This window comes from Zingiber officinale, chromosome 6A (genome assembly GCF_018446385.1).
Source record: "Zingiber officinale cultivar Zhangliang chromosome 6A, Zo_v1.1, whole genome shotgun sequence".
NCBI lineage: Eukaryota > Viridiplantae > Streptophyta > Magnoliopsida > Zingiberales > Zingiberaceae > Zingiber > Zingiber officinale.
In genome coordinates, this window is record NC_055997.1 from 38,977,802 (window position 1) to 39,049,890 (window position 72,089).

The 72,089-nt window shown below is 37.3% G+C and overlaps 1 protein-coding gene across 1 annotated transcript; it reads right to left on the minus strand.

Annotated features, from left to right (window-relative positions):
* Nucleotides 1–38,835: 38,835 nt before the first annotated feature.
* LOC121996304 (CBS domain-containing protein CBSCBSPB1-like) lies at nt 38,836–54,029 on the minus strand. The gene is made up of 14 exons (XM_042550223.1): nt 53,635–54,029; nt 42,901–43,069; nt 42,673–42,805; nt 42,415–42,585; nt 42,187–42,265; nt 41,941–42,054; nt 41,781–41,847; nt 41,447–41,552; nt 41,313–41,371; nt 40,175–40,281; nt 39,968–40,104; nt 39,807–39,892; nt 39,636–39,725; nt 38,836–39,300 (listed from the first exon to the last, which is right to left on the minus strand). The coding sequence occupies exons 1-14, from the start codon at nt 53,760–53,762 to the stop codon at nt 39,112–39,114; spliced, it is 1,635 nt and encodes a 544-aa protein (XP_042406157.1). The 5' UTR covers nt 53,763–54,029; the 3' UTR covers nt 38,836–39,111.
* Between the last annotated feature and the right edge of the window lie 18,060 nt (nt 54,030–72,089).

Consider the following 72,089-nt stretch of genomic DNA (forward strand, 5'->3'; position numbering starts at 1 on the left):
GCGGATGGATGTGTGATGCCTGGACTATAGAAGCCTTGGGACCTAGCATAAGAATTTATTAAGATTGTCATTTATTAAGAATGTATTAGATGAGTCATTTAGTCTTCCGCTGCTAGTTAATTGTATGTTTTGAGTTCTCCGAGAGTTTTAGGAATTACTATCAACATGTGAACAAGGATAGTTAAGTAAAGTTAGTAGTCCAGTAGCGCTTCGCCCTCACAGTCTAGTAGTGAGGAGGGTGGGGTGTTACAGTAACATGGGTGGATTTGGATTAATAATATTAAGTATCGTTTGTGATCCAAGTCTAAACCTCTAAGAACAGATAAGTTGAATTTGGAATCAATAATGTTAAGTTCTGTTTGTGATTCCAAGTTTAATTTCTAAAGAACACAATAGATTGTTAGGAAAGGTTCGACACTTGTACAAAATTTTTGTACAGTGGAACCAGTACGATATTCCGAGTAGCAACCAACAATTGGTATCAGAGCTAGGTTTTAGCCTCTGTGTGTTTGGTTTTAGTTTAATTATGCACATATCATACATATTTTAGGTAGGATAATAGTAGGATATGCAAATAGATTAACTCTGTGGTTGCAGGCTCCAACTATTATGGCCTATTGTGATTATGTGTGATTGGACCTTCGGACATGTCGAGGGCATTTTATGTGTGTGCATGATTATATGTATTAAATACAACAAGAGCTGTATTAGTTTTAGAATTTTACATTTTGTTCGATCTAGACTTTATGTACATTCCTTTGTGGAATATAGGATCGATATATGTAAAATTTTATTTTTGTCGCGGATCGTATCCTTGCGAGGCGTGGTACTATTTGAGTACCAGAGGCACAATGGAAAAAGAAGCAAGATAGATGCGACAACTAGACCCAATGGAGGTGGCTAAAGATGGCAGCAGCTAGGGTTGGCAGCACACGGAGGACAGTGATGGAAGAGGCCATAATAGTTGAAAAATTATTTTTACATATTTATTGCTTTTATTTGCTGTGATGTGTGTGTGTGCATGTTTAAAATCCTCATCTTAAATAACTAAGTGGGAGAGGGATTAGTAAATAAATTCCACGGTCTCCATTACTGGTTTGTATGTGATGCAAACAAACTTGCGCGTTGGCTTTGAGTGCCTTCCTCCACATCGGATGAGTTTGTTTGCGGATCACTAGATCAAACTTCCTAAGGATGATTATAGGAAATTATTTAGGAGTGTGTGATCTTCTCCATCTGAAGGGGCACAATCCTATTTAATGGACTAAGTATCAAGTGATGGTATACACTTAGGCACATTTAATAGTATCCTCCCCATCGGAGTCACTGCTATTATATATGTGACCAAACGAATACCAACTATTAATTTTATTTGTCATAAAGTTAAGTTGACAAGAATAAAATTAATGGGTAAAATCCTCCTCTTACAAATGTTTGAATTTGTATACGTCCACACTATCGCAGCATACAAAATTCACGGTGTTTGAGGTGTTGGTGAATTTAAATGATATTATTTTGAGGAATCAATATTATTTTAAATTCTAAAGTTTTGACCAAATATTTGATCGAAGATAGACCAACTATTAATTTTATTTGTCATAAAGATAGGTTGACAAGATAATAAAATTAATGGATAAAATCTCCTCTTACAAATGTTTGAATTTGTATACGTCCACACTAAAGTGACATAAAAAATTCACGGGGATTTCGAGGTGTTGGTCTTGACCAAATATTATTATGATTCTTAGGATTGCAAATAGTTTTCAATCCTCTTATAGGACAAACTGACTAGTCCCAAATTACATTGATTGGAAATAAAACTTGGACATTGTAGACTATAAGGACTGCCCTCTCAAAAAATGAGAACAAAATAGGTGTATCTTATTCACTAGTAGTTGAAACATGTTTAGCGGTGTTATCTACCAGTACCTGGTGTGTAGATACAGGAGCCACTGATCATGTCTACAATACATTGCAGGGGTTCCACGATGTTAGCAATTCGAGCCGCAAAAATCGCTTTTTGCGTTACGAAAACCTCGAAGCTAGCCACGGATCCGTGTGAAGATAAATAAAATATTCATGTACATGTTTGTCTACACTAGATCTACCTTAGATCTACATGGAAAAAGGTTTTACCCTTGTAGCGATGCCCTTCTCTTATCCCACTCGTCCAAATGGTTGTCGGATCTCGTAGAGTGTCAAGTGTACACTCCTCTACACGTATCCACACAGACAAAAGGTGGAGAGAACCACTTAGAGTGTGCTAGCACCCTTGAGAGGTCTCGACAATGGAGGAGAAGGAGAGAAAGATGAAGAGATGAGGAGAAGAAGAAACCTTGAATGCACATCGAATGTGGCCGACCACTTAATGGAGCATCTTATACCTCCATGTAATACCAAGAGTCATGGTTCTTGGTCTTCCTCATGAGGTGGCACATAATTATGTAGCCTTGATGATGTGGAACATTATCATTGGCCGACCCATGCCAAGTCACAATGAGGTGGCATTTAGTCAAGTCAAACTTGACCCTTCATCTTCCCTCTCAAGTCAAGTCAAACTTAACCTCTTATCTCCCATGGTTGATCAATATAACCTTTGATTCAAATCAATTTAATTTAATAAATCTCTATTCATTGGTTTAAATTGACTCAATGAATCATAGTCTAAACTAGACTCATTCGACACATGAATCAAATTGAGTCCGACTCAATTAGTCTAATTTAGATTACTCTTAATCCAATTTAGTTCATCACATGAATCTAATCCTCTTGGTCCATCATATGAACCTAATCTCCATCTAACTACCCTTTGTGTGTGACACTATAGGTTCTTGTAACGTTGGCAATGCTCCTAAACTCATTTAGAAATATAAGTAATGAGTGGTATCTAGCAACACATCATTACTACCCAAGTTACAAGAATGTTGAGATCCAACATCACCATTGTGATTACTAATTGTGACTCTCACAATATGCGACAATGTCCTTATATCCTTGACATCTAAATTGATCAATTGAGGCATAGACCGTGTCATCCTCTAATCAATTTATGTCTTGAACTCCAAGTAGACTCACTCTAATAAAATGAGCTCATTATCTCATATTGACTCATTTGGGCATGGCTATACACTTAGTGGTCTCACTCTATCAAGAATCATGATGTCACTCCCATCATATAGGAGGGATAGATCCCATCTACATCACTCACATCCCTCCGCATAATTTGTTACATACCCAGTAGTCGCCTTTATAGTCCACCCATTTACGGGTGACGTTTGACGAAATCAAAGTATGCAACTCCTTATGTAGGGAACCATGGTGACTTCAGGTCCAAGGACTGATAGTCATACTAATAGTCACATGAGAAAGTATATGACACTCATATAACGATCCATGATACTTTCTCATGGCGGGTCATTTAGTATACATTCTCCAATGCATACCCATGTGTCAACTTGATATCTCTATATCCATGACTTATGAGACCAAGTTATCGAGTTGACCTACATGCTAGTCTCATCGTATTAACATTGTCCCTGAATGTTAATACTTGACTAGGAATAATTAAGAATAGTGTTCTCTATATCATCTCATTATCGATTCAACCAATCGATTAATATAGATAAGAACCTTCTACTCAAGGATGTTATTATACTTAGTTATTTAGCACCAATACAAGTAAGTATAATAACCATAAAGAAATGCCTTTATAAATATATATAGGAATATGATACATCGAGTCCATACAACAATCATCACATGATTTGCTCTAGGGCTCTCACTAACAATCTCCCACTAGCACTAGTGCCAATCAGTGTAGGGTCTAATACCCAATGACCAAGTGTGACCATCATGCTTTCTCTGTGCCAAAGCCTTGGTCAAGGGATCAACGATGTTAGCCTCTGTGGGTAGTCTGTAAATTTTCACATCTCCTTTATCGATGATCTCTCGAATGAGATGGAAACGCTGTAGTATGTGTTTGGTCCGCTGGTGTGAGTGAGGTTCCTTAGCCTGCGCAATTGCTCCATTGTTGTCACAATAGAGCTCTATAGGATCAGCTATGCTAGGAACCACCCCAAGCTCAATAATGAACTTGCGAATCCAAACTGCCTCCTTTGGATCAGCTATAGGATCAGCAATATACTCGGCCTTTGTTGTAGAATCAGCAACTGTGTCCTGCTTCGAACTCTTCCAGCTCATAACACCACCATTCAAGTAAAACACGAACCCAGACTGTGATCTATAATCATCCTGGTCAGTTTGGAAGCTGGCATCACTGTAACCCTTTACAGCTAGCTCGCCATCACCTCTAAATATCAAGAAATATTCTTTAGTCCTTCTCAAGTACTTAAGAATATTCTTGACCACTATCCAGTGACACTCACCTGGATCTGATTGGTATCTGCTCGTCATGCTCAAAGCATACGAAACATCAGGATGAGTACATAGTATGGCGTACATGATAGATCCTATGGTTGAAGCATAAGGGATCTTATCCATACGGTCTCTCTCCTCTCTAGAAGAGGGGCATTGAGTCTTCGAAAGACTCACATCATGTGACATCGGCAGAAATCCTTTCTTGGAATTCTGCATGGCAAACCGTAGTAATACCGTGTTAATATATGTACTTTGACTTAGGCCAAGCAATCTCTTAGATCTATCTCTATAGATCTTTATGCCTAAAATACAGGCTGCTTCCCCTAAGTCCTTCATTGAGAAATAATTCCCCAGCTAAGTCTTTACAGACTATAGCAAAGGGATGTCATTTTCAATGAGTAGTATGTCATCCACATACAATACAAGGAAGACAATTGTGTTCCCAACAACCTTCTTGTAGACACAGGGCTCATCTTAATTCTTGATGAAACCAAACTATTTGATCGCATCATCGAATCGAAGATTCCAGCTCCGAGAAGCTTGCTTTAGTCCATAAATGGACTTATGCAGCTTGCATACTTTGTCAGTATGCAGTGGATCTACAAAACCCTCAGGTTGTATCATGTACACATCCTCGAGCAAGTTTCCATTCAGAAATGCGGTTTTGACATCCATCTGCCAGATCTCATAATCGTGGTATGCTGCAATAGCAAGCATGATCTGAATGGACTTAAACATCGCTATTGGAGAAAAGGTTTCATCATAGTCAATACCATGAATTTGCTTGAAACCTTTAGCTACCAAACGCCCCTTATAGGTATGCAAATGTCCATACGTGACAGTCTTTCTCTTAAAGACCCACTTACACCCAATGGGTTTGACACCTTCAGGTGGATCAACCAAAGTCCATACTTGGTTGGTGTACATGGATTCCATCTCGGATCTCATGGCCTCTAGCCATTTCTCAGAATCTGATCTCATCGCACCTTCCTGATAGGAGGTAGGCTCATTCTCAATGAGCATAACGTCATCATGGTCAAGCAAGAGAAATGAATATCTCTCAGGCTGACGACGTACCCTATCAGACCTGCGAAGAGGTAGGTCTACTTGAACTAGTTGTTGTTCCTCAACTCCTTGAGCAACAATCTCATCATCCACAACATTTTGTGGTTCCAGTTCAACTTCCATCAAGGTTTCAGTGCTATGGTCCATACCTTGAACTTCTTCAAGATTGAACGTACTCCTACTAGTTTTTCTAGAAACAAAGTCTTTTTCTAGAAATATCTCAGTCTTAGCCACAAACACTTTGTGTTGACTGGGAATGTAGAAGTAATATCCCTTCGTTTCCTTAGAATATCCTATGAAATAGCACTTATCGGATTTGGGTCCCAGTTTGTCCGAGACTTGACGTCAAACGTAAGTCTCATAACCCCAAATCCTCATAAAAGATATCTGGGCATCTCTTCCAGTCCATATCCTATATGGTGTCTTTATCACAACTTTGGATGGAATATGGTTAAGTGTGAAGATTGCTGTGTCTAGAGCATATCCCCAAAAGGATATAGGAAGATCTGTGTGACTCATTATAGATCGCACCATATCTAATGGGGTACGATTCCTCCTTTCGGATACACCATTCCACTGTGGTATTCCAGGAGGAGTGAGTTGGGATAGAATCTCACACTCATCTAGATAGTCACGAAACTCATGGATAAGGTATTCACCACCTCGATCTGATCGAAGTACCTTAATACTCTTGCCAAGCTGGTTTTGTACTTCATTCTTGATTTCTTTGAACTTTTCAAAGGATTGTGACTTATGTGTCATCAGATACACATAACTATATCTATTGAAGTTATCAGTAAATGTAATGAAGTACCTATAACCACCTCTGGCAGTGACATTGAAAGGGTCACATACATCACTATGTATAAGTCCTAACAAGTCAGTTGCTCTTGCGCTGTGTCCACTAAAGGGAGTCTTGGTCATCTCGCCCAGTAGGCATGACTCGCATGTCTCATATGATTCAAAATCAAATGAGTCTAGCAAACTATCTTTATGGAGCTAGGATAAGCGATTCTCATTTATATGACCTAAGCGACAATGCCAGAGATAGTTTCGGTTCATTTCATTTGACTTGAACCTTTTGGTACTTATGTTATAGATAGGGTTCTCTAAGTCTAGAATGTAGAGTCCATTCATCAGAGGGGCACTACAATAGAACATATCTTTCAAATAAACGGAACAACATTTGTTCTTTACTATAAAATAAAAGCCTTTCTTGTCTAAACAAGAAACTAAAATGATGTTCTTTGTGAGAGCAGGCATATAACAACATTCATCTAATTCTAGTACAAGCCCAGAGGGCAGAGATAAAAAGTAAGTTCCTACAGCAACAGCAGCAACCCGTGCTCCATTGCCTACTCATAAGTCCACCTCGCCCTTCGTCAATGCCCTATTATTTCTTAGCGCCTGCACATTAGTACAAATGTGAGAAGCACATCCGGTATCTAATATTCACGATGAAGAAATAGAAAGATTGACTTCTATAACATATATACCTGAAGTAGAAATCTCATTTCTCTTCTTCTTAAGATCTTCTAGGTATCCTTTGCAGTTCCTCTTCCAGTGCCCGGTCTGACCGCAGTGGAAGCATGTAGCATCCTTGGCAACCCCTCCTTTAGGTTTCATTACCTTGCCTTTTCCTTTGACTTGAGACTTTCCCTTACCTTTAGGCTTGCCCTTGCCTTTATGCTTTTGCACCATCAAAATGGAGTTGGGTTTTACCTTCTTAAGATTGAGCTCAGCAATTCGCAACATGCTTAACAGCTCAGGCAGTGGCTTATTAATTTTGTTCATATTGTAATTTATGACAAATTGACTGTAACTTTCTGGCAACGATTGCAAGATCAAGTCAGTGGCCAATTCTTGGCCAAGTGGGAATCCCAATCTCTGTAAGTTCTCTATGTACCCAATCATCTTGAGTACATATGGACCTACGAGAGTTCCATCTTGCATCTTGCACTGAAACAGTGCCTTAAAGATCTCGAATCTCTCGTGCCTTGCTTGTCCTTGATATAGTTGACGAAGATGTTCAACCATATCATAAGCAGTCATCAACTCGTGTTGCTTCTAAAGATCAGAGTTCATGGTTGCGAGCATGAGGCATGACACATCTAATGCATCATCTTGATGCTTCTTATAAGCATCTCAGTCGGCTCGCGTGGCAGTGGTAGGAGGTGCCTCCGGAATGGGTTGCTCCAAGACGTACAGTTTTCTTTCTTGTGTGAGAACGATTCTCATATTCCTATACCAGTCCAGGAAATTAGCTCCATTGAGCTTGTCCTTGTCAAGGACAGAACGCAGGGAGAAAATGTTCGTGTTCATCGACATGACAATCTACAACATAAATAAAGCATAAAGTAAATATCATATTCCACTTATCATTTAATTAGACTTTTAACTAAATGATGCTCCCACTGAATTATAGGGCTTTTGTAGAATCAAATCATGGATGTGGTCAAACCACACTACTAGATTCATACCAATTAGCTATAATTCTCGTGGGACAAGATCCACATCATACTACGCCTTGAGTTAGCTTTGGCTAAATCGCCAAAGACTTAGTATGATCGGTAGATAACTAATTATCAATTACATCTTTATACAACTCTTGTTTATAGGATCAAGATAAATGTGATCTTTATCCTATCTTCCCAACCGTTGGAAAATGCCTATAGTTTTACCCAATCCAATTGAGTTAACTAGTTATACTCAATCTAATTGAGTTTGTTCTCACCCAAGCTTTGATAGGCGGGACCAAGATTGTTCCTCCACACCCTACCAAGATAATATGCGTTGCACTGCTTTGGCAGATTCAACAACAACAAATGATCGAGGTAGTGATGGGTATTAAAACTTGGTAGGCATTTCGAGTTGACTTGATTAATATCTAATCTAATCATGAATGTGTATCATATACGCATTAAGACACTAATTACCCTACATTAGCATGCATCACATACACATAAGCAATGATATATATATATATACCGATTAATCAATTTGTGATGAGGTCATGGCCCTACTACGATCTTCTCAAGCCAATGAAAAGATCGGACGGTCAACCTAGGGTCAACGACTTCTTCAAGCGCCTCCTCTTGACCGCCATGTGTTGACAGCACCCTCCTCGTAACTCCTTCTTGAGTGGACCTTCCACCGCTTCATTTTGTACATTACAAATATGAAATTCCAGTTACATTCGATTCTAAAATCTATTTACAACAGGAACATAATAAGGAAGGCACGACGCGCAGGTCGCATATCGTATACAACACACACAATACAAAAAATGGCGTGCAGGCCATATTATGAATTACAACATAATTTTATCCAATCAAATTGGATTTTTGGGTCATGACCATCATAATATCATACATAATTCTAAATTATGTATTTTACATAAATTTCTATAATTTTACCACTGTTTTATCAATTTTATGAATCACAACTTCTCGGCGGTCCTGTTTAGCGATTTTCGAGCGTGATCGCGAGACAATGCCCCTTGCGGGGTTAGGAGCAGCGCCCCTTCTCGCGAAATGAATATCGTGAGTGTCACAAATTGATCTAATAGCGCCTTAAGCCACTCTCCCAAAAAAAAATAATTTTATTTGGGCGAAACCTTGTCATTTCGGAAGATTTTTCTTGGTATTTGAAGCCTACAAGTGTCCAAACACTTGTTGCTTCGCCTCTACAAGAAAAATATTCACAAAATCTGTAACAGTAGGAAAATTACAGAAACTTACAGATTTGAAACCTTTTCGTAATAAAAAATACAAACATGTACAATCTTCGCACGTGCCTCTGATACCACTGTTAGCAATTCGAGCCGCAAATACCGCTTTTTGCGTTGCGAAAACCTCGAAGCTAGCCACGGATCCATGCGAAGATAAATAAAATATTCATGTACATGTTTTTCTACACTATATCTACCTTAGATCTACATGGAAAAAGGTTTTACCCTTGTTGCGATGCGCTTCGCTTATCTCGCTCGTCCAAATGGTTGTCGGATCTCGTAGAGTGTCAAGTGTACACTCCTCTACACGTATCCACAAGGACAAAAGGTGGAGAGAACCACTTAGAGTGTGCTAGCACCCTTGAGAGGTCTCGGCAATGGAGGAGAAGGAGAGAAAGATGAAGAGAGGAGGAAGAAGAAGAAGCCTTGAATGCACATCTAATGTTACCGGCCACATAATGGAGCATCTTATACCTTTATGTAATACCAAGAGTCATGGCTCTTGGTCTTCCTCATGAGGTGGCACATAATGATGTAGCCTTGATAATGTGGAACATTATCATTGGCCGGCCCATGACAAGTCACAATGAGATGACATTTAGTCAAGTCAAACTTGACCCTTCATCTTCCCTCTCATGTCAAGTCAAACTTGACCTCTTATCTCCCATGGTTGATCAAATCTAACCTTTGATTCAAATCAATTTAATTTAATAAATCTCTATTCATTGGTTTAAATTGACTCAATGAATTATAGTCTAAACTAGACTCATTCGACACATGAATCAAATTGAGTCCAACTCAATTAGTCTAATTTGGATTACTCTTAATCCAATTTGGTTCATCACATGAACCTAATCCTCTTGGTTCATCATATGAACCTAATCTCCATCTAACTATCCTTTGTGTGTGACCCTATAGGTTCTTGTAACGTTGGCAATGCTCCTAAACTCATTTAGAAACATAAGTAATGAGCGGTATCTAGCAACACATCATTACTACCCAAGTTACAAGAATGTTGAGATCCAACATCACCATTGTTACTACTAATTGTGACTCTCACAATATGTGACAATGTCCTTCTATCCTTGACATCTAAATTGATCAATTGAGGCATAGACCGTGTCATCCTCTAATCAATTTATGTCTTGAACTCCAAGTAGTCTCGCTCTAATCAAATGAGCTCAATATCTCATATTGACTCATTTGGGCATGACTATGCACTTAGTGGTCTCACTCTATCAAGAATCATGATGTCACTCCCGTCATATAGGAAGGATATATCCCATCTACATCACTCATATCCCTCCACATAATTTGTTACATACCCAGTAGTCGCTTCTATAGTCCACCCATTTATGGGTGACGTTTGACGAAGCCAAAGTATGCAACTCCTTATGTAGGGAACCATGGTGACTTCAGGTCCAAGGACTAATAGTCACATAGAAAGTATATGACACTCATATAACGATCCATGATACTTTCTCATGGCGGGTCATTCAGTATACATTCTCCAATGCATACCCATGTGTCAACTTGATATCTCTATATCCATAACTTGTGAGACCAAGTCATCGAGTTGACCTACATGCTAGTCTCATCATATTAACATTGTCCCTAAATGTTAATACTTGACTAGGAATGATTAAGAATAGTATTCTCTATATCATCTCATTATCGATTCAACCAATCGATAGATATAGATAAGAACCTTCTCCTCAAGGACATTATTATACTTAGTTATTTGGCACCAATACAAGTAAGTATAATAACCATAAAGAAATGCCTTTATAAATATATAGGAATATGATACATCGAATCCATATAACAATCATCACATGATTTTCTCTAGGGCTCTCACTAACACAGGAAACTCGACGACTATGTGAAGGAGAGATAACCATCTACATGGGCAATGCTACCAAAGTGGCGTCTGTTGCAGTGGGAGATGTTTACTTATCATTTGATTGGAATAGAACTTTGATTTTGAGAAATTGTCTTTATGCACCAAGTTTTAGAAAGAATTTAATTTCAGTTTCTATACTATTTCTTTTGATAACAAAGTGGTTATCTAGAAGAATAGGGTAGTTATCTGTTATGGTACATTAGTTGGTAATTTATATACTCTAAATCTGATAACTCCCATAAAGCAACAAATGGAAATTAATAACACATCCTCTAATTCTAATAAGAGAAAGGAACCTTCGAAAATGAACCAAACATATCTTTGGTATCTAAGACTTGGTCATATTAATTTGAGTAGGATTCAGAGGCTAATAGCCGATGGACTTTTGGGTTCATTAGTGTTGGAAAAGTTTCCAACCTACAAATCTTGCTTGGAAGGAAAAATGACCAAAAGACCTTTCAAGGCCAAGGGGTATAGAACAAAAGATATGTTAGAATTGATTCATTCTGATTTGTGTGGACCTATGACTATCCAGATGAGAGGTGGTTTCGAATATTTTATCTCTTTTATAGACGACTATTCGAGATATGGATACATTTACTTGATGCGCTGCAAGTCTGAGTACTTTGATAAGTTCAAAGAGTACAAGGCTGATGTGGAGATATGCCACAGTAAAAGTATCAAGACACTACGGTCTGATTGTGGTGATGAGTACCTCTTAGGAGAGTTTAGGAATTACTTATCAGAGGTTGAGATTCAATCCCAATTGTCTGCACCTAGTACACCCCAACAGAATGGTGTGGTAGAATGAAAGAATAGGACTCTTATGGAAATGGTTAGATCGATGATGAGTTATTCAGAATTATCAAATTCGTTCTGGGGATATGCTTTAGAAACGACAGTATACATTTTGAACTTTGTACCTTCTAAATTAGTACCCTCTACTCCCACAGAACTGTGGAACGGGCGTAAGCCTAGTCTGAGTCATGTTCAGATTTGGGGTAGTCTAGCACATGTGCTGAAGGGAGATGCTGATAAGTTGGAATCTCGTACAGAAGTTCGCTTGTTTATAGGTTATCCTAAAGGAACAAAAGGTGGTTTATTTTATAGTCCTAAAGATCAGAAGGTCATTGTTAGCACGAATGCCCGATTTTTAAAAGAGGACTATGTAATAAACCACAAGCCCATGAGTGAAATTGTTCTAGAAGAAATGAGAGAGGGCACACATACTTTAGTACCAAGAGTGCAAGATGAAATATCACAAGAAACTACAACACGTATCACAAATGATGCACAACCACAGACAGTGCCTCGTCATAGTGGGAGGGTTGTGAGACAACCTGAAAGATTCATGTTTTTGGGAGAGTCTTTGGACTTGATCCCAGGTAAACATAAACCTGATCCACGAACATATGATGAAGCACTCCAAGATAAAGATGTGGTATCCTGGCAAAGAGTAATGAATTCAGAAATAGAATCTATGTATTCTAACAAAGTCTGGGAGCTAGTAGAACCATCAAATAGTGTAAAAACTATTGGATGTAAATGGATCTACAAAAGGAAAAGAGGGATAAACGGGAAGGTGGATGATAGATCGTTTGAAGCGATAGAGGGGGAGGGGGGGGGTGAATATCGCACTTTTTAAAACTAATCTTTTCATATTTTGAAACCAAAGTCGTGCAGCGGAAATAAGAAAAAGAGACAATGTATTTACTTCATTCGGAGCCTAGCTTGACTCCTACTCAAAGGCCCGCAGTCTTTGACTGCACCGATGGGCAAAGCACTAAAATCCTTCTTTTCGAAGTCCTCGGAAAGAAGTGAATCGTACAATGGAGCAAGATAGTAATCACCCTACTATCTTGCTTAAATGAAATTACAATGCAAGCTAAAATTAAATATACTGACAAGTAATTGAAAGACGAAGCTCGGTCGGTACTATCTGGTGAAGTAGCTTGCAGTGTTGATGGAGTTGTGTTGCACGAGCAGTTTTGCAGAGTAGCACTAGAATTGATCAGGAAAAGTTCTTGCTGGCCTTTGACTTTGAGCCTCAATTTATTGGTATGATAGATGTTCGATCGACCGATCCACCTGTTCGATCGACCGAACCAGCTCCGATCCCTTCCAGCTGGAGTCTGACGCTGGCTCGATATTCTGCATTAACTGGACTTCAATGGTTTGGTCAATCGATCCCTCTGTTCGGTCGACCGAACAGGCTCCTTCCCTATTCGTCGAGATTTGCTGTGATCTGCATTTACTGCGCCTTTAATATTGATGGTTCGGTCGATCGATCCTCGGGTTCGGTCGACCGATCAGTGTATTTTCCTTCTGCATCTGATCGTTACTGATTAAACTGATCTGTGCTGAGTCATCTTGGTTCGGTTGACCGATCCGGCCAAACCTGCAACACAGTATTAAGCAAAGTATTCCTGCAACACAAAGGTTAGCACAGTAATATATAATGCATGAGTATGACAGTTAGGACTGTCTTGATCTTAACTTGGAAACCTTCCCGGTTTCTTTAGTTGGATCAGCGACCTTAGGTTGTTCCCTTTAAGAACCCGACCTCATTGTCGCTCTTCCAGTTGCATACCTCAACTTACCTCCCAAACATGATCCTCCAGACATGTTTGGTCTTTTGTCTGCTCAGTGTTTGATCACCTGATCCACTAAGACTTTTCCTGCAATACCATATTAGCCAACAACAATAATAGTAATACAGAAAACAATGATAAACCTAAACCTAGATTTATCGAGATCCGTTGGTCCGGTCGACCGAGTTCACTCCTCCAAGACTTCTCGTTACCTAAGGTTACCACCCCCTAGGGTTTTCTCAACCTGGCTTCACTCACCAGGACTCAGCATTCGGCTACCCAGGGATCAAGTCCTCCAGACTTATCCACCTGGCTTCCACGACATATCGAGATTTCCCTTACCTAGCCTACAACTAGGACTCAGTATTCGGCTACCCAGGGATCAAGTCCTCCAGACCTATCCACCTGGCTTCCACGATATACCGAGATTTCTCTCCTTGCCTAGCCTCCAACTAGGACTTCCCTAGATCAAGCTCCATACTTAAACATACTTAAACATATTTGTCTGACATTAAAACCTTGGAGGTCGATTGCACCAACAATCTCCCCATTTTTGATGTTTGACAAATATGTTTAAGTTAGGTCAATTCATAAAAATTTAGATATCTAACTTAAACCCTTCTTCTCCCCCTTTTGTCATACAACAAAAAGAACCCTTCATAAATGGCTTAAATTGCTAAGGATCCCTAAGTTTTGCACCAACAATGATAGAATACTTTTAAATATTTTCAAGATATGCCTAAGGTATTCCCTCACCCATTTGATGTATAATAGAGTTTTCAAAAATGATTCATAGAGATTTTGAAAAAGCCTCATTCCGTAAAAAAATATGACATTAAAAAAAAATTGAGTAAATTTGCAATATTTTTTCAAAATAATTTTGAAGAATGCACTAAGTAAGAATATGTTTCAAAAAGTATTTCAAAACTTAAAGTATTTTTGCAAAACCATGATATAGAAGACTTAATGCTTACAAAATTTCTTTGAAAGATATTTTTATAGAATACTATTCAAAAATATTTGTAAAGAGTTTTTATCAAGCATCCTTGTTAAAGCTGGGTTCAAAAAATATTTTCAAGTAATTTACAAGAAAATTCTCAAAGAAATTCTCTAAGTAAAATTTTATTTTCAAGGAATATTCAAAGTATTTTGGAAATTATGATTTTTCAGAAAGTTTTCACAAAGGTTGAAGAATATGATTTTGAAAAGATAATGCTTGAGTTAGGTTTAAAAGATAGTATTTTGAGTTTTGTAAACAATTTTTCAAAAATATTTTTAAGTTAATTTCAAAACCAGATTTCTTTAAATAAGTATGTAAAGATAATTTTCAAAAAGTATTTGATTAAGAGATTTTAAGATAATTTTTAAAAATATTTGTAAAGGAGTTTTATCAAGCAATTTTTTTTAATGTTTTAAAAGCAAGATTTTAAAAAAATTTCCTTCAGTCAAGTCTCTCCCCCTTAATCAGACACTCCTTTTAGATATCCTTGCTACCCATAAGGAAGACATTTCTATGTATATCTAATGATGATGATTGACTTAAGGTTCTAAAGACTTAGGCGATGAACAATAATAATTTATATACACCCAATAAATCATCAATCAAGATTTGAAAAATATTTTCTTAAGAAAATAGATTTATAAGTTTTCAAAATAATTTAAAAATGATTTAAATTTTAATTTTCATAGCATCTCACCCATTCTAAGTTTTCAAGTATAATAATCCTATAATTGTGTGAGATCACTTTATTGATTTTGAGTTTGTTGAAATTTAAATTAAAATTTAGTTAAACTTTGATTATTGTAAGTTAAATAGATGGTAACATTTATTTTGTGAATTAATTGAATTAATGTTAAGTGGATTTGGTTAAGAATTGTTTTTAATAGTTGCATAATTTAAAAGCTAGTTTCAATTGAATTTAGTATTGTTATTAATTAGGGATTAAAAATTTGATTATAAATTTTATAATTAAATTTTGTTTAAGTTTAAAGTACTTTTGATGATTAAGGTTAAGATTTAAAGTTGAAATTCATTAAGAATTAAGTTAAGTTAATTTAATTAAGTTAGTGTTATTAATCATTGATTTAATATTAAAGTTAAATTAATTTATTGATTATAGTCATAAAAGATTTGTCTATTAGTCATTGATTAGAGTTAATTAATTTAGTTTTATTTTAAAGTTGTTTTAACATAATTTTAATTAAGTTTTAGAATACTTTTAATTAAATTTTAAAATAATTTTAATTAAGTTTTAAAATATTTTTAATTAAATTTTAAAATACTTTTAATTAAGTTGTAAAATAATTTTGATTAAGTTTTTAAAATAATTTTAATTAAGTTTTTAAAATAATTTTAATTAAGTTTTTAAAATAATTTTAATTAGGTTTAATAATTTTAATTAAGTTTGAAAATAATTTTAATTAAGTTTTAAAAATAATTTTAATTAAGTTTTTTAATTAAGTTTTAAAAATAATTTTAATTAAGTTTTTTAATTAAATTTTTAAATAAGTTTTTAAATAATTTTAATTAAGTTTTTAAAATAATTTTAATTAAGTTTTTTAAAAATAATTTTAATTAAGTTAAAATAATTTTAATTAAGTTTGAAAATAATTTGATTTGAATCAGATTTGAATTAAGTTTGAATTAGGTTTAAATTACGCTTGAATTTTATTAGGTTTGAATTAAGTTAGGTTTGAATTAGGTTTGAATTAAGTTTGAATTTAGTTAGAATTAAATTAGGTTTGAATTAAGTTAGAATTAAGTTAGGTTTGAATTACGTTTGAATTAGGTTTGAATTAAGTTAGAATTAAATTGAATTTGAATTAATTTAGTTTGAATTAGATTTTATTGAAAAAGGTTATTGAACCCATGTTAGATTCAAACTTAGCTTTGGGTTAATCAAGCAGGCGTCCTAAGGATAAGTTTCAGTTCAGTGGCGAGGCATATGGCCTACTTGAATATCATTAGACCACTTGTTGAAGACTTTCCAAACTGTTCCTGCCCAAAAAAACTTAATACTAAACTTTGGTCTAACTAGCCCATGTTTAACTGGGGTAGCTTCGGTCAGATCCACTAAGTCTAGTGCACCAGGTAGAATTCCATATTCAGCCTATACATGCCTTCGACAAAGTTTCCTTGACGTACTATCATCCCAATCCATTCCGGTGTTATGTTGTTAGGGTTTGGTAAACCTTTTTAACTAACCGTTCTAAACTAGTAGCATAAAGAAAAGATGCATGACATGTTAAATAATAGATAAGTATGTATGAACATAGCAAGTCATACATGATTTTAGTTGTATATTTATTGTGTTATTATTGTTTTATTGATTTATTGCTGTTTTTTTATTGATTTGTTGTTGTTGTTATTATTATTATTATTATTTAGTTTCATAATTAAAAGGTACATGATTATAATTAGGTTTGTGGAGATTTTGTTTTAGATTTGGTTTTGATTTATAAGTTGATAAAATTAATAATCTTTTCTAATATATTAATTTTGTTTTTCAAAATATTATTTTGTTTTTCTAATTTTCTAAACTTTGATTTATAGTTCAGTTTCTTATTTAAATTTTTTGTTATATAATTTTGATTAACTAGATCTGGATCTTGATTAAGTTTTTGGTTGATTTGGTCAATTTTAGTTATATTTGAATTAATTAAGTTTTTATTAGTAGATTATTTTTGTTAAGTAATTTTAATGTTGGATTTTCATGCATTTTTAATTTCATATTACAATTCAAACAAGAAGGATCTAAAGCATGCAAATTTTCATATAATTTAAATTTATTTACCATACTAGCTCCCCCTGAATCCTTGGGTCTTCTCTCCAGGCATTGAGATTTGTAGTGTCCCATCTTTTTGCACTTGAAACATTCGATGTGGTCCTTCCTTTTCTGTACTCTAGGCTTCGGCTCCTCCTTTGCCTCCGGTTGTGCAGATCGACTCATCGAGCATTTATTTTTGTAGTGTCCTTTTTCTCTGCAACTAAAACATGTTATGTGTTCTTTAAATTTTGAATTTAAAATATTACCTTTTGAATCCTCATTAGGATTCTCCCCCTTGACCATTGCCATTTCGAAATCAGGCTCGAGTGTTTGGTCGGGCTCGGGTTTAGATCCATCATCCTCCTCCTCAGCCACTAGTGCGATGAAGTTGATTTGGTCTAGATCTAGTTCTGAGGATAGCTCTCCGGATTCGGATTCAAGTTCGAATTCATTTTTGCCTTGATCTTCTAGCCTCGACGAAGTCTCGTGAAGCTCGATCAATTTGGTCCACATCTCGAATGCGTTCTTGTAATCTTGTAATTGACACAAAATATTATTAGGCAAAACACTAATTAAAATATCTATTACCCTTGTGTTTGCTTCTGAGTTTTGAGAAAATTGTCTCAGTGCAATCCAGTTGTCGAAATCGTTGCTTCCAATAAAGCATTCCATCATTTGCCTCCGGGAATTGAAGTAAACTTGATTGTACAGTGGAGGGTCATAGATACTTCTCCCTTCTTGATAAGATGTCAACATTCTTGCAAGAAAGAAAATAACAAACCGATTTCCAAGACTTTCGTCTTGGAATTAGTAGTGCTTGAAAAAAATATTCTAAAAGAAAATAAATTGAAGAAAAGAAAAAGTTTTAAAAATGCTTTGAAAAACGGTTAAGTTATTTCAGAGCTAACGAGACTCTGATACCAATTGATAGATCGTTTGAAGCGATAGAGGGGGGGGGTGAATATCGCGCTTTTTAAAACTAATCTTTTCGTATTTTGAAACCAAAGTCGTGCAGCGGAAATAAGAAAAAGAGACAATGTATTTACTTCGTTCGGAGCCTAGCTTGACTCCTACTCAAAGGCCCGCAGTCCTTGACTGCACCGATGGGCAAAGCACTAAAATCCTTCTTTCCAAAGTCCTCGGAAAGAAGTGAATCGTACAATAGAGCAAGATAGTAACACCCTACTATCTTGCTTAAATGAAATTACAATGCAAGCTAAAATTAAATATACCGACAAGTAATTGAAAGCCGAAGCTCGGTCGGTACTATCTGGTGAAGTAGCTTGCAGTGTTAATGGAGTTGTGTTGCATGAGCAGTTTTGCAGAGTAGCACCAGAATTGATCAGGAAAAGTTCTTGCTGACCTTTGACTTCGAGCCTCAATTTATAGATATGATGGATGTTCGGTCGACCGATCCCTCTATTCGGTCGACCGAACCAGCTCCGATCCCTTCCAGCTGGAGTCTGACGCTGGCTCGATATTCTACATTAACTGGACTTCAATAGTTTGATCGACCGATCCCTCTGTTCGGTCGACCAAACAGGCTCCTTCCCTATTCGTCGAGATTTGTCGTGATCTACATTTACTGCACCTTTAATATTGATGGTTCGGTCAACCGATCAGTGTATTTTCCTTCTGCATCTGATCGTTGCTGATTAAACTGATCTGTGCTGAATCATCTTGGTTCGATCGATCGATCCTCTAGTTCGGTCGACCGATCTGGCCAAACCTGCAACACAGTATTAAGCAAAGTATCCCTGCAACACAAAGGTTAGCACAGTAATATATAATGCATGAGTATGACAGTTAGGATTGTCTTGATCTCAACTTGGAAACCTTCTCGGTTTCTTTAGTTGGATCAGTGACCTTAGGTTGTTCCCTTTAGGAACCCGACCTCACTGTCGCTCTTCCAGTTGCATACCTCAACTTACTTGCCAAACATGATCCTCCAGACATGTTTGGTCTTTTGTCTGCTCAGTGTCTGATCGCCTGATCCACTAAGACTTTTCCTGCAATACCATATTAGCCAACAACAATAATAGTAATATAGAAAACAATGATAAACCTAAACCTAGATTTACCGAGATCCGCTGGTCCGGTTGACCGAGTTCACTCCTCCAAGACTTCTCGTTACCTAAGGTTACCACCCCCTAGGGTTTTCTCAACCTGGCTTCACTCACCAGGACTCAGTATTCGGCTACCCAGGGATCAAGTCCTCCAGACTTATCCACCTGGCTTCCACGACATACCGAGATTTCCCTTACCTAGCCTACAACTAGGACTCAGTATTCGGCTACCCAGGGATCAAGTCCTCCAGACCTATCCACCTGGCTTCCACGATATACCGAGATTTCTCTCCTTGCATAGCCTCCAACTAGGACTTCCCTAGATCAAGCTCCATACTTAAACATACTTAAACATATTTGTCTGACATTAAAACCTTGAAGGTCGATTGCACCAACAGTGGAAACCTTCAAAGCAAGGCTTGTTGCGAAGGGGTATACTCAGAAAGAGGGAATTGATTATGAGGAAACATTTTCACAAGTAGCTATGCTTAAGTCTATCCGGATACTCTTATCTATTGCTGCTCATATAGATTATGAGGTTTGGCAAATGGATGTCAAGACAACTTTCCTTAACAGAAGTCTTGAAGAAAACATCCATATGAAGCAACCAGAGGAGTTTATTGCAAAGGGCAAAGATCATCTTGTATGTAAACTCAATTGGTCTATTTATGGACTGAAGCAAGCTTCAAGATCTTGGAACATCCGGTTTAATGAAGTAATTCAGTCTTATGGATTTATTCAGAGTCCGGATGAGACTTGTGTATACAAGAAGTGTGATGGAAACATGGTGGTATTTCTTGTATTATACGTAGATGATATTTTGTTAGTTGGAAACAATATCAAAGTGTTGTCGGAAGTAAGGGTATGGTTATCCAAGCAATTCGATATGAAAGACTTGGGAGAATGTGCACATATTCTCGGGATCAAAGTAATAAGGGATCGCAAGAAAAGAATGTTGTGTTTATCCCAAGTTTCATATATTGATACTATCCTAGCTCGTTTTAGTATACAAAACTCCAAGAAAGGTTTTCTACCTTTTAGGCATGGAGTATCTTTATCTAAAGAGATGTCTCCTAAGACATCAAAACAGATAGAAGAAATGAAGACAGTTCTTTATGCTGTAGGAAGCCTAATGTATGTGAGGCTATGTACGAGACTGGATATCTATTTTGTCGTGGGCATGGTTAGCAGATATCAAAGTAACCCAAGACAAGGACGTTGGACTGTCGTAAGCATATAAAAGTACCTGAGAAGGACTAGAGATTATATGCTGGTTTACCAAGAAGATAACTTGCTCCCTGTGGGTTAAACGGATTCGGATTTCCAATTAGATAGGGAAAATAATAAGTCAACCTCGGAGTTTTGTGGTTACTTTAGGAAGTAGAGCCATAACAATGGAGGTATGCAGTTCAGACTCCACCGTAGAAGCTGAGTATGTGGCAGCCTCTGAGGCAGCCATAAAAGTTGTATGACTCAGAAACTTGATGATGGACTTAGATGTGATTCTTGGTTTGCCCAAAATTATTATAGTGTATTGTGATAATAAGTGGTGCAGTAGCAAACTCGAAGGAACCATGAGCCCATAAGGCAAGTAAACACATAGAGCGCAAGTACCACCCAATACGAGACATCATATAATGAGGAGAAGTTGTTGTCGCGTAGATTGCATTAGCAGATAACTTGGATCTTTTCACTAAGACCCTTAAGGCAAGAGCTTTTGATGGGCATGTTGAGAGGATGAGAATCAGATGTATGACAGCATAGTCTTTTAGTATAAGTGGGAGATTGTTATGATATATACTAAAAGCCTAGCTTTTGTATAAACATTTATAAGAATCACATTGGTCAAATATCTACATTTTTGCTAAGTGTAGTTATCCATTTAATTCATATTGAAGATAACATGGTGCGAGGAGACACACAGAAGATCATGTTATCAGTTCCTTATAAATTATAAATAGTAGCTCACAACCAAGATGGAATGGGACAACCCATTGGAGTAGTTATAGTGTAATTTGATATTAGTTTATCTTGGCTATAAAATTATACTAGTACACTATGAGTGTATTGAGCAGGACCATTTGAGGTAATTTCTTTTATACTGACTACATAAAAGAATAAAAACCTCTGTTATTATGGAAGTGCATACTCTTAATCATGATATAATAACAAACACGTATACTCAATATTTATTTCTTTAATTTATCAAAGGGTGTGATTTAGCTCGTTAAATTAATAGGCCCGATAAGTTAAGAAATGATATTGTTTATATGGTGTGTTGTTGATTATAGAATGAAACTGTGTCCTAGTAATCTAGGTTGATGATGCCCCCTTGAGGAGCTCATAAGGATTGTCATGTAAACCCTGCAGGTGGACCTAGTCCGGCATAACAATGAAGATGAGTGGTACTACTCTTGGAGTTAGATATTAATTAAGTGAGTTGTCAGTGACTCATTTAATTAGTGGACATTCAATATCTTAAACACAGGGAGATTAATGCACTCATAATAAGAAGGAGCCCATAATGTAATTTGAGATTGGTACGGTAGTTCAATAATAACTCTTTAGTGGTATGAGTTATTGTTGAAGAACTTGAGTTGGGTGCTCGGGATGAACACAGGAAGCTCAAGCTCATCGGGAGACCAAAACCAATTTCTCCTCTCGGTCCCTGTTGTAGCCTCTATAAAACCTTGTATCCACTAAGTTCACTTCTTATCCAAGTAATGGGCTGGACACAACCTTGCTTGGAGCAAGGGAGCCGGCCAAGTATAGGCTTGGAGCCCAAGAAGTGGCCGGCCAAATCATACTTAGTGTCCAAGCATGGGGCCAACCACATAGGATTAAAGGAGATTTTAATTTTTGTTAAAATTTTTCCTTTTATAGCCATTCATGAAAGGGATTTAAAAGAGAAATTTTATTTTTAAAATTTCCTTTTATAGTCATCCTCATGGTTTTAAAAAAAGAGAGTTTTATATTTTAAAATCTTTCCTTTTATAGCTATTTACAAAAGATTAAAGAGAGATTTTAATTTTGTTAAAATCTTTCCTTATTTGTAGTTCTCTATAATGTTTAAAATAAATATTTTAATTTTTGATAAAACTTTCCTTTTATGTAACCATGATTTAAAAAAGAGAAGTTTTAATTAATCTTTCTTTTTTTGTAGTTGTCTACATGTTTTAAAAGAAAGAGATTAATTTTTAAAACTTTCCTTTATTGCCATGTACAATAGGAAATTTAAAAAGAGAGATTTTAATTGTTATTAAAATTTCCTCTTTTAGAGGGAGGCCACAAATAAGGAAGTTTTAATTATGTTTAAAATTTTGCCTTTTGTAAACATAATGGTTTAAAAGGAAGCTTTAATTTTTTGTTGTAAATTTTTTTTCCTTTTTAGTATACCATGATGTGGCCGGCCATAAGAAGATTAAAAGGAAGTTTTAATTAAACTTTCCATTTTTACCAAGACTAAGGATTATAAAAGAGGGGAAAGGGTGCCTCATGAACTAGACAACCTATTCTTATTCCCTCTCTATTTCCTTGGTGGTCGGCCATGCTCCCTTCCTTTCTTATTTCTTATAGCCGACGGCACCATCTTCATCTTGTCACCTCTTTTGCTTCCTTAGGGTCGGCGACATCGAGGATTGCTATATCCTTGTGGTTGATTGCTTGGAGAGGAAGAAGAAGAAGAGGAGAAGCGCTTGGTGGACGATTGCTTGAAGGAGAAGAAGAAGAAGGAAATTTTCTATTTTGGCATCCCTTGATGGTTCAAGAGTCTTTGAGAAGAAGAAGTGGTCCCGGTGGAATTCATCTTGGTAGATCGTCGCCCACATGACGTCCAAGAGGAGGTGAGGAATATAACAGAAGATCAAGAGGTCTTTAGTTACTCCTCTAGGTTGAAATTACCTTGCTTGGTTGCTAGCACAACCTCAGGTAATTTTCTTCTCCATTTTTGTGAGTTTGTGAGACAAACGGAGATACTTGTTCGTGTGGATACCATAGAGGTGCGAACGTGTGATCGTGCTGAGATCCAAGCTATCTGGAGTCCGTGAGCACGCATCAAAGTTATACTATCATGTTGTTGTTCAGATCTTAGTATAATTTTATTCTCTTCGCATGGATCTCCTGGAGGAACTAGATGGTTTCCGCTGCGCATAAGCGTGTTTAGCGCTCTAGTTCCTTATAGTGGTATCGGAGCCACTTGCAAAGGGCTATACTAAATTGTTAGAATTTTTATATGTGATATAGAAATGCATGATAGGTTTAATATGATCTATAAATTATGAGTTTCGTCCAAAAATTGGTGTTTTGTTGGGAACGAAATATAGTTGGTGTTGTGACCAATAAGGTCTCGGCCAAAGGTGTTTTATTTGGAACGAAACCTAGTTGGTTTTTTTTAGGGTAGTAGGGTCTCGAGTATGGTAGCTACTCATAAATGAGTATGAAAACTTTTTTTTTGCTTTGGGGGCGCTACCGCCTAAACCCCGCAAGGGGCGCTGCCCCTTGACCCCGCCCGCTAACCAGCTAGCGGGACTGCAGTGGCGTTGTGGTTCATAATTTGTTATTCACATCATAGTAGATTTATGTCATAAGGATATTGTGAATATATATATGACATAGTGCATGGTTATGACCCTTGAACTCCTATGTAATTGTGTGTGATGTTGCAATTCATAATACGGCCTGCATGCCATGCCTTCATCTTTTTATTCTTGTTGTAATTTTAGACTACACTCGAATGTAACTCAAGTTTCTTTAGATTTTGTAATGTACAAATTAGAAAGGAGTTAGTATAATGGACGACGGGTGAAAAGGAAGGAAGGACAACAACACACGATGACCAATGAAGCGCTTGGAGAAGCTGCTTTGACCTAGGTTGACTTATTGCTCTTCTCATGGGCTTAGAAGATTGTAGTTATGGGGGTCATAACCATGTCACGTTTTAATTTATGCATATATGTGATGTGTGCTTTGATTGTATTCTATACATGTCAAGTTTAAATAGAATTAGGTCTTTTTAATATATGCCTACCAAAGTTTAGTACTCACTTCTAACTCGATCAATTGTAGTCAGATTTTGCCAAAGCAAAGTGACTCAATTTATCTTGCTAGAGTGTGGCAGGACAATTGTGATGTCCAACTATTAAACTTGGGTGTGACTTAACTAAGTTGGCTCATTTAGTTTGAGAGCTTAGAGGCATATCCTATAAGATGGAATTCAAATTGTACTAATCTTGGGTGATTAGCCAAAGCTAACTCAAGATGAGCTATAATATGAATTTCATAAGATGGGCAAATGAACAAATAGTATTGTTCATCTAGTTATACAAGAGTTGCATTTGATGCAATTGGTATATGATGCATATCTACATTATACGAGTCTTGGGCGATTAGCCAAAGCTAACTCAAGATGGGGTATAATATGAATTTTATCCCACATGAATGTCATTGCGATTGGATTTGGAGCTAGTAGTGTGGGTAAAACCATAACCATGACTCGCTCCTACCAAGATTTGCAATTCTGTGGGAGAATCATTTAACTAAAGGCCTAATTAAATGATGGATATATGATACTAAGTTCTGCATTATGTTGTTGTAGATTACCATGTTGTCAAATACGTCGACCACTCTCTCTCTGCAATCTATTCTTGATAAGGACAAGCTCAATGGAGCTAACTTTCTGGACTGGTATAGAAACTTGAGAATAGTCCTCAAGTAAGAACGGAAATTGTACGTCTTAGAGCAACCTATTCCTGAAGCACCCCCTGCTATTGCCACTAGAGCTGATAGGGATGCTTACAAAAAGCATCAAGATGATGCATTAGATATGTCATGTCTTATGCTCGCCACCATGAACTCTGAGCTTCAGAAGCAACATGAGAACATGGATGCTTATGATATGGTTGAACATCTTAGACAACTATATCAAAGACAAGCAAGGCATGAGAGATTTGAGATCTCTAAAGCACTATTTCAATGCAGAATGCAAGAAGTCCCGTACGACCATATGTACTCAAAATGATTGGGTATGTATAAAACCTACAGCGATTGGGATTCCACTAGGCCAAGAATTAGCCACTGATCTTATCTTGTAGTCATTGCCTGATAGCTATAGTAAATTTGTCATGAACTACAACATGAATAAAATGATAAACCACTGTCTAAGATGTTGAGTATGTTGAGAATTGCTGAACTCAACCTTAAGAAGGCAACAACCTAGTACCATTTTGATGGTGTCTAAAGGCAAAGGAAAGTGGAAACCTAAAGGTAAGGGTAAGACCCAAGCCAAAGGCAAGGGCAGGACTCATGCACTGAAACCTAAAGGTGGGGTTGCTAAGGAAGGAACCTGCTTCCACTACGGTGAGGCCAGAAACTGGAAGAGGAATTGCAAGGTGTACCTAGAGGAATTGAAACAGAAGAAAAGTGAGACTTCTGCCTCAGGTATATATGTTATAAAAGTCAATCTATCTATTTCTTCTTCATGCGTATTAGATACTGGATGTGCATCTCACATTTGTACTAATGTACAGGGGCTGAGAAATAGTAGAGCATTGACAAAGGGTGAAGTGGACCAACGAGTAGGTAATGGTGCAAAAGTTATTGTTGTCGCTGTAGGAATATATTCCTTATCTTTGCCCACTGGGCTTGTTTTAGAACTAGAAGAGTGTTGTTATGTGCCCTCTTTGACAAAAAAACATTATCTCTATTTCTTATTTGGACAAAAAAGGTTTTTCATTTGTAATAAAGGACAAATGTTGTTCTGTTTATTTCAATGATATGTTCTATTGTAATGCACCTCTTATGAATGACCTCTATGTTCTAGACTTTGAAAACCCAATCTATAACATAAATACCAAACAGTTCAAATCTAATGATTTGAACCAAACATATCTCTGACATTGTCGCTTGGGTCACATAAATGAAAGTCGCATATCCCAACTCCATAATGATGGACTTTTGGACTCAATTGATTTTGAATCATATGAGGCATGCGAATCTTGTCTTCAAGGCAAGATGACAAAGACTCCATTTAGTAGATACGGCGAAAGAGCTAATGATTTGTTAGGACTCATACATACTGATGTATGTGGTCCTTTCAAAATAGCAGCTAGAGGAGGCTATTATTATTTCATTACCTTCACTGATGATTTCATTAAATACGACTATGTGTATCTAATGAGACACAAGTCAGAATCTTTTGAAAAGTTCAAAGAATTCAAGAATGAAGTACAAAACTAACTTGGTAAGAGTATTAAGATGCTTCAATCAGATCGAGGTGGGGAATACCTTAGCCAAGAGTTTCATGACCATCTTGTTGAGTGTGGGATCATATCTCAACTCACTCCACCTGGAACACCACAATGGAATGGTGTATCAGAAAGGAGAAATCGTACTTTATTAGATATGGTACGATCGATGATAAGTTATACAGATCTTCCTACTTCCTTCTGGGGACATGCTCTAGAGACAGTCACTTTCACACTTATCCGAGTTTCATCTAAGGTCGTCATAAAGACACCATATACGATATAGACAGGGAAGAGTCCCAAGATATCTTTTATGAAGATTTGGGGTTGTGAGGCTTATATTCGATGACAAGTCTCAGATAAACTAGAACCCAAATTAAATAAGTGCTATTTTGTTGGATATCCAAAGGAAACAAAGGGATATTACTTCTATAATCCCACACAAGGCAAGATGTTTGTTGCCAGAACTGGTGTCTTTGTAGAAAGAGAATTTATTTCTAGAAAAACTAGTGGGAGTGAAGTCGATCTTGAAGAAATTCGAGATACACAAACTAGCACCGACGCCTTGATGGAAATTGAATAGGTACCACAAGATGTTGTGGATCAAGATTTTGTTACACCACAAGAAGTTGTGGAACAACTACCTGTTCAAGTAGCACATGCTCTACGCAGATCTGATAGGACTCGTCGTCAACCTGAGAGATATTCATTTCTCTTATCTGACCACGGTAATGTAGTGCTTATTGGTCTCGATGAGCCTACATCTTATCAGGAAGCTGTACATGGCCCAGATTCTGAGAAATGACTAGAGGCCATGAGATCTGAAATGGAATCCATGTACACTAACCACGTATGGATTTTGGTTGATCCACCTGAAGGGATCAAACCCATTGGGTGTAAGTGGGTCTTCAAAGTGAAAACTGATATGGATGGGCATATGCATACCTATAAAGGTAGATTGGTAGCTAAATGTTTCAAGCAAATTCATGGTATAGACTATGATGAAACTTTTTCACTAGTTGTGATGCTCAAGTCTATTCGAATTTTACTTGCTATTACAACTTACTATGATTATGAGATATGGCAGATGGATGTCAAAACTGCATTTCTTAACGGAAATCTACTCGAGGATGTGTACATGACATAACCTGAGGGTTTTGTAGATCCAAAGAATGTTGGAAAGGTTTGTAAGCTGCAAAGATCCATTTATGGATTAAAGCAAGCTTCTAGAAGCTAAAATCTTCGATTCGATGATGCGATCAAAACATTTGGTTTCATTAAGAATGAAAATGAACCTTGTGTCTACAAGAAGATTAGTGGGAGCACAATCATCTTTCTCATATTGTATGTAGATGACATACTACTCATTGGAAATGATATCCCTACTCTTTAGTCAGTGAAAACTTGGTTTGGGAATTATTTTTCAATGAAAGACTTAGGTGAAGTAGCCTATATTTTAGGCCTTAAGATCTATAGAGTGTTAGTTAGAGCCCTAGAGCCAATCATTTGATGATTGTATTATGGACTTGTTGTATCATATTCTTATATATAAATAAAGGTATTTGTTTTGGTTATTATACTTACTTGTATTGGTGCCAAATAAACTAAGTATAATAACGTCCTTGAGTAGAAGGTTCTCACCTATATCAATCGATTAGTTGAACCGATAGTGAGATGATATAGGGAACACTACTTTTAATCATTCCTAGTCGAGTATTAACATTCAGGGACAATGTTAATGCAATAAGACTAGCATGTAGGTCAACTCGATGACTTGATCTCACAAGTCATGAATATAGAGATATCAAGTTGACACATGGGTATACATTGGAGAATGTATACTGAATGACCCGCCATGAGAAAGTATCATGGATCGTTATATGAGTGTCATATACTTTCTCATGTGGCTATTAGTATGACTACTAGTCCTTAGACCTGAAGTCACCATGGATCCCTACATAAGGAGTTATGTACTTTGGTTTTGTCAAACGCCACCTGTAACTGGGTGGACTATAAAGGCGATTACTGGGTACGTAACGAATTATGCAGAGGGATGTGAGTGATGTAGATGGGATCTATCCCTCCTATATGAAGAGAGCGACATCGATATTCTTGATAGAGTGAGACCACGAAGTGCATGGCCATGCCCAAATGAGTCAATATGAGATATTGAGCTCATTTGATTTAGTGAGTCTACTTGGAGTTCAAGATTTAGATTGATTAGAGGATGACATGGTCTATGCCTCACATTGATCAATCTAGATATCTTGGATAGAAGGACACTTGTCATATATTGTGAGGAGTCACAATTAGTAGTCACAAGGTGATGTTGGATCTCAACATTCTTGTAACTTGGGTAGTAATGATGTGTTGCTAGATACCGCTCATTACTTATGCTCCTAAATGGGTTTAGGGGCATTGCCAACGTTACAAGAACCTATAGGGTCACACACTAAGGATAATTAGATGGAGATTAGGTTCATATGATGAACCAAGAGGATTAGATTCATTTGATGAATCAAATTGGATTAAGAGTAATCCTAATTGGGCTAATTGAGTTGGACTCAAGTTGATTCATGTGTTCAATGAGTCTAATTTAGATTATGACTCATTGAATCAATTTAATTAAATAAATTAGATTCATTATATTAAATTGGCTTGAATTAAATGGTTGGATTAGATCAACCATGAGAGAGATTAAGTCAAGTTTGACTTGACTTGAGAAAAAGATGAAGAGTCAAATTTGACTTGACTTTTTGCCACCTCATTGGTGAGTTGACATTGAGTGGGCCAATGATGATGCTCCACATCATCATGGTTGCTTAAGTGGGATGCCACCTCATGGGAGTTACCAAGAGTTGTGACTCTTGGCCTTCCATGGAGGTTACTACATCTCTTAATGTGGCCGACCACATCAATGGATGAATAAGTTTCATTTTGTGAGTAATTCTCATTCATTCCTTCATCTTCTTCCTTGCTCCATTTTCTTCTCTCCCTCTCCTCCTTTCTTGGCTGAACACTCTAGGTGCTAGCACACCTTTGTTTGGCTTCTCCACCTATTGTGTTCGTGTGGATATGCATAGAGAGTTGTCTACCTTGACAACTTGAGATCCGGCACCTTGGACGAGCGGGATTCGCGAAAGGCACGCATCAAGGGTAAAACTCTTAACATATAGTTCTAGTGTAGATCTATAGGTTGGTAAACTCATACTTGTAATTTTGTTTTCGAAAGTTTTTACTTCGCACGGATCCGTGGTTGGGGGTTTCAGGGTTTCCGCGACGCGAAAAGCGATTTTCGCGGCCTGAAAAAACCCAACATAGAGATAGATCTAAAAGATTGCTTGGCCTAAGCCAGAGTACACACATTGACAAGGTGCTTAAACATTTTGCCATGGAGAATTCCAAGAAGGGATTCCTGCCTATGTCACATGGTGTGAGTCTTTCGAAGACTCAATGCCCCTCTTCTATGGAAGAGAGGGACCACATGGATCAAATTCCTTATGCATCTACTATAGGATCTATCATGTTTGTCATACTTTGTACTCGCCCAGATGTCTCGTATGCGTTGAGCATGACGAGCAGATACCAGTCAGATCCAGGTGAAGGTCACTGGACAGTAGTCAAAAATATTCTTAAATACTTGAGAAAGAATCAAGATTATTTCTTGATCTTTAGAGGTGATGAAGAGCTTGTTGTAAAGGATTACACCGATACTAGTTTCCAAACTGACAAGGATGATTACAAATCATAGTCAGGGTATGTGTTTTACTTAAATGGTGGTGCTGTGAGCTGGAAAAGTTCAAAGAAGGACATAGTCGTTGATTCTACAACAGAGGCCGAGTACATTGCTACTTCAGCTGCAGCAAAGGAGGATGTTTGGATCAGGAAGTTCATTACAGAGCTTGGTGTTGTTCCTAGTATAGTGAATCCAATAGACCTCTATTGTGATAACAATGGGGTTATTTCACAGGCTAAGGAACCTCGCTCTCATAAGAGATCCAAACATATACTACGACGATTTAATCTCATTCAAGAGATAATCGATAGAGGAGATATGAAGATATGTAGAGTACCGACCGATGCTAACATTGCGGATCCTTTGACTAAGGCTTTGGTACAGAGAAAGCATGATGGTCACACTAGGTCAATGGGTATTCGATATCTCAGTGATTGGCACTAGTGCTAGTGGGAAATTGTTAGTATTAGTTCTAGTACCAATTATAAGATGATTCTAAATGGCTCATTTTGTATTATATTTCATTATTAATAAAAGGTAAAGTTGGTTATTATATTTATTTCATATCAATGTCGATTGAATAAGTATAATAATGTCTTTGGGTTAGTAAGTTCTTATCTACATCATATCAATTAGTTGAATTGATAGTAAAATATTGTAGATATATATAGAACACTACTCTTAACTATTTCTAGTCAAGCATTAATATACAAGGACAATATTAATGCGTTGAGACTAGCATGTAAATCAACGGATGACTTAATCTTACAAGTCATGGATATGAGATATCAGGTTGATACATAGGTATATATTAGAGAATATATACGGAATAACCCGCCATGAGAATGTTTCATGGATCGTTATATGAGTGTCATAAACATTCTCATGTGACTATTGGTATGAATAGTCCTTAGACCTGAAGTCACTACGGTTCCCTACATAAGGAGTTGTATACTTTGGTATCGGCAAACGTCACCTGTAACAAGGTGGACAATAAAGTCGATCACTGGTATACAATGAATTATGCGGAGGGATGTGAGTGATGTAGATGTGATCTATCCCTTCCATATGACGGAAGTGATATATGTGGGTCCCTTGATTAGTAGGACACAAGAAAGCATGGTCATGCTCAACTTAGTCAATATGAGATATTAAGCTTATTTGATTGAGTATATCTACTTAGAGATCAAGAAACACAAAGGTTGATAAGAAGATGACATGGTCTATGCCTCATTGATCAATCTAGATATCAAGGATAGAGAGACCAAGTAATACAAGATAATAGCCACGGATAGGTTAGGTCGGATCTTGACTTTCTTGTCACTTGGGTAGCAATGATGCCTTGCTAGATGTCAATCATTGCTTATGTATCTAAATGTTGATTTGGATACATTGACAATGTTACGAGAACCTATTGGGTCACATACAAAAGACAAGTAGATTTGGAGATGAGTTCATATAATGAATCATTGGATTAAGTCTAACCCGAATTGGACTTATTGAGTTAGACATAATTGGATCTAATTATTGGATTAAGTCCAATTCAAACTAGACTCAAGGAGTCAATTCAAATTAATGAAATAGTGATTCATTGAATTTGAAATTGCATGAGACTAATTGAGTAAGACTCGATTAAATTAGACTTGAGTTAGACTCAAGTGGATTAGACTTGAGTTAGACTTAAGGGAATTAAACTTGAGTTAGACTCAAGTGGGGATTAATGGAGATTAATTCATTGAATTTTCAAAATTCAATGAGTCATTCAATTTTTGAAATTGAATTCAAAAATAAGGAGTTTCAAGTGTGGTCTTTAATGGAGAGTGGATGCTCATTAAAGCTCATTGATTAAATTAATGCTCATTAAGTGTTTTCATTGGATGAAAATACTTAAGCAATTTTTCTCTCATTTTTGATTACTTCTTCATTCTCCTTCCTCTTCTCTACTCCTCTAGGTCGAAATTACCTTGCTTGGTTGCTAGCACAACCTCAGGTAATTTTATTCTCCATTTTTGTGAGTTTGTGAGACAAACGGAGATACTTGTGTTAGAGTGTATACTAAAATCCTAGGTTTTGGTATAAACATTTATCTAGAAATAAGAATCACATTGGTCAAATGTCTACATTTGTGATAAATGTAGTTGTTCAATTAATTTATATTCTAGATAACATGATGTGTGGTGTCACACACAGAAGATCATGTTATCAGTGCCTTATAAATTATAAACAGTAGCTCACGACCAAGATGGAAAGGAACAAACCATTGGAAGGTCGTAGTGTAATTAGGTATTAATTTATCTTAACTATATAATTATACTAGTACACTTAGAGTGTATTGAGTAGGACCATTTGAGGTCGTTCATTTTATACTGACTTTATGAAGGAACAAAGACCTCAGTTATTATGGAAGTGTGTGCTCTTAATCCTAATATAATAACAAGCACATATATTTGATATTTATTTCTTTAATTTATCAATGGGTGAGATTTAGTTCGATAAATCAATAAGCCCGATAAGTTGGGAAATGATATCACTTATAGTGTGTATTGTTGATTATAGAAGGAAACTGTGTCCTAGTAATCTAGGTTGAGAATGTCCCCAAGAGGAGCTCATAAGGATTGTCATGTTAAACCCTGCAGGTGGACTTAGTCCGACATGACAATGAAGTTGAGTGGTACTACTCTTGGAGTTAGATATTAATTAAGTGAGTTGTCAGTAACTTATTTAATTAGTGGACATTTGTTATCTTAAACACAGGGAGACTAACACACTCATAATAAGAAGGAGCCCAAAATGTAATTTGGGATTGATGCGGTAGTTCAATAATAGTTCTTTAGTGGAATGAATTATTATTGATGAAATTAAGTTGTGTGTTCGGGGCGAACACGGGATGCTTAATTTCATCGAGAGACCAAAACTAATTCCTCCTCTCGGTCCCTATCGTAGCCTCTAGTATATAGAGATTTATACCCACCGCATACCCACCTTCTTACCCATCCAATGGGGCCGGCCAAGCTAGCTTGGAACCCAAGCTAGGGCCGGCCAAGATCAAGTGGATGAGTCATGTAGGTGGCCGGCCAAAGCTTGGGTCCCAAGCTTAGGTGGCCGGCCACTAGAATATTAAAAAGGATTTTATTAAAATTATTTCTTATGTGGATATCATGATTTTAAAAGAGAGTTTAAAAAATTAAAAATTTCCTTTTATAGCTTTCTACAAAAGATTAAGAGAAGAGATTAATCTCTTTCCTTATTTGTAGTTTAAAAGGATGGTTTTAATTTTTGGTAAAAACTTTCCTTATTTGTAAATCATCTACATGTTTAAAAGAGAGTTTAAAATTTGAAATCTTTCCTTATTGTTGATTAAAGGAGGATTTTAAATTTTAAGAAAACTTTCCTTTTTAATCATGTTCATGATTTAAAAGAGAGTTTAAAATTAAATATTCTCTTTTATAAGTTTCTACAAAAGATTAAGAAAAGATTTGATATCTTTCCTTATTTGTAGATTAAAAGAGATTTTAATTTTTAGAGATAAATTTCTTTTTATCCACATGTTTAAAAGTAAGATTTTAATTTATTAAATTTCCTTTTTATAAACCAATCATGAAGGGATAAAAATTATTGGAGAAATTTTTTATAAATTTCTGGAGATAAATTAGGAAGTTTTAATTAATTAAAACTCTCCTTGTTTGTAGCTTTTATATGGCCGGCCAAATAAAATTGAGAAAGAAAATTATTTTTAATTAAATAAATTTTCCTTTTCAATGGAAAAAGAATTAAGGAAGTTTTTATTAAATTTTCCTTATTTGCCAAGACCAAGGATTATAAAAGAGGGGATAGAGGAGGCTTCAATGCGAACGACTCTATTCTATTTTTCTTTCTCTTTTCCTTAATGGTGTGGTCGGCCCTTCCTTCTTCTCTTCTTCTTCTCTTTGTGGCTGAACCTCTTCATGCATATGGAGTTTTAATTGGTGGCCGGATCTAGGTTGAGGAAGAAGGAGAGAAAGCCTACATCCCTTGGAGCTTGGTTGATGGAAAAGATCTTCATCTTTTGGAAGCTTTGTGCTTGGCCGAAATTTGAAGAAAGGAGAAGGTGCTTTGGTGGTTTCTCATCTCGGAAGATCGTTGCCCACACAACGTCCGAGATTAGAAGAGGAATACGGTAGAAGATCAAGAGGTTTTTCTAAAAGGTATAACTAGTATTTTTCTTTCTGCATCATACTAGTTATTTTTGGAAATAATACCAAATACAAGAGGCTTACGTTCTAGTATTTCGAATATGTTTTTCGAAGTTGTGTTCTTTTGTTTTTTTTCCCCTTGTGATTTGATTGTTCTTTTTGGTTAACCTAAAGTTATTTTAGGAAATTAAATATTAGATTTCTATAAAAGGTTTTGTCTAGTCGGTGGTGGTTGCTCCCATATCCAAGAAAGCCATATGCCTCGCCACGTCAGTACTGGGAACCAATTATGGAAATTAATATTTAATGGAATTAATAACTTAAGGTGATTTGGGTCGAACGTGTTAAGTTCCGCAGGAGACCCAAGTCAAAATCTAAAAGAACGAATAGATTAAGTTTTGGATCAAACGTGTTAAGTTCCGCAGGCGATCCAAAATTTAATTTAAAAGAACACATGGTAGCTAGGAAAAGGTTCAGACCTTTGTACAAAATTTTTGTACAGTGGAACCTCTAGGTTTTCCAAGTAGCAACCAACAACTTGTTCGTGTGGATACCGTAGAGGTGCGAACGTGTGATCGTGCTGAGATCCAAGCTGTCTAGAGTCCGTGAGCACGCATCAAAGTTATATTATCATGTTGTTGTTCAAATCTTAGTATATTTTTATTCTCTTCGCATGGATCTCCTGGAGGAACTAGATGGTTTCCGCTGCGCATAAATGTGTTTAGCACTCTAGTTCCTTCCAAAAATACCCTGCGAGACAAGTGTTAACACAAATAAATAGAGTAATTAATTCCTGCCCTCCCAAGACCAGGAACTAGTCAAGGTCTCAAGTTAGAGACCTCAAATGGACCTAAATTAGACCGACACCTACTATCCCTCAACTGGGACGCGTCCTCACAGTTACTCCCCTCCAGTGGCTTACCTTCACTTACCGTTTGCCAGACATCCGGTCAGCCTGTCGACCTATCTGGACTTCCTGCCAACTATCCGGTCGGCCCGTTGACCTAGCTGGACTTCGTGCTAGCTATCCGATCGGCCCGTCGACCTTTTTGGGCATCGTGCCAGATATCTGGTCAACCTGTCGACCTATCTGGACTTCGTACCAGCTATCTGATCAGCCCGTCGACCTAGCTGGGTTTCGCACCAGCTATCCGATCGACCCTTCAACGTAGCTAGATTTCTCCTACACACTCAGTCAAAGTGTTAGATCACAACAAAACTAACTTAACCTACTTTATCATTAATCAAAACCTAAGTTAGACTGTTAGTGCTAATCGCACCAATAATTTCATCCCATGTTGCTTTTAGGTTCTTGTGCATTTTCTGAGTTGGTCTCTTGTCCGTGCTTGTGCCCTTATTTTTGTCCTTGTTTTTTAGTTTTGGGCAGTTATCTTTTACGCGCCCTTCTTCATTACAGTGGTAACATTTTATCTTTTTTTTTTCTTTTCTTCCCTACACTTGATTAAACTTATTGGATTTAAATAATTTTTTTAAATCTCCTTACCATTAACGTCATTTCATCATCGTTAAGTGATGTCTCAAACTTTGGTTCATCCATTTTAGCTTTTAAGGCAATATTTTACCTTGATTCCTTCCTTAGTCCTGTACATCTTGACTAATGAATTTCAAAAGTTGAAAAAAGTTCTTCTAAAGTGATTACCTCTAAATCCTTAGAGATGAAATACGCATCTACTAAGGTCGACTATTCTGGAGTCCTAGGAAATGCGTTAAGTGTGTACCTTAGCGAATCTCGGTTGGTTACCTTTTCTCCGAGAATCGTGAGCCCGGTGATGAGCTCCTTGATTCTTGAGTAGAGTTGTGCAACGGTTTCGCCTTCTTCTAACCAGAGGATGCTGATCTGGTTCCAGAGCATGTCCCATCTCGCTAGTTTTGCCTCCAAGGTCCCTTCGTGTAGTTCTAGGAATTTCTCCCAAAGCTTCATGGCTGGCTCGTAGGATCCAATACGGTTGACTTCTTGAGGTGGTAAAACACGAAGCAAATGAAACTCTGCTTTGTCGTTTGCCACGAAGTCGACTTACTCCTTCATCCACTGATATTCTTCTTTGTCTTTCGATGCTACAAAATCATATTTCATAATGATTAATAATTCAAAATCTGTTTTAAAAAATACCTCCATCTTTTTCTTCCAGCTTGTGAATTCTCCCTCGAACTTCTGTAGATAGATGCTTGGTCCGGTCATCTCGTGTGCTTCGTTCAGCGGCTAGTCCTCCTAAAGCGAACCGCTCTGATACCACATGTAGATCCCTTAGAGGCTAGCTAGAGGGAGTGAATAACCCTACAAAGAAAAATGAACCTTCCTCGAATTTTATAGCTTTATTAAACTAACACTTGCATAAAATAAGTTTAAGAAGTAAACTAAGAGTAGAGGCATGAAGGGGTTAGTTACAACCGGGAATGTTGTTAACCCAAGGAAGTTGAAAGCTCAGTAAATAATTTTCTTCAGGTGGAGAAACCTCTTACAACGTTGATGGCTCACAAACAAGTAGTAGAACAAACTAGAAGCGTTTACAAGTGTTGTTTTGAACCACTGGGACCAGGGTTGTATTTATAGCCCTAGTCGGGGCGTTTGGAAGGGTTCCAGGCATCTGCACCTTGTCCCTCGGATACATCGAGCACGTCAGCTCTCTCTCATACCGTCCTTCTCGCTAGCTATATCTTTCGCTCGACTTCCTATGCTCCTAAGTTCTTGCACACTTAAATACAAGGGTTAAATACCAACAGAACCTAATCTGATTTAATTGATCATATCAAAATTATGTTAAGATAGTAATATTTTCTTGCTTAAGAGGCTCAACTACTTGGAACCCATTGAGGTGATACCACTGCTTATAATTATGCCATTTTGATATTTTATTTTCAGGGAGTAAAAAGGTAATATCACTCCTATTAAATGGTTTAGTATCATTGAGATACAAAATGAGTAGGGGAGATGTTTTCATAAACTTGTCTTTTGTTCCTAATTTCGTGAAGAGGTTTCCTCATAACAATTCATTTAAAAACTCATAAAAAAATTTAAAATGGATTTTTTAACCATATATAAAAGTATGGATATCAATTTCTCTATAATATTTTAAAAATTTAAAATAAATCATTCATGTTATTAAATTTAGATAATTATTTTTTACCAGATACTACCTCAACTATTTTAAAATTTTTATTATCTTTATTTTTTTTCTTTTTTAAATTAAATGATATTTTAATATTTAGGAATAATTTTTTTAATTGAGAAAAGTATTATTTATAAAATTTAAATTTAAAAATAGATAGGATAAGTTGAAATAAATATTTTCATCAGTTATCTTAAAATTTTTATTACCTTTATTTTTCTCATTTTTTAAATTAAATAATATTTTAATATTTAGGAATGATTTTTTTAAATTTAGAAAAGTATTATTTATAAAATTTAAATTTAAAAATAGAGTTGAAATAAATATTTTTTATATAAAATATATAATTTAAGAAGACTGATGTAAATATTAGAGTGATCGTTCAATCACACGTGCCTAAGGGTATCCACAACGACGTTAATGCCTAAGGTATTAATGTCGACGTGGACACTTTTTTTGGTACTGTAGTATTACCTCGTTTAAATCTTTGAATAAGTTAATACTACATATTCAAAAAAATAAAATAAAAAATAAATATTAACACATTTGCACATTGAAAGCATTACAGATGCTCTAACCAAACCTGCCACACCTACTCGTTGCTGAACACCAAAAATACCAGCCACCAAACATCAAACATCACTAGTGTCTTCTCGACCGGGGGAAACGATAGTAAATAAAACGTGATCTGGATCAGCACTGCCCTTGCCTTTGACTAGTCAGTGCTGGCTAACTCGACTCGACGGGTTCGTGGAAAAATAAAAAGAAATAAGCTGAATTTTTTTTTTCATTTTTTACAAGTAATTTGATAATTTGAAGACAAATGACAAATTAATATTTTGATCTTTGAACGAATAAAAGTGAAAGAACCTAGCTAGAAACAGGCATATGCCATGTTCACCATGGCCTGAACAAGGATCGAATCGAATACAATGCACCGTTCTGAGATCGTGTCCGGTTGGCCATGCAAACTCGCATGGACTGAGTTGAGCATGGCGTCTAGCTAGTTTACCAACTTTGCCAACCATTAACATCCATATTTTAAATAACGAAATAATGAATTGACGAACACATCTTTATTTTTCATATTTATAAAAGAAAGAGAATGTTGTTTATAATTGCAAAACGTGTACAATACATGTATATTCCCAGAGGAAAAAAAAAGGGGTAAAAACAGTTGAACTTGTAACGCCGATCCTAAAATACTTCCCCCGTCTGCAGGATAAATAATTACAATACGTGTCTCGTAGTACTTTTATTCAATGGCTCTTCCTATTTCTTGATTTCGTACAAGAGAATGTTGTTTATAATTGATCCTGACGCTTAGTGTTTAATCTACGATGCTGACCTTTTCAAATAGGCCATGAATCCGATACCTGCAATTAATGCTGCTCCTGCAGCCACCGTGCTGTATGCGCTTGCCCAGGCATCCTTCTGTGCATACTCCAAATTCCCAGTGGCTGATCCACCTCGACCTTTCTTCCTCCCGCCCATACCGGTGTAATCCAAATGCAACCTCAAACTCTGCAATAAAGACAGGAGCTTCCGGTGAGAATATGGCATGTTAGTCTTAATATCAAGTTCCAAAATATTGTTTTATGCCTAGAGTTTCAATTTCTAGATCAGGAGGGTACGGATTATATGCTGTGTCATGCGACTTTTACTCCTATAATAGTTATCCTCACAGCTTGTTTACCTTCAAATAAAAAATTAGAGCAGAAAGAAAGTTTCAGAATTATAACAAATAACTCAAGTATTCAGTATAACAAAGTGCCAGTGGCTGGATAAGCTTAGAATAGCAATCCCAAAGTAAATTTTGGATGTTAGTATGATGGATTAACTTAAGATCATCATTTTACCTTCCAACCAGCTTGTCTAGCATGGTCCACTGCTGCCACAAGGTCGCTATCTGATGCAAGAATAACTTTATCGTGGTCCTCATCTTCATACTAGGTAGAGATCATCACGGATAAGATCTCATTGATAAATATGCCTGAATGCTACAATTAGCTAATGGGTAAAGAAGATACCAGTATCTGTGGGAGATGGTTTTTATCGATATCACCACCAACCCTCTGGAGTATGCAAGTTATAAGGTCTGTCAAGCTCTGTGTTTCTGCAGTAAGCATCAGGTTCAGTATAGAGTTTCCAGTAGTGAATCTGTTTCTTAAATTTTGATCATATTGCCTACCGCAGTTAAATCTATGCATTCTTCCCTGTTTATCCTGGAGCTTAAAGCCGAAAGTTGTTGACAAGCCTGAAGGCGGGTAGAAAGCAGACGATCTAACTGTATCCCCAGCATCTGATGCAAGTTTCAAAGATCCTTCACTGCATTACAGGCATAGTGTGAGCCATGATGAGGAATTGATATGGGTACAATAAAGAACATGAAGCAAACCTTCTAGAATCATCTTCGTCATCCAAAGGTCCTAGAGACAAAGCAGAATCCCAGAATTTATGCATCATGGCACTTGCACTTTCGTTTGCCGCACCTGTGCTTCCAGCCTACAAAGATGATTAGAATATAGGAAAACTACAACAGCCAAGCCTTATCTCAATGAAAATCATATCAGGAGCAGTTTGGAAGATATAGAGGCAAGAGAATAAAGAAAGTGCCACATCCTGTATAAACGTCTAGCTAACTAATGAAACATTTCCAATAATCCAACTGGGGTTTAAGGCTGTTAAGCTGCTACTTAAAAGAGTTAAGCAAAGACGTTAAGCTAATCATCCATAGACTACGGAACTAAAATTAAATATTCATTTCCATTCAAGAAGTTGTAATCTATATTTAGATTCTTTGAATGAAAATAGTGGAAAGCGATCCCACCTAGTGGGATAAGGCTGGGTTGTTGTTATTGTTGAATAAAAATAGTGGACTACCTTGACAATAGGTTGGTGAGACATCAAAGCATTCAAACACATTTAAGAACCACCGTGCTCAGGTTTCATGAAGAGAGAATTATGAGAATCATGGCTAGTTTGAAACAGAAAACCTTTCACCAAATTTTCAGAAGAACATTGATGATGGTTGCCTATTTACTAAATGAGTTTTCTACCCAACTAATTTATTGCTGATTTAGACAAACTTTGACAAATATTATGATTAGAAATGTAAATAACAGGTTCGGCAGAACTCAGATATAGTTTGACCTATGAAAGTCTAATCAAGCAACTATGAAATTCTAATCCAGCAACTAAAAACTTGATCAGGGAAAAAAATTGAACTTGGTTTGTTTAAATGACTAAGACCACAGTATAACATTTGATCAGGGAAAAAAATTGAACTTGGTCTTTTCAAGGGTGAAGAACCCACTACAGTCATCCATGAGAACAATCACAGCCAAAGATAACCATGATTTATTTATCGACCAAGAAAATAAGAGGGAATAGGATTGGGGGAGCCTGGCATTTAAGCAGATGTTGAAAAGTGATATCTCACTCCTGTTTGTTTAAAAAAGCTCAGCAATTAAGTAGTCAAATATAATAGAAAAAACAAAAAAAGAATATCTCAAAAAGGTCCATAAATAACTTACAGTGGCTATTGCAGCATGGGCAATATGAATAACATCAATAACTGCAACAATGTTCCCGTCTGTTCAAGGAGACAAACTAAATCAGTCAAAATCAAGGAATAAGACAATATTTGATTTTCACACGGGTAATTTACCTTTATCAACAACAGGTAAATGTAAAAATTTCCCATCATGCATTGTATGAAGAGCATCAAGAATTGCTGTGTCAACCCTTGCACATTCAGGATTTGGAGTCATGACCTAAAGATAAAGATTAGCAAATTAGCTAAGTACGACTTTAGTACTAGGTATTATGGATATTTTGGAATTGCACTAAGCATATTTTAGGAAAAAAAGATGACTCCAAATGGCCAAATAGAGGACAGAGAGAATGGTGTAGCCAAAGAAAAAAACAAAAAAATAGTCACAAGCAATAGAAACTTATGAAAACCAAAAACAAGAAAAAAAAACATGTGACCAATAAGATACCTTTTCCACAGGAGTAGATTCTGGCGAAAGATTCTGGGTAACTACACGCATTAAAATGTCTCTTGAACTGATAAGAAAGAAAGAAAGAAAGAAAAAAACAAATTCAGAAAAAACACACAACCAAACAAGAATGTTCAAGATAAGATTGATAACATCATACGTCAGAATTCCCCCAGGTTTATTTTCAATTGTTACAACAGCCGAACTTATTTTGAACTCAAGCATCTTCTTGGCTGCAGTTAACACTGAATCAGTTGGTGCGATGGTAACAATCCTAGAAAAAGATTCCACCATCAGTTAACGATAACATGACATCTTCTTCAACACATATACCGCTAGGCTACTCGCAAATGAATGTCACTTTTCCTTACATAAGAATGCAATTTTAAAAGAGAATATTACCTACTTTGAATTCTCTTGAAGGATGGTCGACAAGGATGGCTTAAACATCCGCTCTCGAAGTGTTTCAATAAATGTATTGGGACCTGAATATAACAGATTTAGTAAAAAAGTAATAAACACATCTTCTTTTTTTTTTTTTTTTTTGAGGAATAGCATATGAGAAGGAACTTATTTGAAACCACCTATGATGAGATAAATATCCGATTTTCTATAAGCAATTGAAACTACACACCAGTGGTAGTAGTCCCCCAGTGCTTTTCTACCCCTTCAACTGCAGCTGCAATGGCCTTACCCTTTTCAGCAGCCCTCTCCATTCTTGCTATTGCATCGTATAGACATTTTGCAATGTCAAGCAAAGCAATGACTTCACCATTTTCTACAACTGGCAAATGCCTGAACTTTCCTACAAATAGCAAGGTTGAAATTGTACTCAAAAGGATTTCAACATTAGAACATCGGAGGTGCTAGCCAAATTTTGAGGATCACACACCTTGTACCATCTTCTGTAAAGCTTCCACAGCAAGTGTGTCAGAAAGAACAAACATTGGGTTTCTAGTCATAACTTTTGACACTGGAATTTCCTCAAGTTTCAGCTCCTTAGCAATGACTCTTGTGGTAATATCCTTCAGAAAAGAAAACAAAATAAAAAAGTAGGCAATAATATGAACTCTGATATATTGCCTTGGTTTTCTAAAACTCATGCTGAAAATAGATGAACCTTGTCTGTAAGAATTCCGCAAAGTAGTGCATTTGAATCTGTCAACAGGACAGCATCAACCCTTCGTAAAGCCATCCTACGGCAAGCTTCATACACAGTTGTACTTTCAGGGATAGTCAAAGCCTTAGACAAACGTAATCTCTTCACTGTTCTCTCTCCGCTCATAGTTCTGTTTAATCAGGTTCAAATTTCAAAAACAAAGTAAAGACTATATCAACATTTCATTGCAAAATTATGTAAACATAATATTCATAGTTAGTTAACTTATCAACTGACAGAAAAGATTATCAAAATTAAAATAATAAGTACACTACATATTTTTTATGTGAATGTCTCAAATTTTCTTTAAGATACATGAAATACATGAAATGCTTCGTAGAATGAAACATTTTGTAACAAATTTTACTGATGATGGAAAATAAATCTTGTTAGCACATTCTGTTTCACCTTCAGAATAGAGGAAAAAGGTAAATTGTTATTGATGATCCAGATTTGGAGTATAAAAAGAAACTTTGTTGCCCCATGTGCATATGTAAAATCCACTTCTTGTTTTCATTTACTTGTACAATCAAGAACATCAATAAATCATAGACCCTCAAGTTAAAAGATCTTACTCTTTTTCTAAAAAATGTTGGCATACAAAAGTAGAGAAATTAAATATTCTACTAGGAATACACAAGAACATCGAAGACTATCTTATACGAAAAGCATATAGAAGCATACTATTTGGATGGTCTACAAAAATTTCTTCAATAATATCTTCAAGAATAATGATGGTAGTAGACCAGTTGGGAGGATTGTGATATAGTAGTTAGCTGATGCAGCACCAAAATCAAAACAGAAGTCACACGAAATTGGGAAAATTGACCTAGCATGAGGGATAAGTATCTCAAACAAAAAAATAAACAAACTTATGCAGAAAGTGAAAACTCATAAAGAGAAATACTATTAGGAAAAAAAGATTGAATAAGATGGGGGCATTCCTAAATTATCCAATCACAAAATTCTCCTAAAGAGCAAAGCCTACCTAAATAACGTCACAACTCTTAAATTTTTTTTAAAAAGAATTCCCTTGTTTGCATTTTGCCAAATTAAATAAAATTTCTATTGAAAATTTCCCAACTATTCTAAAATAAATCAATTGTCATCTTAGAAATTTCATTTAGAGATACTCTACTAAAGCGGAGAACCTACCATTAATGTAGCAAAGGTGACTCGCTCACACCCATAGCAAAATGAAGAGAGTAAATCATGGTGACCAAGCGACTTCTCTAAGTAGGAGGGATTTTATTCTCCAAGGGAATGTTCCCCTGGGCATTCGAACCTACTATTAAGATCTTATAGATCTTAAAACTTTTAAAAATTAATTACCTAATTTGTATTATTAAGATTTGGAATGTATTTCGATAGTGTGATATGGTAGTGTTAGGACCAAAAGTAGCTAGAGGGGGGGGTGAATAGCTCGTCGCGTTCGCTCGGTGCTCGGCGTTGCTTGTTCCTTCAAAGATGTGCAGCGGAAAATACAGAAACAAACACACAACGCTAACACGGTTGGTTTTACTTGGTATCCACCTCACAAGAGGTGACTAATCCAAGGATCCACACCAACACACACACCCTCCACTAAATAAAACTCTCCTTTATGGTAACTACCAAAGGCGGAGAAGCCCTACAAGACTCAATACAAGAAGAGAGGGAAAGGATACAAGAAATACAAGCTTACAAGCTTACAATGAGTACAAAACCCTAACCCTAGCTTCTCTTCTTGGCTTTGATCCGCCTCTTGACTTGGAGAGCTTCCAAGATCCTTCAAGAACTGGCGATCTGAGCTTTGTGGAGGAGTTGGCGAGAGCTCTGGAGTGAATCGGAGAAGCTTCAGGAATCGCACGCCAACGGCTATAAAGCGTCAGCGGTCGGATCCCGATCGATTCGAATGTTCCCAATCAATCGGGAGGCTTTGGATCGATCCACGGATCGATCCGGCGCTTATCGAAAGCGCTGGATCGATCCACGGATCGATCCGGCGCTTATCGCGCGGCCTCCCAATCGATCCAGCGATCGATTGGGACCTCTGATCGATCCACGGATCGATCCGAGCTTCTCAATTTGGAATGTCCGGATCGATCCATCGATCGATCCAAAGACTTGGTTTTTTGTCCAAAACCAAGTCCTAAATCTCCCAAACCAACATCCGGTCAACCTTGACCTGTTGGTATGTCATGCTTAGTATCTAGTCACTCCCTTGACCTGCTAGGACTCCCTTACCAAGTGTCCGGTCAATCCCTTTGACCTACTTGGACTTCCCAGCACCAGATGTCCGATCATCCTTGATCCATCTGGATTTTCCCTTGCCTGGCTTCACTCACCAGGACTTTCACCTAGCTTCACTCACTAGGGTTTTCCATCTGCCTAGCTTCACTCACTAGGACTTTCACCTGGCTTCACTCACCAGGGTTTTCCATCTGCGTAGCTTCACTCACTAGGACTTTCACCTGGCTTCACTCACCAGGATTTCCATCTGCCTAGCTTCACTCACTAGGACTTCCTTCTGCCTGGCTTCACTCACCAGGACTTCCTTCTGCCTGGCTTCACTCACCAGGACTTTTCTTCTGCCTGGCTTCACTCACCAGGACTTTCATTTTGCCTAACATCCCAGTTAGGACTTCCCAGTTAAGTATCCAGTCAACCTTAACCTACTTGACTCTTCTTCAATCAATATCTTATTGTCAAACATCTAAACTCAAACCAAGACTCAGCTTGGTTACCCAGGTCAACCTTGACCTGAGGGATATTGCACCAACAATCTCCCCTTTTTTGATGTTTGACAATACCACAATAACACTTACAATCCCATATGTAAGTTGGGCTAATCTCATAGCCTCCTTCTTCATGCCACTAGGTAATGAAAGCATAAATTAAGCTCTTCATTCTCCCCCTAAGAGGGCAAACTCCCTCTAGGTAATGAAAGCCTAACTTACTCCCTTTCATGAGTCCTTTCATTCTCCCCCTATGACCTTCCCATAGGTAATGAAGGACTAAGCTTAACCATACATTCTCCCCTATTGGCACATCAACCCATCGTTGGACACACATCAACCTATGCTCGATTTTGGGCACACTTCAACAATTCATTTATGAAGACTCTCCCCGAAGAGTTGCGCATCGTTGTTCACAACATCACTCGTTGTGATCAACACGATAATGAAGGTCCCATACCCTTCATTTATCCTTAACTCTCCTCAATGTAGATAACTACCCAACCTTGAGCATTATCTACCACTGAGTGTCCACTTGAAATAATGAGAATATCCACTCCCATTTCTCCCATTTCAGTTTAAATGCTCAACCTTGAGCAAGTTCACAATGAAGGTTAACCACCTTCCAAGGTTCATGAAAAATAATTTTCATGTCTTTAAAGAGTCCCTCCCCCTAAAGACATGGTGGTAACTTCTGTCATTGCACCAACAATGACTTGGAATCCCTAAACCATTAGGAAACCCAAATTTAGAAGTTTTGAGGTTCAAATATTCAAAATTTGAAACAACCTCAACCTAAACTTCTACTTAGTCTTCGTTAACCAATCCATCCTTGTTTTCAACATGAAAACACCCTTTGTATGTATACAAATGTATTTAAGGGGTTTGGAATGGTTACCTAGACTAAAATAGGTTCAAAGATGCTGAAATCAGGCCTTCCCAACCAAAATCAGCAACTTGGATCGATTGGAGTTGGGTTCCAATCGATTGAACCTTTCTGAATCGATCCACTGATCGATTCAGACTCCCTGGATCGATCGGCTGATCGATCCAGCGAGCTTCTGCTCGCGGGAATTGCCGTTTGAATCGATCCATGGATCGATTCATGGAACTCCAATCGATCCATGGATCGATCGGAGCTCTGATAGTTGCTGAAATTCCATTTCAGTCAACTTCAGAAACCCCTAGAAAATTCTATAAAATTCCAAAAATTATAAAATTTGTGTAGACATTATTTAGGGCATACTTAATCATGGAAAATAGTTTTCTATGAAAATACATCATATTTTCAAAGATTGACACAAACTTGAAAACTTGCAAAAACTTTAGTGTTTTTCTTCAAGTTTGTGTCTAACTATTCAATGGTGATTACTATCAAAAGATAGCCTTCACCAAGGTTTTCCAAAAACATTTTAAAAACATTTTCAAAACCAATATCCCATCATGTTCCTTGGGCATAATGCACATGACTTGTACATTAGCTTTCCCAATGATGGGAAAACACATAACTATGTGTTTTGATGAATTTAAAACTCAAAGGAATGCACTAAATCAACATCTTGAGCTTTGTTCATCATCCTAACATCTCACTTGTATATAATATGCACTAAAACACATACAAGTCACCTTAGAGGTCTTTGTGAGATGTAAAATTTGGTTTTGCCCTATTCTAGGGATCATGCATATTTATCTAGGCATTTTAGAAATGTTAGACATCCACCTAGGATGTCACTTGTCAATAAGTGTCGTTAGATGCCATTTGTCCTTAATTACAAGGAATTAAACTTAATGCATGATTATGTTATGGCATACATCAAAAGAAAATAATTTTCAAAAGAAAATATCCTATTACTACATGATGTATGAATGTCATGACATGGTATTTTTGGATTTTTCATAATAAAACATGAATGCAAAAACTAGACATGATGTCATGGCATATGATGGGCAAACAATCATGGCAAGATTTAGCATAAATAAAATATACCTAGATTAGCTATCTAAGTATCCTTAAAATCTTAGCTAAACTTACAACTTAAACCTAGATTGCCCTAAAGTGCTTCAAGAGAATGCCAAAACCTAAATTGGCATTTCTAATTTCCTTGATTTAATGTATGTCAATTGAAAATAAACATGTCCTCAAATGTTGGCATATTCCATTTTTCCTCAAGAGTAGCACTTTTAAATTTTAAGGCCCGGATTGCCTTAAATTGCCTAAGAACATACCAAAATCCCAACTTGATAGTTCTTATGAATTTCCCAATATGTGCCATTTAATATTAAAATCAATTCTTCCACCATTAGGCACATTTTACTCTTTCAAGGAGTAGTCAATAGGTCCATTTCATTTTCAAAGGTTAACTAAAACCTTGAAAATGCTCCTTGAGTGTCAATTTCCTCAAAATTGGGTTAACTACCCTTCTAATCGGAGTTGACACTCTCTAACCCATCTATGGGGTAGAGAAGATGCTCCTAGGAACCCAACACCTATTGATGCTCCTTGGATGCTCTAGGTACTCACTAGGGATAACCTCCCTAGATACCTTCCTAGTGACCTTGTTGGGCTTCTTAGAAGCCTTGGTCACATTTTCTAGGTCAACTCTAGGGATAACCTCCCTTGTGACCTTGTTTGTGACTTTCTTAGACTTCTTAGAAGTCTTAGTCACATTTATTGCAAAAATACTCTTAGGGATGACTTCCCTAGTATTCTTGGCTTGACCACTAGACCTAGGGTTTGTTCCATAACTATATGGAACTCTATGGTAAGAGGGCACATCCTTCTTAGCCTTTGGTTTGTATCCCAAACCTCTATGGCCATTGGATGGCTTGTTGTCCTTAAACCTAGGTTATGCTCATTTTGCCCTTAAAGGATATTTTCCATCCTTTTTAGGGTCTTTTCGATTTTATCAAGTCTTGATCTCAAGACTTGATTTTCTATCACTAAGTCCTTAGTTTTGGTTTTCATTTGATCCATGAGCATTTTTATTCTTGACTTATATCTATTATCCTTAGTGTTCTTGCCTAGGTTTTTACCTACATTCCTAGCCTTAGGGATAGGTTTTGGCATGATAAGCTACAGTTTTCCTTAAAGCCCTCATGCTTCCTATTCTTATGGTAAATCGCATTAAAATGATAAATATTTGACCTAGCATGCTTTTTACCATTTTGCAAGGGAATAGGCTCAACGAAAGTTACCTTCCTTTTTACCTTGGAGGCTCCCCCTTGACTAGTGCCTCCTTGAGCCTTGACCATCTTCTTCCCCTTGGGGCATTGACTTCGGTAATGCCCTTATGTGCTCCTTGCTCTTCTTTGTCCCGGGGGTGGTCTCCTTGGGCTTCTCCTTGCCCTTTTGTGCCACTTGGCCCTTCTTCTTGGCCAAGTTGGGACACTTGCTCTTATAGTGCCCACTTTCCCTACACTCAAAACATATTATATGATTTTTATTTTTAATTGAAGCATTGATACCTTCTTGTATAGGGATGGCACTTGCTCCTCCATTTGATATTTCTTGAATTTCGGAGGTGGCACAATCTTCTTCTTCTTCATTTGACCCGGATGTTGAAGCTTCTCCTTCTTCTTGATCCGGCGTCACCAAGAATTGCTCCCCCTCAATCCTAGAGGTGGAGGCTTCATCATTTTGAATGTGAAACAAGGAGTATGCTCCCTCCTTGTTCCCTTCGGTGCATTCCCTTGATGATGAAGCTTCTTGGATTTCCTCTTCTTCGGAGGTTGAGCATCTCTCAACCTCGGAGTCCTCCTCTTGGTCTTGATCCAATGAGTCGCCCTCTTTGGATTCTCCTTGCTCTTGTACAGTGGAGGGGATCTCATGAATTCTTGCCAATTTGCTCCAAAGCTCCTTGGCATCTTCAAACTCTCCAATTTGTTCCAAGATGTTGCTTGGCAATAAATTGACCAAAAGCTTGGTCACTTTGTCATTGGCCTCACATCTTTGGATTTGGTCTTTGCTCCACTTGCTCCTTTTGAGTACTTTGCCCTTGGAATTTGTGGGAGCTTCAAAACCTTCCATGAGAGCAAACCATTGCTCTATCTCCATCATAAGAAAATTTTCGATTCTTGATTTCCAAGAATCGAAGCTTGTAGATGAATATGGTGGAGCCACCCTTGTGTCAAATCCAAGTCCATCTTGGAATTGCATCTTGAAGTTGAGCTTGATAAAATCTTGAACTTGAAGAATTTGCTCCAACTTCTTCACCCTCTAGCTTTTCTTGTTATGCTTGACCCTTGGCGATGATTCGGTGAAGAGCGGCCTCGCTCTGATACCACTGTTAGGACCAAAGTAGCTAGAGGGGTGAATAGCTCGTCGCGTTAAGCTCGGTGCTCGGCGTTGCTTGTTCCTTCAAAGATGTGCGGCGAAAATAGAAACAAACACACAACGCTAACACGGTTGGTTTTACTTAGTATCCACCTCGCAAGAGGTGACTAATCCAGGATCCACACCAACACACACACCTCCACTAAATAAAACTCTCCTTTACGGTAACTACAAAGGCGGAGAAGCCCTACAAGACTCAATACAAGAAGAGAGGAAAGGATACAAGAAATTACAAGCTTACAATGAGTACAAAACCCTAACCCTAGCTTTCTTCTTGGCTTGATCCGCCTCTTGACTTGGAGAGCTTCAAGATCCTTCACTGGCGATCCGAGCTTTGTGGAGGAGTTGGCGAGAGCGGAGTGAATCGGAGAAGCTTGCCGCGGCCATGAACGCCTGCGCTATAAACGATGTCAACGGTCGGATCCCGATCGATTCGAATGTTCGATCGATTGGGAGGCTTTGGATCGATCCACGGATCGATCCGACCATTTCACGAAAGCGCTGGATCGATCCACGGATCGATCCGGCGCTTATCGCGCGAAGAGCGTCCCAATCGATCCATCGATCGATTGGGACCTCTGATCGATCCACGGATCGATCCGGAAGCTCTCTGTTCGCATGGCCGGATCGATCCATCGATCGATCCAGCACTGGATCGATCCATCGATCGATCCGACTCGGTTTTGTCCAAAACCAAGTCCTAAATCTCCCAAACCAACATCCGGTCAACCTTGACTGTTGGTTATCGTGCTTAGTATCTAGTCACCCTTGACTGCTAGGACTCCCTTACCAAGTGTCCGGTCAATCCCTTCGACCTACTTGGACTTCCCACCGGATGTCCGATCATCCTTGATCCATCCGGATTTTCCCTTGCCGGCTTCACTCACGGGACTTTCACCTAGCTTCACTCACTAGGGTTTTCCATCCGCCAGCTTCAATCACTAGGACTTTCACCGGCTCTCACAGGGTTTTCCATCTGCGTAGCTTCACTCACTAGGACTTTCACCGCCTACTCAAGGGATTTCCATCCGCCTAGCTTCACTCACTGGACTTCCTGGCTTCACCAGGACTTTCCACTGCCCGGCTTCACTCACGGGACTTTCACCTGCCTCACTCACCAGGACTTTCATTTTGCCTAACATCCCAGTTAGGACTTCCCAGTCAAGTATCCAGTCAACCTTGACCTACTTGACTCTTCTTCAATCAATATCTTATTGTCAAACATCTAAACCCAAACCAAGACTCAGCTTGGTTACCCAGGTCAACCTTGACCTGAGGGATATTGCACCAACAGGTAGTGCAAGGAAGAAACTAATTCAACATATAAAAGTGCATCTGTTATATGTGATTGGGGCTTCTACCTAGCCTACTTGAATTGATAAAAATCAAATATTTTTCTTTTATTCAATGTTGACCAGTTGCAAAGCAAGATTCTTCTCCATATCTGAAAAAGAGGAACTGTTTAGCAGCATCTTCTCAGCATTAGCTCTTTACCATCTGCATGTTCTCAAACTTCCATGTTGAGTTATACAAAGATCCATGGGCTAGCAAGGCTCTGTCTGGATCTCACAAAACCATAGGGATCAAATGCAGAGTAATCAGATTTCAGTTAATGCCATCTAAAGAGGAAAATGGACCACAAGTAATTGATCTCCAAGTGTGAACCTTTCCCTCCTTGGGAAATTGTGATGGGTGACAAACTTGCAATTTACCCAAACCTGTTTTATATCTTTGGAAAATCCTTCCATTCCCAATAAAATTTAATCACAACTCCTAATTCAAGATGGCCATGGATTGTCAATAACTCATTCTCGTGAGAGGGCAGGTGACCACTACTTGCTGATGTAAGTTAGGAGATGGAATGATACATATTTTTGGAAGAATAAAATGGGTGGCTCACTACAGTCCTGGTGATAGGATTACTCAATTGCTCTAACATTGAGGTGCCAGATGCAACGGGTTATCAAGTCTTAGCAATACTTGAGAGATTATCTCTGATCATTGAGTTCCTTTAGTTAAACTACTACAATTGCATTGAGACACTCGGCCACTTGGTATCTCCTCTAATGATGAACTGCACTGGCTCATTGAAAGAGAACGTATAACCGACACATTCTTCCTACTCCTTGCTAAGCTTGAGGTCGATGTTTCATGGAGAAAACATATTGGTGTGCTCCAAACAATTGTGAAATGTTATTTCAGTTTTTTTCCATGAAGAAGCTTAAAAAAAAAAAAATAAGGGTAGCCCGGTGCATGAAACTCCCGCCGTGCGGGGTCCCGGGGAAGGATCCATTGTACGCAGCCTTACCCTGTTTTTTTGCAAAAGACTGTTTCCAGGATTTGAACCCGTGACTTTTTGGTCACATGGCAACAACTTTACCGTTGAGCCAAGGCTCCCCTTCCATGAAGAAGCTTAAATAAGTAAAAAAAAAACCCACTATGACATAGTGCTCCAGAATATGTGAACCATCTTCTATCACATCACCTGTTTGCAGCCTTTGGTTGGTTTTGGATTGCTCCAGTTTTAGCATGCCTTCCAAACTTTATAAATTATGTGGGCCAATTCCTTGGTTACATGAGCTACTGAACCAATGCCGCACATGAAAAATATTTGGTTCTGTTGGTTCTAGGAAATTATGTGAATGCAATTCTAGTGTTAACCGATGCCATAAGAGCCCCTCAGTAGCATCCCATTAGCATTCTATGATTGTCTCTCGTTAGTTTAACTATAATAGTTATATTATAGCCTAACTCTCACCTTCTTATGTATATTTTTAATCATATATTTCAACTTTAATACACAGCAATAAGAAAACTGCCTTATGATGGAAACATATTTTAGATGAAGGCTTCCAATCTTGTAAACAATTTGTCTACTTGGCCAAAAGTACTCTTTACACTTTCATGCCAAAAAAAGTAACACACTGGACCAGAGTAGTGATGTTTTAATTTTGGTTGTTTCCTACAATTTGCAAAACATTAGAAGCAAGTCATTGCACGTGTTTAATAATGGCAAACTGATCCTTTTATACAGTTACTGATTCTGAGAGTTTCTTGTCTGATGTTAGCACATTTTTTATCATAAAAATTATGTCCATATACTGAGGCAGTCTAGGCTGATCATTTCATAAGGCCTTACCATAGGCATGAATATGTTAGCTTTTGGTATATCAGAATAATCTTTCACTTAGGAGCTAGAAATTTTCAATAACTAGTGGCTCACCATTTATGCTTTAAATGGCGTTTGCCGTTTTGCTCATTACATTTATCAATTAAAATCGAAAAGCATATTTTTCACTAATTCCTAGTAATTTGAAGATGAAATAGGCATATAAACTTGAAACTTCAATGCACGGACAAAGGGACCTCGTTCTAATCATTTAACATCAAGTTGAAAAAAATAATGACTTACGGAAGATACTATACAACAACTGCAACCAAAGAACTTTTTTCTCCAAGACAATAATCATATAATCCCAGCTCATGAAAAAAAAAAATCAACATCATCAAGCACAAACAAAACCAAAACTAGACGACGAAATTCATCGATAAACATTAAACACCGACTAATAGACGATGAAATCAATTGAAAACCGAATCGACCAAGAAGAAATCTAGATCTAAGAGAGGGAACAAGAAACGTACGGGGGTCGAGATATGGAATTCCGCCGGCCAGCGTCCAGGCCGTTCTCCGGAGCCTTCTTCCTCCCCAGATTGCTGGTCCCCGATATGCTCCTCCGAATCGAACCGCCTCCGATGCCTTGCCCGTCCATATCCCGATCCGAAGATCAACTCCCCCGATTTGAGCTCTCCCTTTCCACGCTTTTTTCTCACGGCACCGGCGTTGTATCTGGAAGAAAACTCCTGCCCTCCTTCCCGCGAGCCAACTCGGATCGCCGGCGACGGAGAGCGAACCGGACTCGCGAGAAATCGGCAGAAGCGATACTGCCGGATGCGATAGGTCTCGCCGCGCCTCTTCTCTCCGCCTCCCATTTTGACGGGAATCGAACCTTCTTTATACCGCACAATTTTTTTCGTCATTCGCACGAAATTATTTTTCCGAACAAAATATCCCAAATTAACCCGCGTCATCTACCATTCCGCGGACTGATATGGTGGTGGGTCTATATATCCTCCAAACAAAGACTACTTTATATCGTTGAAAATTGATAGTAAAAGTTATTAAAATAATCATCCATATAATTTACCCGTGAGGGCACGCCTACTGTACATTTTCTTTTAACGGGATGTAAATCTGAAATGTAAAATTGCTGGGTCATTCGTAAAAAAAAGTATCGTGGATCAGATCGAGGATTTAAAAAGTCCGAAGGCGGGACATCGAGTGTTAAAAAAAAAAGTTACAAATTAAAGGTAAGCATCTCGCGAGTCAAATTTATGTGTGCGGTTTCAAATAATTGTTACTCGAACTGAGAAAACACACCCACAGTAAATTTTGACACGTCAGTATCCGTGGGGCCCAGTGGCGTTACAATTCAAAGGAACGAGCGTGTGGGTAGAAAATGAAAAGGTTTTTCACGGTGCCTGATTCGTTCGGTAATTAGTTGTACGCGGATTGCAACTAAATGGCATTAGATTTCATATATTCTCGAATCGGATGCATTTATGAAGAGCTATTTTACCTTTTCAAATTTATCTAAGGGACGGAATGACAGAATATAGGATCAAACCGTTTGTCTAAAAATTAAAATTAATCGGATTATAATACTTTTATATATATATATATATATAACACAAGATATTTGAATTTTACTAACTCGCCTCTCAATTTTTAAAAATGCCCTTCATGATATCCCATTATTCTGAATTGTCCATGCGGAAGTCGTAAATCATCCGAACCACTTTTGAAATCTTAGAAAATGAAAAATAGATAGGGTTTGATAGTCTCTTCCTCTGTTTATCTTCTTCAACTTGATTCATTGTTACAAGCTCCCAATGTTCGGTGACTCTACAGTGGCTCCTTTCATATTTTTTTCCATTCTTTGCTGTCCTTCTGTAGTTGACTCTTAGGCTCTGTTTACTTGGGAGAGTGGAAAGCAAAATTAAGGAAAAGTTTTCACGGTGGAAAAGTTTCCGTCGTTTACTTCATTAAAATTTTTCGAAGGAAAAGTAACGCAATCCATCAGCGGATAATTTTGGAGCCAAAACTGATCACCTCAAAATCGGACGGAAAGCAGCGGATGGAAAAAAAAAATGACGCATATACCCCTTTTGCATTCACAAAATTACATTATATACCAAAAGAAAATGACGCATGTAGCCTTTTTAACTCACAAAATTACACTATGTACCAAAAAAATGACGCATGCATCCTTTTTTATTTACAAAATTACATCACAAGTATTCACTTTCCTCTATCAAGGTAAACAAGTGTGCAAAGGAAAAGATTTCTTCACTCTTTCTTTTCTCTTCCTCCAAAGATAACTTTCTATCGTTGATTCCTTTCTTTTCCTCATCCATACTCTAGAGTAAACATAGCCTTAGTTAACAGGGCAAGCTAATGTGTCGAGCTTTTTTCTACTCTTCTTTCATTAAACAGAGAGTGCGCCCAAGTAAAAGGGGCCGCTGGTTTTTTGGATCAGTAAAGAACATCAAGACCTTGAGAGATTTGGTTTGTGACCTACAAAAGGCAGTTCGTAGATTTGATTTGTAAGATGGCGACATGAGTCGGAGGACTGACCCAAGTTTATCTGAATCAATTCATGCATTTGATTTGAAGGCTTGTAGGGAGCAGTTTTTTTTTCCCTCTCCGATGACCTCCCTAAAAGCTACTTTCACGGGACAGAGGGAGATCTGAAAGGAAACGCAGTGAAAGGAGGGTGAATTGAGACTTCATTTTTCTCTGCATACCACCCAACAAATGCGGGAATTGATCCCTTTTCCGTTTGGGATCGGACCATTGATGCATCGCCGGAAGAAAGGTTAGTAAATCAACAAGAAAAGATCCTAAATCAAATGATATTTTATTCGATTCTTCGAGTTCATTAACCGTCACTGGTATCAGAGCAGTAACTAGTTGAATTTCTAACTCAATTTGAATACATTGACATGTTTTTGGGTTAATTCTGTTAGAAATGGGGATAGTGGGGAATGTGGCCCATGTTCCCCACTACACATAATGGAAATGTCCATTATGCCCTTAGGGTATTTCCCTATATAAAGGGGGTCCGTCCAAGGCTCAGGGGGAGAAATCGCGATCGTGCGACGAGAGTAAGAGGAGAACATCCAAAGCGGCGGGATTTGGTTTGTAGAATTGCGGAGGGCTTTCCGATCCTGTGATCGCTCTTCCGATAGCGAGCTTCGTCATTGTCGATTGCAGATCTGCGGGAGATCGCTGTAAGTTTTTACCGTATTTAATTAATTCGTCTATCATGCATTTAGAACAATATATTCTACATTGGTATCAGAGCACGTAGTTATTTCTAAATGCATAAGACGAATTATAAAATCGTTGTTCCGATGTTTTCTCGATTTGCCATTTCTCGTCACTGTCTTTTGCACGACTAATGTGTCGTAGCATACGACGTCGCTCACCAGCGACAGGGTCGCTGGTAAGAGTCACCATCGGCGTTAACGTCGCTGCTCTAGTGATTTCCATCAAAGCAGGGCTTAGGCCGCAATGAAATACCGGTGAAGGCATTATGTGGCCTATGATGGCGTCTTGGTTGGTTGACGGAGTGCTCATGGCTGCTGCCTCTCACAATTTCTGCACAAGCAGAGACTTGCTACCTGCGTTCGTCGTGGGTGAGGCACTGTGGTGATGGGCGGCGAATAGATTGTGGTGAAGAAAATGCCGACTTCGTGCTTGAGGCGGCCTCGGCCTCTTGCCGTTTCTGTACCATGTTTGTCGCTGGTGCGCGGCTGAGACGGCGTGCACAACGTGCACGATGTGTGAACTGCGAACGTGGTCAGCGTGCGTGGGCAGCGGGCAGCGGGCGGCGGAGAAAACGGGATGCTAAAAAAAAGGGGAAGAACGTGCTTCGTGAAAACATTTCATGAGGAAAAGTTTGATTTAAAAAAATCAAATTTATATATATATAAAAGGTGTTGCATGCAATTTAAAAAAAAAAAAACGAAACCTTTTATTTTCGAATTGCTCTTCCTGTAAATTTTTTTTAAGCTTCTGTGTTTAAAAAATATATATATATATATTATGCATGTTAAAATTAATTAGAATTATGATTATTGGTCTAATTTTAATTAATTAGGTGGGTTTAAATTGGTTGGTTTATTTAGACCCGGTTCAAGTATAAATCATTAGTTGATTTAACCGAACCAATTTGATCTAAACCCGAAATTAATTTGGGTTGATTAATTGGACTTGGACCAAATATGATCAAATGACCAGATTTGTTCAATTGAGTCAGATTTGATCAAAACAATTAGATTTGTTCTAATTGGTTGGACTTAAACCAATGGGCATTGATTTGATCAAACGGATCAGAGTTTGATCAATAAGTCTGAAATTGGTTGAAATGGACTTAAAAAAAAAATTAACAGAACATAGGTAAAAAAAAAAAAAATCCCTGTCCAATTAGATTAGTTCTAATTAAGGACAATGGACTGAGCTTAGGATCTGGATCCTTAATCAACCGATCCAATGGGTCTGACCAATTAGATTAGTTCTAATTGTCGACTTAAACTCCTGAAAATCGAGAAGATTTGTTTTTCTTGATTTATTATGTTGATACTATGCCTGTATAAATTGAAATAAGCCGGTTTTGTACTGGTTAGTCGGTTTTGTACTGACTTATTTATTTTTCAATTTTTCAGATGGCTAGTCGTGATTCACGACAACATGAGCTTTGGGAGGAGATTAAGGAGCTTGATTTCGACCCTGTTCTAGGACTCGGATGGCTTATTGGTCGGCTCGATCGGTTGTTCTGGAAACTCGAGCGAGAAGAATTTCCAGTAGAAGACACACACAGAAGATTTGCTCTAGTCTATTCACTGCCAGAAAACCTTAGGCAGATAGCATTCCAACTTTGGGATGATTATGATGGACACATCTCGTATTCAGAGATGTGCAGACAGTTGCTTCATCTCTATTGGGGTCCTGAAGACCCAGAGGAGGATCCAGATGAATCTGAAGAGGATTCAGAAGATCCTGAAGATCCTCCAGAGGAGGATCCAGAAGAATCTGAAGAGCATTCTGAAGAGCCTGAAGATCCAGATGAATCTGAAGAGGATCTGGGAGAGTGTGTGTGGGATCCAATTGAAAATCTTGAAGCTGTCTTGCCTGGGATTACCCCAAATGAGTCCAGGCTGAGAGGGATTATATTAGCTACTGCACTAGTGTCTGTCCTAGTGGGAGTGGTAGTTGCCTATCTAGTTTATTAGAGTTCTGTTATTTTTATTGTCATTTTGTATGAACAATAGTTAGTCCATTTCATTCATGTCAGTTGGTTATATGTTAACAATTTGCAGCATAATTTTATATTAATGATATGTTCATTTAATTATGCTGTTTGCTTGACATGATGCATGATTAGTTCATGATGTATTAAATGATTAGTTCATTTAATTTAAAAAAAAATAACATGATATATTAAATGATTAGTTCATTTAATTAATGAATTCATGATATTATAAATGATTAGTTCATTTGTTGGGATGTATGTAATAGAATTGATTAATATTAATTTAATTGGTCATACGGATGATGAGTGAAAACATAGTTGTCACTTGATTTTGTAAACCAACTCAAAGTAATATTAAGTCAATCATAAATTGCATACATATGATATACACTGAATACTAAATAATTTGTTTATTTATGATAGATTATGGCAACCAAAAACATAATAGCTGAACTCAACAAAGGTGAGAAACTTAATGGGGATAACTACAAGATCTGGCACCTCAAGATACAATATGTACTTGAGGAACAAGAAGTTCTAGAGGCTGTAAATCAGGTTATGGAAGTACCTGTAGATGGTCCCACTGCACAACACAGACGAGATCTTGATGCCTATAAGGCATGGAAGAAAAAGGACTCCACTGCAAAGGGTATATTGATTAGTTCAATGGTAGACGACCTAGTTTTTGAATATGAGTCATATCTTACGGCTCATGAAGTCTGGGTTGCCCTTAAAGAAAAATACAGTGGAGTAAGTCTGAGCAAGCTTCGACAGCTGACAATTAAATTTGACAGCTACAAAAAGCGTCCGAATATATCAATGGTTCAACACCTCAGGGAGATGTCGAACATGATTCGGGAGCTTAGAACTGCTAGTCATGAGTTGACTGATGAACAACAGGTTCAAGCAGTTATTCGTTCACTTCCAGATTCTTGGGAGACCATGAAGCAGACCTTAACTCACAGTGAGAGTATCAAGACTTTCACTGATGTCTCACGCCATGTAGAATTGGAGGCGGAGAGAGTTGAATCCGCAAGGATTTCTGGACAAGCCTATGTGGCTGTAGGTTCTGCAGGATCATATGGATCCAAGAAAAAGAAATGGTTCAAGAAAGGGAAGGGAAAGAAGAGGGAAGCTGCTGTTGTGGGACAAGGCCCAATTAAGAAGATAGTCAAGAAGACTAGAAAGAAACCTAAAAACAAGTTGACTTGTTTTAATTGTGGCAAAAAGGACCACTTTGCTCGGGAGTGCAATGAGCCGAAAAAGGTAAATCCAAGTGTGTCTTCTTTTCAAGAGCATTTTGTTGCTAGTTCAGTGTTGTTAGCTGATTCTTATCCTTTGTGGATTATAGATTCGGGAGCAACCAACCATGTAGCTCGGGAACAAGTTACATTTGTTGAGTACCGTCGGGTACCAACTGGCAACAAGTGGATCTATGTGGGAAATAATGCAAGAGTTGAAGTCAAAGGAGTCGGCACTTGCAAACTCAAGCTACGTGGTGGTAGAGTTTTATTTCTACATGATGCCCTGTATGCTCCTGAAATTCGATGGAATCTTGTCTCCGTTACGTGTCTTCTTGATTTAGGGTATTGTATTAATTTTTACAGTCGGTCTGTTGAACTTAAGATTGACTCAGTGTCAATCGGATATGGTTATTTAACAAATGGTTTTATGGTTCTTGATGTAGAACCAGATGTCAATTATGCTATTGATGGTTGTATTTCAAACATTGCTTTAACTAGTGATGCAGATATAACTGATGAGGTTTGGCATGCTAGATTAGGACACATAGGACAAGAACGTATGAATCGATTAGCTAAAGAGGGTTTATTGGGCACTCGAGCTAAGATTCAATTGTCTATATGTGAGCATTGTCTTGCTGGAAAAGCAACTAGGAAACCATTTGGTAAGGCTATTAGATCTGAATCAACATTGCAGTTAATTCATTCGGATATTTGTGGTCCAATGAATGTGAAGGCTAGACATGGAGCTTTTTATTTCATTACATTTATTGATGATTTCTCTAGGTTCGGTCATGTGTATTTGATTTCTCACAAATCCGAAGCATTAGATTGCTTCATTCGTTATATGAACGAAGTTGAGAATCAAACGGAACGTAAAGTTAAGACTTTACGCACTGACCGTGGTGGGGAGTATTTGTCTGATATGTTCAAGACAATATGTAATGATAGAGGGATTATTAGACAGTGACAATCCCTGGAACTCCAAGAAAATGGGGTAGCCGAAAGAAGAAACAGGACTCTTCTTGAAATGGTTAGGTCTATGATGGCAAGCTAATTTGCCAATCTCTTATTGGGGAGATGCATTATTAGCTGCGGCCTATATACTTAACAAAGTGCCTTCAAAGTCAGTTCCATCTACCCATATGAACGTTGGACGTGAAAACCAGATTTGAGTAATCTGAGACCCGGGGTCAATTGCTTATGTTCATGATAGTTCTCACAAGTATGGAAAACTGGGGCCTAGAGGTAAGAAATGTATCTTTATAAGATATCATGAGACCTCCAAAGGTTATGTTTTCATAGGTGAGCAACTAGATGGAACCATCTCCGAAATAGACTCGAGAGATGCGACTTTTCTCGAAACAGAGTTCCCAATTAGAGGTGATGTTGATAAAAATGTTCCTCTATTTGAGGAGGATGAGATATTATCAACAAGAGAGGTGTCAAAGGGATACCGAGTCTAGTCAATCGAGTGGGAGTGATATGCCGAGTCATGAGTTGACTTCTCAATGGCCCAACTTACGGAGAAGTGTTGTAAGATCAAACCTAAGAAGAGGTTTGATATTGAGAATGAGGCATTGGTTACACTTCCAATTGATGACGACGAGCCTCAATCCATTGAGGATGCATTGGGATGTAGAGTTAGAGAAAAATGGAAAGCTGCAATGGTTGAAGAGATGGAGTCCATGATTCAAAATCATGTTTGGGACTTAGTCGATCTTCCTCCGGGCCGAAGGGCTATTGGGAATAAATGGATTCTCAAAATAAAGAGGAAAGCAGATGGATCGATCAACAGATACAAAGCTCGTTTAGTTGCAAAAGGATATACCCAAATGGAGGGTATTGACTTTGAAGAGACATTTTCTCCCGTAGTGAAATTTGTATCAATAAGAGTTATTTTGGCCTTTGTGGCACATTATGACTTAGAATTACATCAAATGGATGTAAAATCCGCTTTCCTTAACGGTGATCTTGACGAAGAAATCTATATGGTTCAACCAGAAGGTTTTATTGCTGAAGGCCAAGAGCAAAAAGTATGTAGACTTAGAAAGTCTATATATGGGCTAAAGCAAGCGTCAAGACAATGGAACATAAGATTTAACGAAGTCGTATTATCTTATGGTTTCGAGATGATCAATGAGGATCATTGTGTTTTCCTGAAAAGGGAAAAAGGAAAATATGTCATTTTATCATTATATGTTGATGATATGCTGATAGCTGGAAATGACATAGGATATGTGAATGAAGTCAAGAAGTGGCTGTCATCACAATTTGATACAACAGATATGGGAGAAGCTGAATACATCTTAGGGGTAAAGATCATAAGAGATCGTCCTAAAAGACTTTTGGGTCTGTCACAAGAGTCTTATATAAATAAGATGTTACATCATTTCAGCATGTCTAATTGCAACATAGAACATACACCTATTGTGAAAGGTATTGTATTGAGCAAGAGTATGTGTCCTAAAACTCCAGAGGAAATAGCTGAGATGAATAAAAAACCATATGCCAGTGCTATTGGTAGTTTAATGTACACTATGTTGTGTACACGTCCCGATATCAGCTATGTTGTGGGCTTGGTCAGTCGCTTCCAGTCAAACCCAGGACCGAGACACTGGAAGGCAGTAAAAAGGATATTCAGATATCTGAAGGCGACAACAGATTATTGTCTCTGTTTTCAAGGATTAGATCAGATTCAGATTGGGCTGGAGACCTGGATGATAGAAAATCCACATCAGGCTATGCATTCTTGCTGAATGGTGGCGCCATCTCCTGGAACAGCAAGAAACAAGCTTGTGTAGCTTTGTCGACTATGGAAGCTGAATATGTGGCATGTTCAGCAGCTGTGCAAGAAGCAGTCTGGTTGAGAAGGTTTCTGAAGCATCTGAAAATTGCTGAGGATAGTGGGAGTCCAGTAACTGTCTACTGTGATAGTCAAGCTGCAATAGCTTTTTCCAAGGATCCCAAATATCATAGCAAAGGCAAGCATATAGAAATTAAATATAATTTTGTAAGGGATATTGTGGCTAAAAGAAAAGTCATTCTTGAGTATGTCCCTACACGTGTTATGCTTGCAGATCCTTTTACTAAGCCAATGACTAAAGAGTCATTTAAAGAACATGTAAAGTCTTTGGGACTTCGTAGAATGTAACAATATTGAAATAACAATCAAACTTTGTGTTATGATTATGTAATTTGCCATAATTTATTCAGTGTATATGTTGTATTTGTTACATTCATGTAAGATCTCGGTGAGCATGTTGGCAGGTGGAGATTGGTCCACTCACATGGACAATCATCTCTGTTTGTTAAGTACAAATAGGGGTAAGACCGTTACTTATGAAACAGCTTACGTAGCTGAAATTATGAAATTAGAGACAGATTCATAAGTTGAGGTCGCCTTGATAATTGTGTCAAGATGAGATCATTTATGTGTAAATAATGATCAAAGTAAATGAACCCACCATTTACTAAACCTGTTGAAAGCCAGATTAGAATTCATATGTTGAATTCAGGATTAGACGTTAGGTATGTCTAGATCGAAATCTGTACGATGTTAAATTTGAAGACAACATGCACTCTTTTTCGTAAAGAGAATAACATCGTAGCATGTGATTCATACCACATGTGCTATTGCGACAATAAAGGTTGTAGGAGAATGAATCCCTGTTTCTCTACTATGTGAGACCTTTGAGATTATATGTTAATCTCAATTTTTGCCTTAGTGACTATTTAGCTGTCTACTTGAAGTTTTGATCAGTGTCTGCTACTTTAGTGTGTATCCTATGGCTATGGATGATTCGGTCTATGGAGCATAACTAGGAAAGCGATTGATTAAAATGAATTGATTCTAGCTAAAAAGGAAGATTAAATAGATTTACATCTTTTGTTGTTATTCACTGGTCGACCCATTTCTGTTATGTACGGAAATGAATGTGAATATTGGATATGGAACATGCTCATGACATAATGGTCATTATAAGGGATTAGAGATGTTCATATCGATGTAAATGAAAATTATTTAATCTGGGTAAATAGCAAGACATGGATATCTTCAAGATAATGACTGTGTGTCACTTGAAGATTGGATGGATCCTGGATAAAGGCTATGTGCCACCAGGAAAGTGGCTAAGTGTCATAAAGAGTGTGTCTCTAATTTATTTGAGCAGCTAAGCAAAGTGTAACAACTTTATTAGCATTGATTGCTCAACGAGCGGCTAAGTCAAGGTGTAACAATCTTCTTAGCAACTATCGCTCAGTGTGCTTGCTGTCGCACGAACCATTTTCTCTAAGTATGGATTGGATGTTCTCATATGGTCTATGTGACCAAACTCTCTAATAGTCTATGTGACTTATTAAGTCTTTGTGACTTACCTGAATGAACTAGTCTTAGTGACTTACCTTGGACGAGTGGGAGATGTTAGAAATGGGGATAGTGGGGAACGTGGCCCATGTTCCCCACTACACATAATGGAAATGTCCATTATGCCCCTAGGGTATTTCCCTATATAAAGGGGGTCCGTCCAAGGCTCAGGGGGAGAAATCGCGATCGTGCGACGAGAGTAAGAGGAGAACATCCAAAGCGGCGGGATTTGGTTTGTGGAATTGCGGAGGGCTTTCCGATCCTGTGATCGCTCTTCCGATAGCGAGCTTCGTCATTGTCGATTGCAGATCTGCGGGAGATCGCTGTAATTTTTTACCGCATTTAATTAATTCGTCTATCATGCATTTAGAACAATATATTCTACAAATTCGAATGATATACATGTTCATATACGTGTTTTCCCATTACTACTTGCAAAAAGATGCCATGTTTTTTTTGCTATGAAACAGAAAGGTTCAAGAAAATAAAAAAACTTTGAAACTCCCGAACTCCTTCTGCTAAGAAATCTATACTGCGCCTAAATGAACCTGTTCGATGTCGACCCGTCGCCGCCGATGGTCCCGAGCCACAGAGACAAGCGGCCCCTTGCGAACCCTCGCCGGCTACGCGTCGAGCGAGTTGTCGGGAAATCACGGCTGTGTGTTGCGGTTTCCTCTTGAGCCGACGACGACGACCGTGTCACAGCGGACCGTCGCCGCCGGCTGGTCACGGCATGGCTGCAGAGACAGAAAGATGCACCGTCAGCTGGTCACGGAGAAAAAGAACATGGTCGGCAGGATGTTAGGTTTTGTTTAGAAATAACAGAGAAATGAAATAAACCATTTACGTTTTTTTTCATTTTAATTATTTTTTTCCAATTGACACATGTGCAGTGGAAGAGAAATAAAATAAAATCATGTTTTTTTATTTTATTTTCTTTTTCAATTACAACTTATTGCAGAAAAAATATAGGGAAAATTTACATGTAGTCCCCATTGGTAAACACAATTTTACATGTACTCCCTATTGGTAAACATAATTTTGCATGTACTCCCATTGGCAAAATTCTTTATTTTCACTCCCTAGTCTAATTTACTTATCTAATTGCCCCTGATATTTTAAGTATAAAAAGTCTAAAAATGAGTATAAATCATTTTAAATTCAGTACATTAAACTAGAATCTAGTATATTTTCTATCAAATTGAGTACGATTTTTTTTCCACCTCAATTGGATGAAAAATATACCAGATTTTCTTTAAATGATACTCAATTGGATGGAAAATATACTGGATTTTCTTTAAATGATACTCAATTGGATGAAAAATATACTAATTTTTTTTTTCAAATGGTACTGAATTTAGGAGGAATTATATTAAATAGGAAAAAAGTCCTACTAAATTTAATAGAAAATATTCTCGATTCTAGTTTAAAATGCTGAATTTAATAGAAATTATATTTATTTTTAGACTATTTATACCTAAAAAATATGAATGACAATTTTAATAGAAAATATACTCGAATATACTAGATTTTCTTTAAATGATACTCAATTCGATAGAAAATATACTAGATTTTCTTTAAATGATACTTAATTGGATAGAAAATATACTAGATTTTCTTTTTACATGGTGCTGAATTTAGGAGGAATTATATTAAAATAGGAAAAAAATATGCTCAATTGAATAGAAAATATACTCGATTTTAATGTAAAGTGCTGAATTTAAGAGGAATTATACTCATTTTTGGACTTTTTGTACCTAAAAAATCTGAGGGACAATTAGGTCACAATATTTGCACGAGGGAGTTGAAGTAAATAAAACTTTGTATGCAGGAAGTGGAAACAAAGTTTTTTATGAGATTGCATGCAAAATTTAAGTTATGATTGAGGATTTATCTCTACTTTACCGAAAAATATAAGTGGTGTTAAATTTTATTTTATTTTGTTTTTCCGATTAGAGCATATTACCATATTGGAATGGTAAAGAAAAAACTTAAGTTTTTTTATAAATTAAAAGCATGTTACAATTAATTGAAATTCTTGATTCACATATGTAATAATATTCTATTGAACAATGAAATATTGCATGATGTAATAATAGTGAAATATATGATTTACTATTTCAATTAATTATGTTTTTGCTATTTTATTAAATAAATATTTAAGGTTGGTTTTGTGTCCCATCTATTTTTTTTCTCTTTTCTCTTAAAGTCTATATATGACTAGAATTAAATAAACTCTTCGTATACTTCGGGGAGCAGCTAAAGGCCAAAGTACTCTGGGAAAAATAGTAAAGTTACATATGCCTAAGCATTATGAAATGAATCATATGCACACAATACCTCAACATCTTAAGGTTTGGGAGGAGACACAATTATATCTTATATATTTGAGTCATTATTTTGAAAATGATGATATAGTTCAAATTCTATGAGATTCTCTGTCTAAATGTTGGAAGAGCATAATTGATGAAATACTTAATCAAAGCGGATCGACAATATGCCTTGATACAATAAAGTCTTCATTGATTATGAGATGGAAGAAAGAGGTTGATCTTGAGATGAAAAAGTCATTATCCAAGAGGATAAATTCTTCTAATGCTCGTCTCTTATAGTTTGCTCCATCAGACAAGCTCTCAAGAGGAATGACCAATATGATAACCTACATTGTAATGAAAAGCAATTAGATTTTATTTAGAATGATGACTAATTTTGATATATGTTGATTTCAAAGTTTTCATATGAATATAATATACCATATGTAATGTAGTTTATGTTTTATCTGTGTCTGAATACAAGCATGAATAATAAACTCTGATGTTAGTTTATTTTAATATATGTTTGTCTACGTATGTTTATTTGAAATTTATTAAGATATTCCAAGTTATGTGGGAAGTTTAGGCTAGAAGAATTTGAGTGATTGTCACCTAAAATTGATTGATATTTTGTTTGAAATTAAATTTATAATGCAACATTATGATTGTAAATGATGATTGGGAACTTAGTGAACTTTTGAGTCTAAGCCTTATGTTAAATCATCATAGATTTAAATACAAATACATTATAAGTACCCTATGTTTGTTTTGATGTGGTTAATCGAATTAAGTTAGGTCCTGTTGAGTTTAATCCTTTTGTCTAATGTGCAGGAACTTAGGAACGCAAGAAGTCGAGCGAAAGATGCAGCAGAAGAGAAGGATGGCACAGATAGCGAGTCGATGAGCTCAGTGCGTCCGAGAGACAAGAAGCTGCAGAAGAGTACATCGCCGGACAAGAAGGATGCGTGCGGCATATCCGAGGGACAAGAAGTCAGGGAGGAAGTCTGCTTGACGAGAAGATCAGAGTTGGGTTCGGGTGAGTTCAACTCTGGATAACCGGAGCATCACCCACACGAATAAGATTAGCTTGGAAGCTGATCTTCCTTATGGAAGGCGCCTCCAACAAGGTTGGAGGTGCCCTCACGCCTTTTGTATAGAAGGCGCTTCCAACCTTTCTAGAGACACCCTCAAGCCTTCATGGAAGGCAAGCTCAAGCTTGTTAGAGGTGCCTTTAATAGTCGTTAGGCTACCGTTGGAAGAAGATACAACTTTATCATCAGTGGATAAAGCTTATCTTCCTGGAGGCACCTTGGACCTCCTTGGAGGCGTCTCCAAGCAATGAAAACCAACGGTAACATCATCCCAGGAGACTATAAAAATCCCTTGGAGGTAGGAATTAAACACAACTTAAAAAATAACTTTTGTATTAACTTTCCTAGTCTTTTCTGTGCTATCAATGGTTGTAAAAGGCTTATCCGTCTTCAACGAAGAAGTTTTTAGTGAGATTTTCAATGCTTTGGATTAACAACCACGTAGGTTGTAACTGAGTAAATTCTGATATTTTTACCTACTCTTTTTAAGTAGTTTTTCCTTAATGTTAATAGTTTATATTTGCTTAATTTAATTGTGCATTCTTACTAAGCAAAAGCAAGAGATCTTTCTAACTTTGATTTCAAGAAATTCACCCCTTTTTGTCGGTCTCCACTGCACCAACAATTGGTATTTGAGCCCAACTGTTAGGATGTATACTAAAAGTCTAGCTTTTTGTATGAACATTTATTTTGAAATGAGAATCACATTAGTCAAATGTCTGCATTTAGTTAAATGCAATTATCCATTTAATTTATATTGTAGATAACATGGTGTGTGATATCACACAGAAGATAATATTATCAGTTCTTTATAAATTATAAATAGTAGCTCACAACCAAAATGGATTGGGACAAACCATTGAAATGATTGTAGTGTAATTTGATATTAGTTTATCTTGACTATAAAATTACACTACTACATTATGTGTGTATTGAGTAGGACCATTTGAGGTTGTTTCTTTTTATACTGACTGCATAAAAGAACAAAATCTCTGTTATTATGGATGTGCGTACTCTTAATCCCGATATAATAACAAACACATATACTTAGTATTTATTTGTTTAATTTATCAAAGGGTGAGATTTATTTAGTTAAATCAATAGGCTCGATAAGTTGGAAAATAATATTATTTATATGGTGTGTTGTTGATTATAAAAGGAAACTGTCCTAATAATCTAGGTTGATGATGTCCCCTTGAGGAGCTCATAAGGATTGTCATGTAAACCCTACAGGTGGACTTAGTCTGACATGATAATAAGGTTGAGTGGTACTACTCTTGAAGCTAGATGTTAATTAAATGAGTTGTCAGTAACTCATTTAATTAACGGACATACGATATCTTAAACACAGGGAGACTAACACACTTATGATAAGAAGGAACCCATATTGTAATATGGGATTAGTGCGGTAGTTCAATAATAACTCTTTAGTGGTATGAGTTATTATTGATGAACTTGAGTTGGGTGTTCAGGTCGAACATAGGAAGCTCAAGTCCATCAGGAGGCCAAAACCAATTCCTCCTTTCGGTCCCTGTTGTAGCCTCTATAAAGTCTCAGATTCACCTGTTTTGGTTTTGTTTCCTACCTAAGAAAGGGACAAACCACATCCTTGCTTGGTGCCCAAGCAAGGTGTCGGCCAAGCCTTGCTTCCTATCCAAGAAAGGGGCCGGCCAAGCCTTGCTTGGTGTCCAAGCAAGGGGTCGGCCAAACCAAAAGAAAAAAAAAAGGAAAAGGAAGAGAAAAGAAAAGAAAGAAAGAAAGAAAAAAGGAGATTTTTTCTCAACAGAATTAGGAATTTTTCTAAAAAAGAATTACGTTGATTCTTTCTTAGAAATTTTCTAAAAAGAATTATATTAATTCTTTCTTAAGAAATTTTTTAAAAAAGAATTATGTTAATTTTTTCCTAGAGATTTTTCTAAAAAGAATTATGTTGATTTTTTCTTAGAAAGTTTCTAAAAAGAATTATACTAATTCTTTCTTAAGAATTTTTTTTTTAAAAAATTATGTTAATTCTTTTCTAGAGATTTTTTTCTAAACAAAAATCTATTACTGTTTCTCCTTTTTTATCTGGTGCAGAAGGTATAAAAGGGGAGGAGGTCATGCAACCATAATCATCCAATCTCTCTTGAGTTATTTCCCCTTGCTTGTGGTCGGCACCTCATCTCTTATTTTCTCTCTTTTCTTTTCTTTCCTCTAGGGCGGCATCCCACTTATTTTTCTTCTTCCCTTTTCTTCCCTCTAGGGTTGGCACCCCATCTTCTCTTGGTAGCCGGAGCTTGGAGGAAAAGAAAATGAAGAGAAGAAGCACCTTGGTGGCCGACGGTTTGGAGGAGAAGAAGAAGGAGGAGGTGTTCCTTTCTTTGCATCCTTTGGTGGTAGGCGGCTTGGAAACAAAAAGGGTTCGGGTGTTTTTGCCTTGGTAGATCGTCGCTCACACGATGTCCAAGAAGAGGAGAGGAATACGGCAGAAGATCAAGAGGTCATTGTCTACGAAGAAAGGTACAACTAGCTATTTACTCTGCAGCACAACTAGTTTTGTTTTCTTTGTATGGATCCTGAAATACCAATACAAGAGGCTAGCGATTTCGTGTTTTCATTTTTGTGCTTTGATTTTGTGTTTCGATCTTGTGCTTTGATTGAGGTCTCTGTAGTTAAACCTAAGGTTACTGTGAGAAGTTTAAATATTCAATTTCTTTGAAAGGCTTTGTCTAGGAAGTGGTGGATGATCTCATAACCAAGAAGGCCTAGTGCCTTGCCAACGACCTGGAAGTCAATCCTTGAAATAAATATTTAATCAACTTCTGTAATATGGTTTAACTTCTGAAGAACACAAAGGTTGAACTTGGAGTAAAAATGTTAAGTTTCGTTTCCAATCCAAGTTTAACTTTGAAGAACGAACTTGGAGTAAAAATGTTAAGTTTCGTTTCCAATCCAAGTTTAACTTCTGAAGAGCACATGGGTTGCTAGGAAACGTTCTGTGCTTGTACAAATTTTTGTACAGGGGAAACATAACAGTATTCCGAGTAGCACCTAGCACCAACAGCCTTAGAAGAACTAATTACCAATTGAAACACCAAAATAATGGTCGGACTAAACATCTACCTGCTAAAGTTCAAGGGGGAGTTCGCGATGTGGAAAAAGAAAATGGAGGTATTTTTCAAAATTAATTTTAAAATTTTATTAATAATTAAATATAATTTTGTAGCTCCCAAAGATTAATAAGGAGAAGAAAAAGAAGAATATCTGTGGACAAAGAAGAAACAAGCTGACTTCGTAGCCAACGGGCGAACAAAATTCCACCTCCTAAGTGTGATGCTGCCGAAGAAAGTTAACAGAATCGACGCCTGCGGATCGATAAAAGAACTTTGGGAGAAATTTCTGGAGCTTCATGAAGGGACTTCCGAAGCCAAGCTCGCGAAGTGGGACCTGCTCCGGAATCAACTGATGAACCTTCTGCTGAAAGGAGAGTTGGTTGCTCAACTGCAGGCCAAACTAAAGGAGCTAAACACCAGACTCATGAATCTTGGAGAAATGGTAACAAACCGAGATTCACTAAGGTATGCACTAAATGCTTTCCCAAGAACACCTGAGTGGATGTCCATAATCGACTCATATTATATCTCCAATGATCTAGAGGTAAGTTCGTTAATATATGTTTATTGTGTTACCACCTCAAAAATTATAGACCATGGCATCAAAATTTATCATTGCTGATCTTAACAAAGGTGGCAAACTGAATAGTGACAACTATGATACTTGGCACCATAAGATTTGGTATGTGATTCATGAGCAAGATGCCTTAGAGGGTATTAACCAAATCATGTAGGATCCCAGTGTGTGGAATAATTCATAGCAGAGGAGAGATCAAGAAGCTTACCAGGCATGGAAAAAAGAAAGATTCCACTGCTCGTGCCATTTTGGTTAGCTCTGTAATTGATGATCTCATCCATGAATGTGAGCAACATCCTACTGCTCATGACATTTGGGTGTACCTTAGAGAGAAGTACGGAGGTACTATAGTCACACGTCTGGGACAATTGACTATCAAGTTTGGCACTTACAAGAAACCATCAAACATCATTTATGAACTATGTCAAACATGATATGTGAATTGAAATCGGCTGGTCATGTGCTCTCTTATGAGTAACAAGTTCAAGCTTTGATTCGATCTCTTCTTGACAAGTGGGAGCATCTGAAAGTTAATCTGACTCACAATGATAACATTAAGACTTTCTCTGATGTTACTCATTATGTTGAACTTGAGGATAAGCGGCTTAGTGCTACTAAGTCCATAGCAAGTACTTTTGTGGCTGAATCTAGTTCCAAGAAAGCTTCGGGCTTTAAACTCTTTAAGAACTAGAAGAAAAATAAGAAAGGGAAGAATGTTGTGGAAGGGTTCAAGAAGAACAACTTTAAGCCAAACCAACAGAATAAGCGTAAGACATTTGGGAAAAAGAAATATAAGAGCAAAATGAAGTGCTACAATTGCCAAGAATTTGGCCATTTTGCTTGTGAGTGCCCTGAGCCTAAAAAGGTAGTGCTTACTAACGCTTTTGTGAGTACTATATGTGTCTCTAGTACTATTTTACTAACTAAATCTTATCTTGTGTGGATTGTAGACTCAGGAGAAACAGACCATGTGACTAGAGATCGTGAAGCATTTGTAGATTTTCGTCGAGTTCCTTGCGACACAAGATGTATATATGTAGGAA

Coding starts and splice junctions, on each gene's coding strand:
- LOC121996304 (XM_042550223.1), bottom strand. CDS start 53,762: ATGGACGGGCAAGGCATCGGAGGCGGTTCGATTCGGAGGAGCATATCG. Junction 42,055..42,186: donor ATCCTTCAAGAGAATTCAAA/GTAGGTAATATT, acceptor ATCTTTTTCTAG/GATTGTTACCATCGCACCAA. Junction 41,848..41,940: donor AAACCTGGGGGAATTCTGAC/GTATGATGTTAT, acceptor CTTTCTTATCAG/TTCAAGAGACATTTTAATGC.